We start from the raw sequence: 72,089 nt of genomic DNA, 5'->3' as shown, positions 1-72,089 counted from the left end.
TTTAAGTCGGGATGCTCGGTGTTTTCCAGTCCTTGTAAAACAGGAAGTTTAGAGAGATGGTCGGGAGGAAAGTTTTGCCAATACTGTCAGTGTAGTTTCTAAACATTATACATCAGTGACATTAATTTAAAGTAGCTGTAATCAGCATTTTTACTATCATGTGTGAAATGGGCACAGATGAACCTACAGAAGTGTCATCTGAATCTGCAGCTCTTTTCAGGTTTTCAGAAATGTATTTAGTTTTAGTTCAATGTTAAGCTGTCATATTGCAACTTTATTGTTGTGGTACACTCATAGTGTCAGGTTTTCAGGCGCAGCAGGCAGCTGTTTTCAGCAAAAACACTCTTAAAGCCCCCCGTACACAACAGCAGACAGACAAAATCTGCGTCTCGCCGGTGAACATGGCGAAACATTTAGCAGCTAAAGAGTTAGATATTTACATCAGGAGTGGGTAGAAACCAAATAGTCTGACTTGCACGCTTCATGTGACCACTAACACGACTCCAACTAGATGATGAGGTGTTAACTGTGAGCCAATAAGCCATTAAAAGGTAATGACAAGTCAGCGATGTGTACAGCTTGTTTTTGCTGCTCCCAAGTATCTGAAAAAATCAGTTATTGTAGATTTAAAGACAATATAGACTACATTGAGGTCAAGACTGAGGTCAACTCCTGAACAGCCACTCAATTTGGTGAGGTTATTGTGTGAGCTGTCATTACTGAGGTCAAGAAAAAACTCATCACTTAAGTCTTAAAAGCAACCAGAAAAACCGAAATATGAACGTCTCCATCTGCTGCTAAAGAACATGTCAGATGATCAAAAGCTCCAGAGGAGCTACTAAATGGACCTTGTGGGGAGATTATTCTGTCAGCAGTAGTAATGTCGGTACACTATAAGATAATACAGTGTGAAAGTAGGTTTTCATTGAGGACATTACATTTGATCTGCGGTCTGCAGCAGTGTAAGTCTCTTTAGAGAGGATTAGCTATTGACTGGCCGCTTTTAACTCGGATAAACGGATACTGGAAACTGAGATGCGAGGACAAACATAGGCAGATTCTGGGAAACGCCATGCTTTGAGTGCGGCTGATGTGGTAACTGCTCATCAGCCTCAGTCTGAGGTGAGTTTATATAAAATGGACATAAGATTAAGGTCAGGAGGGGACTATCCACCTCTTGTCTTACAGTCCAGGGGATTACTGACACAGCTTGAACGACTGACTTCAGATTTTCAGTGCACCGTTGTGTCATGATGACATGATGTAAGCAGAAGCAGTTATATAAGGCCTGAAACAGCAGGGGGCCCTTCAGCCAGAAAGATGAATTTATCCTCTGGGACCCAGAGACACATTTTTCAGGTGAAAACTGTAGCGCCCCTAGTGGTCAAATATCACTACAACACTAACACAGGGACTTTCCAGACTGTCTTGATGTGTGAAATATAAATGCTTTTGAGGTGTTGTCTTGTTTTATTGGAATGACAAGGCCCCAAATAGATAGCTGCCACTCAGGATTAGAGATACGGTGGCCCTGGAGAGCAAAAAACATCACAGGAAACTCAAGAAGTAAATATTTTGGAAAAAACAATACAACTTTTTTTGACCACTTATAGCTCTATGGAGCAATGTTTGTATGAGTGGTTCCCCATTTGTTTTGTACTGTACACATGTAAGCTGGTGATACCCATTATTCTGTGGAACCAAAGTGGTCATGGTAACGTGCAAATTTGTGTAGCAATGTGTCAGCAAAGGCAGTGAAGAAGAAGACTGTTAGCGAGGGTGAATAATCAGTGTTAACTATTTAAAATATTATGAAAGAATTTGGCAAAATTTTGGAAGGGAATCTGTTCAACACACATTTGACTTTGTCAGTGTTTTAATGACTTGCAATGACAGAGACTAAATGATTTGACTCGACTTGAAAGTTAAAGACTCGACGTGAGACATGATGACTTGTCTGCGTTTATTTTATGTTTTCAGTTCAGGTTTTTTTCTTCAGTATTTCACTGTGTAAAAGTGATGGGAAAGGAATATTTTCTGACTAAGCTTTTATGAAGTTATTTGCTTTTTGTTTCATTACTTTATTGTTCAGAATATCAATGATTATAATACAAATTCAACTCATTTTCAGACTTTTTAAGAGGTCACATAAATGGTCGAATAACATCATTATTAGACAGGTACTAATACCTTGTCTTTTCTCTTTACAAAGACCGAATACTGCAGGTGAGACTGCAGGATCTTGGAGGGGAAAAAGTGACCAAGGATTCAACCAAATGACTTGAGTCACATGTGTGTATGAAAATAATGTGATCTGGTCAGAAACAATGAAAATAATTAACATAGCTTTTGTTTATTTATGTTTTCTGTAATGTTGTGTTTCCTATTTTTGTTATATATTTCGTCCACTGTTTTTGTTTTTGGCACCTCCGGGCCTCTGTACTGCAGCTTAAAGCTCTGAACACAGACTGAACACTGAATGGCTTTTCTCCTTCAGGAGGACACAACAAAGGTTTTGAAACGGGTTGCTGCTGTATTAGGGAGGCCGATATAGCACAGCTGAGTCCATCCTGGCCCGGTCACTGAAAATAGATCTCATAGATCAACTGACTTGGGAGGTTGCAGTCTCTGGCGAGAAGCCAGCGGTGAGCTGTAATGTGCTGTGAGCTGAGCTGGTTGGAGATTATCGCCTGAGTCAGCAGTCGGCTGAAACAGCTTCCTACAACTACTGTTCCTGAAAGCAAGACACACTTTCATTTCCTCAAATCAGCCTCTTCATCACTGCTCTACTTTGACTTTTTCTCATGTTTTATCAACCTTAATTTGGCTGCCATGTTGTTCTGCTTGTATAGCTGAAGTTATTTTATAAAGTCCCATATGTTTTCTCAGTTTTATAGCTCGCCTTTCTTCCTGTGTTGTTCTCTCTGCATGTTTTCTGTAGTTCAACACTGACACTGAAACATCAAACTAACTTTTGGGGTCGGGTTTAATTGAGCCCCATGGCAAGAAAACATGTGACAGCTACACAGATTCATACACACCCTGAAACCAAAACCATTAACAGGGAAAAAAGCATAAAACATCCATTTAGATAACAAGTTTTATTGTTTTTCCCCAAGACAAAAATTTCCAGAGTATACAAGTGTGGATTGTCATCGAATGCTTGCTAACTAATCACCGAGAACAAAAAATAGATCCCTAAACTATCACAGTAAACATTTGAGAAATATACATACATAAAAATATACCTCTGAAAAAAATTATATATTGACATTTCCTAACAGCTTATAGTCAGGGCTCAATCAGTAGCAACGAAGACTCATATGATCTGAACACATGCAGAAGAAAAAAGGCGCCCACCCCATCCCAACACCAACATGGAACAGACTACTATCACGTCTCTCTGAGGTGTTACAGGTAGTATGGCTGGCATGGGGAATGTAGGTTAATATTGCTTTACATACCAGGTTTAAATTTGGAAAGCAAGATGATTTGAATCAACAGCATGTTTACAGACAGAATGGATTCTTTGGCGTTTTGTTCAAAGTACTAAGAACCACAAAACCAAAAAAACAAAAAAAAACCTGCACAGGATTCCTCCTGCGTTTTTAATCTAATTGCATAATCACCTGAAGTGCTCCTGTTGTACTCCTACAATGAGATCATCTCCTTACATAGCATGGGTCTGAATCTGAAATGGACACATTCCTCAATAAGACTCACGAGTAAAAAAATATTAACATTGCACTCTCCTCTTTAGGCACAAAAAGCCTCGTTTCAATCGAGCGTTCAACTGGTTTGGGATAGTGATACTGATGACTCTACGGGGCTGAACGAAGCTTCACTAGTCACAGTTTCTACCTCTCATGTATTACCATTATTCAAGTCACAGGTTTAACAAAACTCAACACTGTTTTGAAAGCATTTCCAGAACCATCTGGATGGAAAAATATTGTTTGCAGCTGAATGTTTCCAATTTGAACTTCTTTTTCCTGATCTAGATAACGATGGAGGCCAGAATTTAATTAAAAAAGTGATGTTAACAGTTATATTTGTCAACATTGTTCTTAGTTTTAGAGAACAAGCATGTCTTTTCAGGCAACTCGGATATAAATTTGAGCATTTTATTGAACAGATTTTGTAAACAACTTCAAAACGAAGATAAAAGTTGTTAATAAACCTTTGTTTTTATTACAATCACCAGTTATTTATTTTAAACAGATGCTTAGCTTGACTTGAATTCAACACCAGTACATGAGAAGCACAAACTGGGGCTAAAGCTCCACTAGATTTAATCATCGTGTGTGTGTACATTTTAATGCAAAGTAACAGTGAAGGGGAGCTTCTTTTGAAACCATCTCACAATTATTCAGCTTATGATCTCTGAAAAAAACAAAAACAACTTTAAGTGTTTCTTTCTGTGTGACGTGCAAAGCGAAACAACAGTGAGGCCGCCGTCCTCTCCAGAACATCAATAACTCACACCGTCAGCTTGACAGTTTGATTACTGCAGAGAGAAGGTGGAGGAGAGGAGGTGCATGTCTCATTGAGCTGGCAGCCACCCTGTTGCGACATTCAACATACAGGCTGCTTCTTAACCTTGACACGTCCACACAGACTAACAGGGTTTACACATTTGTGAGGTGATTGTTTTGGGTGGATAAGAGCAAAAAAACAAACAAACGTGTGATGTGCTGGAATGATGCCTTAACATATATCAGGAAGAAGTGTAAAGAAATGTTTACATGTGCTTTAATGTTAAAAGCAACACATCAGGCTTTTACCCATCTAAAATCAAAAAGCAAATCAACATTTTATTGACCATACCAAACCCATAATTCCCTCTTTATTCTTTAGCCCTACAAATACCACTTGCATGGTATACAGCACACAAAGACAGACCAAAGTCTCTTTCCTTGCAAAAGTTGAAGCTGTCAGAGGAGAGATATGCTGAATTTTAATGTAAAACACCACCTTATCCTGAATGTCAAACAGTTGTTTGTCTTGTTGATGGCAGCACAAACAATGTGGCCAACAGAGGAACAACTAAGCAGACAATTTCTTTTTTTTTTTTAAATCCCACGATGCATGTGATGTATTAGTTCAAGCTATGCCGCTCCCTGTAGTTATCCTCGGGGAAGGGAAAGGGGGGAGGAGGGGGAGTCTGCATCACATGGAAATCCTACCGCTCCCCTTTAATCACAAGTCCATAAAAAAGTGACACCTCCCAGTCAGCGATGAAGGATTTCAGAGGGGGAGGAAGGGTCTGTGTCAGAGCGAGAGTCGATTTCTTGAGGAAGAAGATGGGTAGAAGGCGTGGGGGATGGAGGGAAGGGAAGGAGGGGAGTACGGGTGGGTGAGAGAGGTGTCAGGAGATGGTGTAACAGTCACTCCTCGTCTGAGCTGCTGTTGTCCAGAGAGTAAACCATGAAGGCCAGATCAGGCCGGGCCGGTACCATGGGGTTACCTGGCTTCACCATCTCAAAGCCCATGTAGTGGAACGTCTTGATGATGGACACTGGGGAGGAAACAAGGACACAGTCAGAGGTGGTGTCATGTCAAGTCTCAAGCTACATCCACATCATTTTTGTTTTAAAAACGCATACACATACACATACGAGTAGTGAGTCTACACTACTCCAAGTCCTGATACTGAGACTTTTGGAAATGCTGCTGATATCTGTTTAGTTTGAAAAAATGTGTGTTGTAATGTGGACAGGCAGAAACGATGACTCAAGATGACCATGTCAGTCTTTATGTGCCCTTCCCCAATTTATCACGCCCCTAACATGTCCTTTTCTGAAAGAAAACAGCAGCAGACACCAGCCTCAACTACTAGCACTTAAATCAACATGGATAATGAATTACAAGCGATGCTGAAAGATTAGTCTATACTACCAGCTTTCAACAGTTTCCAATCCAATCCAATCCAACTTTATTTGTTAAGCACTTTAACACAACCAAAGTTGACCAAAGTGCTGTACAGTTTGCATATACACTTATTCATTATCTTTCCAAGAGTGAGATCAACATAAAATCTCATGTCTGCGCTGCAGTCAGAAAGTAATTAGCCTAGCTTAGCATAAAGACTTAACACAGGGGGAAACGGCCAGTCTGGCTCTCTCCAAAGATCAAAATTATGCCTGTGAACACTTCTAAAGTTCATTCAAGGCTTTTGGCCCAGTCTGGAATTGAACAGATTCCACTGTGGAGGCCTCTGTACATGGCGTGCATGCTCTACCAAGTGAACTATCAGGGCTACCCTCTTTTAGTATTATATTTGGATCAATACACTATATATTATTGTTATTCCACTTTTGTAATGTAATTGACAACCCTGATGGTGGTCACCTAGAGGAGGGGGGTTTCGGAGTTATTACACTTGGGACACTTACATGTCATCATTACTCAAATATTCAGATTTCTGTACTTTCGTCATGGAAAAAATATAAATAAACCTTTTAAATAAAGTTAAAAAAGGATGCTATAACAACAGCTGGGAGCACTGAACTGCATGCAGGTTCCATAGTATTGTTGTCGAATAAAAAAAAAAGGTATAACTGTGTCTGAACAGACCCCAATACCAGAACCTGTGCTTACCAACTGTATCTGGCAACCCTCTCTGCAGTTGGATAAACGGTTTGACAAAAAAAAAAATTTAACAGCACAATTCCCCCTGAAACCACAAACGTTTTTCTATTTCAGTTTGTGCACAAATACACAAACTAGATACATGTTAAGTAGTGAGGCCTTAAGGTGTTGTTGTGTTTCTGAACTTTCGAGAGAGCCTTTTTTTTGCCCCGGGTGTCCAGAACTAGTTAAATCAGTCATGGACACACACCACATCAAGTAAAAAATCTTTACTATTGACTCAGTTAAAGCTTCATATGTTCAAATCAATATAAAACAGGTTGTGAGAAGCAAAAAAAGGTATTTAGAAATAACAGGAGCACTTACATCGATCCTCTCTGTTTTTATGGAACCACAGGAACACATAGTTAACTTTGAGCTTCTCTTCCGCAAACTCGAGCAGAGCAGTTAGCCTGAGGATGACATGAACAGAGAGAGAGAGAGCCAGTGAACGAGGGGAGAGGTGATGACGCACACAAAGATTTTTTTTTTATTTTTTCTCTTTACATAAGCACTGCAACTTTACATAATAATGCAGTGGCAGCTGCAAAGCTGGCTGCTCAAAACCGACTGGCACTGTGCCCTCCGCAGGCAAGGTTACTCTGTCCAGGCATCGATTACAGACAAACACAAAGACAGACGATGAAACAGAAACTTATTAGTATCTATCATGTTTTTTAAGGCTATCAGTGTGTGCCCTAAATTAAATAAACAGCCTCTCATGGACAAGTTAGACCCATACGGTGTGCAGACTTCCACTAAATTGCTCTTTTAGAGAGGACTTGACAGTTGTAGTTCTATAAACACAGTTAATTTCAGACACTGTGATGAAACAGTTTATCTCATCTTAAGCCACAATTTATTTCTGTGACACGTGCATTAAAGCCAAGGTGAAATGAGAGAATTTAATAACATCAAATACTCCACATAAAAATCCCTCTAAAGAACTGTGGCTCAGAAAAAACATCAGTTGTAGTGAGATTTATAGCAGTTACAATGAATTCCAACATTTACTTCACCTCCTCATCGCTTCCTGGAGGGAGCATATTTAGCAAATTCTTGGTGAAACAGACCATTAAGAGCTACTCTTCAAACCTAACGAGGGTGAGAATTTAATCTCAAGCCAGAGTATTCATTTAAGAAGGTGCCCTGTAGAGGGTCATTTTTCATTTGTTTCAAGTAAAGGATCTCGACACATTCTTACCCCTCCTTGCTCCCCTCCGCCAGCGGCCCAGCAGCGATCTCTAGGAAGAGGCTGTCTTCTGAGAGAGCCGTATCCCAGAAGGCCGAGCGGCGCTCACTCAGCTGGTAGTGGAAGCGGAGAAAAGAGGGGTTCCCACCCACTGGAGCAGCCTGTGTTACTGTTAACTTCTCATCCTGGATTAATACAGAAAGAACATGATTTAGTTTATTGGTTCAATTGAATTTTTTTAGCATTAAGTAGGGCTAAAAAATGTAATTGAAACAATATAGAAATCACAATGTATAACATAAGTGAAAAATTCAAATGGCAGAAACTGCAATTTTTTGATAGTAAAAGGTAAAATCGCAATATCTGTCAAAATAATCCCATTATGATTATTTTACCATATCCTGCAGCCCTAACATTAACCATAAGACCCTTAATCCAGCCCATAATTTGACCATTTATATTTGAGCCAGTCACATACTAGAAAAGATTCAATTATAAATGTTTAGTATTTCTTCTTTTTCTAAACTGATCACAACTCAATAAACAGACATTTTCCTGTTCTACAAAATAGACTTGTTGTCTAGTCTGTTAAAAGACGAGAGAAGAAGAAGAATGTGAAAGCTGGTTAAAAACAGTTCAGTGTTGACATTTAAATCAGAGATAGTGCCGTCTATTTACCATCTACACCAATAGTTTTGGCATCTGAGAGCAGCATTGAAGTGAAATGAGGAAGTGGTTGTAGTCATATGGGTATCTTGACAAAGCAGTCCTGTACTGTAACTGATATAGTTAGACAAACTGCTTATACCTTTATTAACTCACTGAGCTTTTGGTTTTCTTGGTTTGCCAGTCATATGATTTTATGCTGACAGAACATGACAGCTCAGCACGAGTCCTGTGTCAAAAGCAGTGATGTATAACATATATGCATCGCCTTTTTGTTTGGTACATCATTTTCTCCCCTGTGGCAGTTCAAGCTTTTATAGTTATTCAATAATCTGGGTCATGGGATTGCTGCCAAAGGTCTGCAATTATTGGATCTAATGTTGCCATGTAAGCTAAGCAGTGCTGTATGAAAGTTTCATAGATGTACTATTGAGTAATAATATGTAGATACTGAATCAAAGTTGTAAGTCAAGTTAAACCGTGTTTCACAACTTCCATGTTTAACGGTAAATAAAAGTCTGTGTGAATGCAAGCAAGAGTCTGTGTTCAGAGTGGTGACCAAACGTCACAGGGTTTTCTGCCCACTGAGGACAGATGAGGATGTAATATGACATTTGTGACTGATCTGTCTGATCCTAAATCTCTAATCCTCGAGTCGGTCACATGTCTGGGGTACAACTTGACACGCATGCACACACACACAGCAGAGAGGACACAGCAGTTTGTGTGTAGGTGTTTAAAAATGTAAGTGCTATGCGAATAAAGTCATTGCTTTACATTATAAAATTTGAGCCTGCTGAGAGGAAACTAGGTGAAAGAATGAAATTGTGCATTAAATCCAATGCAGGTGCAGATGAGGAGATGGAGACCGATTAAAAGGTTTAAAGCTTTAAAAAAGGCGACTTTCCAGACTGAAGGTACAACTCATTAGCAAGGTGTTCCTGTGTTTAGTGCTCTGAGTCAGAGTGGTCCCTGAGGGATGAAGCACTTTACACACAGTTATTACCTAGAGCGATTACACCGAATAAGAACAAAACATGCCCGCACTGAAACTATATAATCCATAAAAAGCCTTTAAAAAACTAATCTGGGACAAAGATTTATCCAGCTCGCTTTAAATAACGTTTGAAGTCAGAGTTTAAAATGAAAATGTCACATTTTAAGTCATTAAGTTCGCTCTTTATCACTGCAGTTCAGGTGACATTTAGAGGCCGCTTTTAGCCATTTGTATTATAGGTTCACATATGCAGATGTTTCCAGGAGGTTTTGAACTACAGCTCTGTGTTGTTGTGTGAAGTCAAGGAGTATCACCTTGTGTAGTAGCACGCCGAGAGAGTGATCCCTCACAGTCCCTCGCCCACCCGGGATCTTCAGTTGTGGGTGAGGGGCATCAGGAGCACCACAGAGGCCCCGGAGACTGAGGGATGGAGCTGGGCAGCCGAGATCCGGCTAACCAGGAGCTGCAAGGAGAAAGACGAATCGGTTAGTGTTTCAGATTGTCTTCTGTCCTGTGCTCGCTCTAATATCCTCACACTCACACTCTTCTAATTAAAATTTTCTCACAGCTGTTTTATAAAGGAAACAGGCCTCTTGAGGTCCTTGTTTACAGTGAGCATGAATGAAGACCTGCACTCATTGGTACACACAACTAACAGCTGTAAGCTTGCCAAAATCAACTATATGGTCACTGTTGTTGTTGGCTGATTACAAAGTTAAGAGTCCATCCAGTGTGACCTGTTCAGATTAATTTTCTTTTCATTTGATAATGTAACCATTGATGAAGGAAAATGTTTGAACACGAAAGCCAAAAACCTCAGTTTCAGCTGTACCAGGACATGTACCCTGCGTTGTTTTTAACTCCCAACAGCAGTGTCTGTGTAATCTTTAAATCTTTAAACAAATAGATCCTCGAACATGCACACAAGAAGTCACATGCATTAGTGCTGGCGTTGCAACATCCTGCCATTGGTTTCAGACACTTCTGGTATTCATGAGTTGGCAGTGATAACAAACCAACAAAGTGCAATGTGCCAAACAACGCAAGGAAATATATATATTTTTTTTAAATAGGGAAGGAAATGCACTTGACTTGTTAAGGATTCAAACAACACATATTTGATGAGAAACACTGAAAGTAAACAGAACTTCTGTGTGTTTACAAGAAAACTCCACTGGGTACCTTTAACTCAAACAGACAGAACTAAAACTGAGATGCATGATGACTAATCCTGCTCTGCTGCTGATGCAAACCCCCTCAGCATGTTGCCTCACACACACACACACACAGTCCCAATTTAACTTCGTAAGGGACAATCCTGTAATTAGCAAATCTAAAGCACCTGTGGCAACACGCCCCACCGCTGGACAGCCCAAGGGATTTAACATGAATATACCGCCTGCTGTGTTGGATCCTTTCTGTAATTAGCAGGTTTCCACCAGTTGATCCAAACATCTATTCAAACATAATGGTACAAACTGAACAAACTCCTCCTGCTTGACTTTACTCCTTTGAGTAATGTGGTAGTGTGCCTCACTATTTTTTCTGTAAAAATATGGTAGATACTGGATATCAGAAAACCTGTCTAAGACTGAATTATCTACCAGACAAGTTTATAATCAAAAGAAAAAAAGGCCTCAAACCTCAGAGACAGATTTCGGCATCTGTGACCACATTTCAAAACATAATATTTAAACAATGAACAAATCCATCAAGCATGTGATGCAGACACGCTCTGCAAATTATTAGATTACTTCAACAAAAGTTTCAGTCCATTAACTCCACTGAAAATCCATCACAGCCACTTTGTTTATGACGGTGCTACCACGCAGACAAAATTAAAGCTATGATTTATAACAGCAATCAAAGAGTTCCTGACGGGTTGTGCATGCGGTGGAAGGCATGTATCATAAACAAGCACATGATCTGTAAACACCTCTGCAAATAGCTCGGGAGGCTTTCGGGAACACACATCTTCAGTCGCTTTCGGTTACATCTCATACCAGACATGATGGCAGCCGGCCGACACCGGGGACAGGACATGACATGAAGGCTGGGGATTCAGATTTTGTCAGATTCTCGCCTGAGCAGACACACCCTGCAACGTCCTGCGACTGTATTGAAAGCGGACTCATTACACAATCTTATGCAGGGTTTTTCCTGCATATTAATTTTGGAGGCGGCCACCACCAGCGATTTCCAGGCCGCCACCACTTAAAATGGTCAATGTCTGCAAAAACTAATAGTTTTTTCATCACAGTTTTTTAACATGCAATGACCGCAGTTGTCCATCGCGGTGCTGTCGCGGTGCCTGACTATGTCCACATCCCAGAATGGAAGCAAGGAAGAAAATAAACTTCAATTTTCCTCAAAGTAATTTCCTCCAGACCGAGGAGCTTTCGGTGTCAAGCAGTGTACTGATATTTGAACAGGTGCAGTGGTGGACTGGCCATCTGGCACACCTGGACAATCCCTGTCAGCCGCCGCATTATTGAGCCGGTCAGATGCTTTCGGTTACACCGGCCCGTCTTAACTTTTCACAGGCTCTAGCGCTTTATCGATCATTATCGTCTTATAACCAGGTTAAAAGTTCCACACGAATCAACCTCTATTGTAGCTTTTCAAGCTAGCAGCTATATATGCCACTTTCCCTGGTTGTACTTCACCAACTCTTTGGCCATCAAGATCCTCAAGTGGCAAGCAATGTTGATTTGGAGTATCACACAGAAGTGATAAGATTGACGTTTAATTAATTATAGGCTATGGCGGCTATGTGTTCGGTTAAAATTAGCTTGAGCTTACAAAACGAGCCCACTGACAGACAAGTTGGTATTAGCCTACTATTGAATGCATATTGATGCACTTTACAAATTTCCTCTTTAGTGCCTAATGAAATTTGTCCTAGAATACAGGTAGACTTTCCAAAGTCTAGACAGACATTCCAGACATTTAGAGTCACCTGTCATTGTAAGACCAGCACAAGCAAATACTACGGTGCTGAAGCTAGTGGGCTATGCTATGTCCTTTAGAGTCTGTAAGCCTGTGTATTTAAGAAAGGCTATGCATGAATAAATCCAAATAATGCAATGATATTATTGAGAAATTCTGCAGGACTGTCTAAATGGCCCTAAAGTCACAATTTCACAAAGAACAAAAATATAATAATAATAATAATAATAATAATAATAATAATAATAATAATAACAACAATAAATTGTGGTTCTACATTAATTGTTGTAGGTCTATATTGTGTACCTCTGTAGTCTGCCCATATCATGCTTTAAAAAAGAAAGGAAAAACTTTTCTGGCACTAACTGTAAATTAGTATATATTTTGTGTGTTATATTTTATTTAAATTTATTTATTTATTTATTTAAATGCATTTTGCCATCTTTTTGAGTTGTTATAAACTGATTAGCCTAAAGTATGTGAAATTGTGGTTATTTGGCATGAATTTAAAATGTTATGAAAATGACCCATCAAAAAATGTTCGCTGCAGCTCAAGGCCATGGCACATAACACCACCACCCTGTTTGGTCCCAGGGACAAACCTTGTTATGTCTGAAACTGTGCTAGCTGGTCCAACCAGTTTGTGAGTGAATATTGATTTATGAGAACATGTGCTACAGAAAAACATCAGGTACATGTATCTGTGTGAGAAGAGGAGCTGTGCCTTTGTTTCCCTGCAGACCAGACAGGTAACCTGGGCGACCTGATCTGCATAGCTACGCACCCTGAGAGTGAGCGATGGAAAACAAAGCTCATTATGCCTGGCCTGTTCACATTTACAGCAACAACTGCACCAACACTTCCTTGTTTCTTAACTATGCAGAGACAACAGAGTCCTTTTTTTATGCATCTTTTTGGTTACTGTGTGGCTTCTTGTCATTTTTCTCTCCTTAATCCCTTTACCCAGTTAAAGTAGTAGAGCTGCAATGATTAGTTGATTAATCCATTAGCCAAGTGAAAGAAAGCTAATCAGCAATATGTTTTTTTAAAGTCTTCAGGTTGTCAAAAGTGAGAATTTGCTGAAGATTTTCTTGGTCTTAGGTGGCAGTAAATTAAACGTTTTGGGGTTTGGCCATCTTGTGCTTGAAGATATCATGATGGGCATTTTCAAGTGTTTCATAATCTGCATAATAAAGAATAAAGAAAATAATCTACAGATTAAAAAACAACAATAATTGTTAGTTGCAGCCCTAAAAAGTGGCAACCACTCTAGAAAAGTACTCAATTTCAAGTTAAAATCCTGCTCTTAAAATCTTAAGTAAAATGCAAAAGTATTATTAACAAAAATGTACTTGCATTGTACACAATATGCAGCAGAACGGCTCCTGTCTGTGTCACAATGACATGACACTTTGTTGTTACAGATGCATGAACATGTAAGCAGCATAGTTACTTACATGGGTGAGCTAATGTAATAACTTTAATAAACTCTTGGGCAGTTTAATTGTAACAATACATCACATTTTATTAGGTCAACATAGACTGTGTGTAAAGTATTAATATATAGTATTGGAATGGAATAAAAATCACAATATGAACACTAAATATAAATATGCTTAATAACTAAAACAGATGCATGAAAATCTGCAGTCTCAGCACCCAGCAGGTGCAACTTAAAAATCTACTGAATCTACCAGGATTTCCTTTGAAAACAGTGCAGTTTGGAACGAGATGCACATTGGCAGCACAAAATTAAAACAGTCTAGACAGCCAAGACTCTCTCTTCATTTATTTCAGAGAAACAAAACTGAAACAGACTGTATCAGACTGCATCGGGGACAGCAGGTACGACACAAATGTAGGAGGAGATCAGCACGCTTGCTAAGATGTCAAGACCTGCTTCTCTTTTTCCATCTTCCCTTTCAGCAATAGACAGATGAGCCTGTCCTTGATGCAAATGCCAGCTTGTTTTGAAAGGCAACACTTTCGTCCTCTGACATTTCAGCCACACTCTAAGCGGCCCTCCCCGCCCTCCTGTCCCCATGATGCCACTCCAGTTGGAGCAACCTTTAGCCCTGCCATAGGTCATTAGGGCACCCCAAAAACAGAATATAGGCTACAGGAGGTCAACTTGACGGGTAAAAAAAAAAAAAAAAAAAACTCATTGAAGGCCAAGCACACCCAGTCCTGGGCTGTATTAGTATGCCGGTGAGGATTTAATCATCTGTGTGTTGCAGAGAGACTCAAAAGATGCCAAGTGCGTCATCATCCAATTCTCCCAGCAGAGCCGAGGGCATGTGTGTGTCCTCACTCTGCCAGTTTGCTCTTCCTGAGCTGCGAGTTGTTTTGAGAACCGATTCAGGTGAATTGTTTCAGGGGATGAACAGCCCGGGCTGGCCTGCTGCTCTAGTTTGACCCACCGCCAAGAAACACACGACTCAACCAAAACAGGAAGTGCTGTGGTAGGTCCTCCAAAAAGACCGAAACACACCATACCAACTTCTCACACTTTAATTACCAGCTAGTAATGGAAAAAGACTCAACTTAAACCCAGACTGTCAGCATAAACAAGCTTATTATTGGCCCCCAAAATAAACATGTGGTGAGAATGATTTAGGCTGGAGACACGATGCTGTATGCAGGAAAGTAAACAGGAGAGTCCTCAGACCTCCTCCGACCCCCGGAAGTTTGGCAGAGCAGCGTGTCGGAAAAGATGTCGAGACAGAAACAGGAAAGGGACACGTGCTCTGAAACCTGAGTGTGGATGGATGTGTCCCTGTCAAAACCCGTCGGTCTGACCCCTGGGGACAAAGTGGAGTAAACGGCCAACTAAATGAGTCTGAATAAGTACAGTGCAGGATATTCAGAGGAGTCACGCGTTAAAGCAAATAACTAATCGACTCAGCAATGTTTATGAAAATTTTAGCTCAAGTGATACATAGACAAGGCCAAGATCATCCCAAGATTATAGTTTATCACGGATGCTTTCATGGACACGTTTACAGATAAGAGATAAATGCCAAAGATCTATTTAAAGACGAAACAAAAACAAAATCACCATGATATAGTTTGCCAACCAGAGAGCACAAAAGAGTTTATTTTTTCAACTGTAAAATGTCCCGGTCAGTCACTCACTATTAAAACGACATTCAGTGGATTTTATGCATTTATGTTAACACAAGACTAAAAGTTGAGCTAAATTTAGCTTTGAACTAAATGTTAGCATTGCCTGTTCACCATCTTAGTTTTGCTTGATAGCAGGCTAACATTTGTTAATTAGCGCTAAACACAAACGGCTAAGGACAGGAACATCGCTAGTATTGCAGGTATAATTATCGCAAGTCATAAACCAAAGTATGAAACCAATCAAATTAGGGCTACAACTAACGATCACTTTTATTGTTGATTAATCGATAAGTTGTTTAGTCTTGTAAGGAATGTCAGAAAATGGTGAAAAAAGTCAGTGTTTCCACAAAGTCCAAGATGACATCCTAAAATGTCTTGTTTCGTCCACAACCCAAAAGATATTCAGAGTTCTGTCACAGAGGAGTAAAGAAACCACAAAATCTATTAATTGTGGCAGCTCTAAATGACAACCAATGTCATAAATGTAGACATAGACATACCATATAAACCACAAATACCCACTCCATAGTGGAGAAAAAAAATATGTGATCACCAAAACCATTGGGGTTCATGACATTGAATATCTGTACACAATTTCATGGCAGTCCTAATAGTTGTTGAGATATTCCAGTTTGGACCAAAGTGGTGGACGGACCAACACTAATGTTCTTGGAGCCACACTGCTAATGAACAGGGACAGTCACCATGGCTAAACAGGCTGCTGTAAATCAAGTCTTTTGACTGAAAATCCAAGTAAACAGGCATCACAAAACTCTGCATGTCTGACTGCGAAAACACAGTAGCTACAACAAATTTGTTAAGATGTAAGAAGGAATACAGCCTCATGCAAACAGGCAGCCCTAAAAGGTTACATGGCAATTTTGAAAAACATCACCCAACAAAAACACAGCTGGCTGTAACAGCTGCATAGTTTAAGTCAGCAGTAGCTTTGTCAGTACAGGAACAGGTAAGCAAGTATGACAGTACAGACAGCCAAGTGACATAATGAAACACATAATTTACCATCATATTGACACAACGCTTGAGCCTTCATGTCTGTTGTTTGTTATGAAAACATAAGCTTTGGCGGGAACCAAGTTCATGGCAGAGCAAAGAGGGTGTGTGTGTCTGGCAATAAATTATCTGTGGTGGCGTGGGTGTTGCATCATATTAAGTGCCAATCTGCATTTAAGTGGATGAAACCAGAACTTGCCAAAGATGCTGTTTAATCAGCAGATGATGATTGATTTTGGACTATAATAAAACTGACTTGGTTTGACTAATGTTTAAATATTATAAGTTTCTACTTCTCAGGTTTGAATATTTCCTGGTTTCTTCAGCCTTATATGCTATTAAACTAAATAGCATTGGTAGGGCAGCAACTAATTACTTGTCAACCAATTATTCTTGATTAATCCACCTTATTTTAGCCCCCATGATACCTCGGGCAAAGCATGGGTGAAACATCCGGTGCGTCCCGTCACTTCACCAGAAGCGGCATTTTCCGTGGTAACAAGACGCTAATCCTCATTCTTAGAACTCTAAGTGCTGTATCGTAGGCAACTGGACTTGTTTTCTTAAAGACATTTCACCTCTCATCCAAGGCGCTTCTTCAGTTTGATTACTACTAACATTATTATTGCTAAGCAGACTTAGCTAATGCTTCTCAAGCCTTGAAAATGCTAACGGTCAGTTATTATGCTACTTGTTACTTATGCTAGCTCCGGTGAGCACCAGAAGTATCACCCATAATCATTTCTCCAGTAACCTCCCCAGGAAACTTGAGGACTCATTAATCGTTTGGTCAATAAAACTTCAGAGAGTGAAAATGTCTCAGAGTCGGAGGTGATGTCTTTAAATGTCTTCTGTTGTTTCAACAACAGTCAAACTCCCCAAAAATATGAGATTGACGAGGTTTTAAAAAATATTTTAGAAGTTGTGACCATGTTTCACTTTGAAAGTGCCAAAAATGATTGATTTCTATATCACCTTTGGCTTTGGGAAATGGTGATTTTAACTATTGTCTGACATTTTATGAGCACTTAGATCCCAACCTATCTATCACTTGGCCGGTTATCATCTTTGCCACGAGTGATTGATATTGACATTTGAGGGGATCACTGCAAAAAGTGTGTGTGTATCGGCTGACATATCGTTATCGGAATTTTTTACTTCCTATCGCATCAGCCCCAAAGAGTACTGGTCTAACAACAATGAAAAAAATCTTGGCTCTAAAATCGATACTTTTCTGTACATGAAGAGCCTCTTTAAGTTTTCTGCCAGTGTTGGGGCATTTTCTCCAGTGGTATGTTTTAATTCAAGCCCGTCAGCTACTCACTTGTATGTGCATGCAACTCTAGAGGTTTATATCGCAAACTCGCCTGCAGTCAACTATAATGGCTGACAACACCTGACAACTCCAGATGTCAGCTGAAACTGGTTGGCACACTTAATGTTTTGGTTACTTAATGGAAAATTTTACAGCTGTCTGACCTAGACTCTCCCAGCAAACACTGAAGAGATCAGTCTGCCGGGCACTCAAAGGGGCACTTACTTACACTCAGGTAGCTCAGGTTAGATAATCCAGCTGTTTCTGAGTCAATGCACCCCCGTACTCCTCACACACACACACACACACACACAAACAAACACACACGCACACAATCACACACGCACACATTCCATTGATGCTTGAGAAGTGAACCAGAGGTTGGGGGGGGGGGGCTTACGCAACCAGGCTGATGTAGGCCAGTTGATGCCTTAAGCTGACAGGGCCATAACAGTCAGAGAGCTAATATAGTCACTGCTCTGGCTCACAGCGTCAATGGACATCTTGTTCTCTCTCTCTCATTCAGATCATAAAGAGGACAACAACAAGGCCTTTACCTTTGATTTTGCAAAGATAAACAAATCACTCGGGCAACAAATCATCCATTTAATTGCTCATATATACGTTAGGTTTATCTTAGTTTCACTTCACTTTCAACATAAGAAAGAAGTAACAAATAATAAAATAGCAATGTACGTTATTGATCTTTATGGATAACTGATAATTGGGTGCTTTTCATGGCTGATACCAATAAGGTAACCAGTTAGTTGACACTTTTTGTATTTTGAAAATAATTTCCTAACCTGTTTTGCACACTTGAAGGTAAGAAAGTTTAAGATATAGTGAACAAATATGGATTATTTCATCTCCTATAGCTCCAATAAACTCATCAACCTGGACAATACAACTGTGACAGACAATTCGGCATCATATCATCAGCTTTATTTATTAGCTATAACTGCACCGATACCAATAAGTAGCAGATGATATAAATTGCACAATATTGGCTCGATATATATCTTGCATCACTATAACAAAATAATATATAACACTACCGCAGCAACTCAAAACTGTCCAAAACAGTCCAATATGATTTTTTTTATGTATTTTATTTTATTCATATGCACAATGATAAAAAACAAGAATTATATTTAATAATACAAAGGCAAATAATTGTGCAGGAGAGGAAAAGAAGCCCAAAGGGCATATATGAATTCCTCCCCCTCAATATAAAATCACTAAAACAAATTAACCAATAGATAAAAACATAGACAAAACCAGTCAATGTTTGCATCTAAGAGGCTGGAAGCAAGAAATGTTTGACTTAAACAAATAAGAGATTATCAAAATTGTCGTCAATTGATTCTCTGTCCATACATTAATCGCCTAATTATTTCTGCACTAGGTGGGAGGAGCGCATTTTCTCCATTGGGCCTTGAATTAATTTCTTTAGTGCTGAAAGTATTTTGATAAATTAGCAAAAAGTATGTCTTTCGGAGTTTCTAGTATATAAAGATCTGCAGCTTCTGTGTTTGTAAATTATATAAAAGTGTAATATCTTTGAGTTTTAGACTGTTGCTTAATACAGGCAATGTGAAGACGCTAACCTGAGCTCCATAGCCATGTTACAGATAATTAATCAGTCAAAAATAATCGATAGTGAACATAATGGACATAACTGTAGGTTGCATCGTTTCTCACTCTGTTTGAAAAACATGAAACAACTTGGAACAGATCCTAAATCTACATTGTGAGTTGTAATGGGTACTTAAATCTTTCAAGTGTGACCTTCAATGGCCTTTCAGCTCCTCACACACACACACACACACACACACACACACACCTAAATTCAGTAATAGCTCGTGACATGTTAAGGCTCTTTTTTTTGGTGTTGCGTTACACGCAGACAGAGAAAAACATCCATTTGTGTCTACTGCATCACTGTTAGCTTAACTCCTGTCTGAACTCATCCGCAGCATCTAACGCTGTGCTGTATGTACAGACAGTCTGCTTTTTTTTCAGTTGTTTTCCGGCAATTTTGCAAGCTAGCTGAAGAAGGTTGCAACTATTTTAACAAAGCTACACTCTCAAAGTCAACTCGCACTGAAACAAACAGACCAGCTGACTTCCAGAAAAACCGTCGACGGTTATTTATTTATTTTTGTTAACGTTTATTAGCATCCTCTTACCTTTCCTCGGTGTTCAGCATGATAGTTTCGAGGAAACACGGGTCTTTAGATCCTTTTTCACAACTAAAACGATTACTATTGGATAAAAACTCCACTGAAGAATTCACCATCCGTAAATTAAGACGAAACCTTGATGCAGTAAAAGTCTCTAGCGCGACTGTTCGTGACAGAGATGCGTTTGTCGTCCTCACTTCGCCTCACAGCAGGAACTCTGCGGTCTGCAGCGGCACGAAGGGCTTTTATAGGCGCAGCAAGGCATCATGGGTAATTCATACCAGGAAGTGACAGGAGGCACCCAAAGTAAACAAACTGGCCACAAGCGGTTAAAACTCACATAAAATGACAACAATAACAACAGCATTTATCTGATGACAACGTTTTGACATTTTATGTCAAGTTTACTGCAATTTCATCACACTTTATAGTGGTTTTAATTATGTGTAGCTTACTTACTTTCAATCAACCAATCAATCAATCAATCAATCAATCAATCAATCAATCAATCAAACTTTTCTTACATAGTACCTTTCAAACAAATCAAAATGCAATTCAAAATGATTGACAAGTGACTGAAAAAAGAACATGGTATAAAAACTGGTTTAGAGACTAATGCACACTAATCGCAAAAAAATAAGTAGTTAAAATAATAAAAGATAAAGGATAAAAAACAAGCAATACTAATAATAATAGGAAAAAAATTAAATATTGCACCTAAAATTAGATTTTAAAAGTTTATAAAATATAATATAGGAATAAGAATAATAAGAACAGCAGTAAAATGTAAATAAAAATCTATAAAAAAATATAGTAAAAAAAATGTGAGGCTTTGATAAAAACAGAATAAATGAAGTATAAAAATTTAAATGATACATATCTTAAGACAATACATGAAAGCCAGACTGAATAAATACGTTTTTAGTTTACGTTTAAGAGTATCAATATTTCGAGCTCCTCTCAGATCCTCTGGCAGGCTGTTCCAACGGCTCGAAGCATAATGGCTGAGAGCAGCATTACCAAATGTTTTTGTTCTGCTCTGTGGAACTACTGAAAGAGAAGAGCCGGAGGATCTGAGGGGCCTTCCTCGCTCATAAATTAAAAGCATTTGTGTGATGTATTTCGGTGCAAGGCCATGTAGTGTCTTACAAACTGATAAAAGAACTTTAAACTCAATACGAAGACTAACAGGCAACCAGCGTGAAGACTTTAAAATAGGCGTAATGTGACGTAACTTTAATATGTCTATTTTCAGTTTTAAACCATCTAGCCTCTAATCAAGATACCTTGTTTCTTGGAAAATATTCACTGATCCATTGGCAGATTTTGTTCACTTGCAAGCAAGAAACAGTTTTGTAATCATTGTGTTTTTTTCTTTTTCTTTTCTTTATTTCTGGAATGGCAATCCCCGTTTTTGAGTTTAAAGGTCCTATTTGCAAGAAATGCATATTTTTTAAGTCTCATTCCCAACTCCCATTCCCAAGCATCAGTATTTGACGAGTTGGGAATGAGACAAAAATCAGCTTGTCTTACAAATAGGACCTCCTAAGTTGTGGAACAAGTAGGGTAATTAGATCTATCTCTTTGAAGGGGAACATATTTAAAGGGGCATATTTATTTTTTCCAGAACTGAATAAACAAGCTGTCATCAGAGGAAAGTGAGGGCCTTTAGAACATCGTTTGAAGCTAGAAAAGTGGCAGGGTCCACCAAAAATTAACACACTGAAACAGTATGAAAATGTGTTGTCCTTTAAGATCAGTTTGTTTATTTTGGCATTAAAAAATCAGTCACTGAAGTTCTTTATCTTCTGATTAAAATGTCTTCCCCCAAACTAGATAGGGCACCTTAAAGTGTTTTGGACCAAAACATGGTAAGTTGGACACTCACCTCTCCATTCAGCAGTTACCTCTAGCTTCTGAATGTCAGCTAGATCTGGGTGGACAAACCTCTCCTTAAACTAAACATCTGCACTATTTAGCATTTCCCAGAACTCCTGTCCTGTAATGCTCAGGTGATTTGGGAGTGTGTTGGTGTTTTGGTGATTGTCTTTAGATAGGAATCTGAATTAGCTCAATTTGTGCTCCTGAATGTCCTCCTGACATATCAGCAGACCCATCATATCTGCCTTGTCTGGGGTTTTTTTTGTCATTTCTTTAAGAAATGGGCTATATCTATCAATTCGTTTTCTTCTTCTTCTTCTTCTTCTTCTTCTTTGTTTTGTTTTATTATTATCATATTTATATATGATACGTATATTATTATTTACCCTGGAAACGATGGCAATGTTACTATTTAAGTGTATTTAAGAAAAATGACATCAGTATCACCTGGTCACATACCGCTGGAACAGTTTCTCTCTATAGGTCTCTCTTGATAGTCATTATGGTACATCCTCTTAAATACTGGGTACGTTCTTGCCAATGTTTTTACAATTTACTCAGTAAGTAAGAAGAAACTGGACTGTAAAAGGAAGCCTTGTCTGTTTCCAAGTAATTACCAGGATATTACTATATGACTTGTAATAGATAACTCCCCTTTCTGTGCAATCAACACAAACCTGTATTATATAGATTCCACAACATTACTATGAAATGAATTTTGTCAATTTATTTGATGTTAGGATTTGTGGGAGGAAACCGGAGCATCCGGGGAAAAACCCACGGCAACACGGGGAGTCAACAAACTCCACAAGGCAACGATTGAGGCTGGGAATCCAACCCTGACCATCGCCAAACACTGAGCTTCCGTGTGACCACGATGTTTCTCACAGCTGGTATTTTGACTTGTCCAGTTCGATTTAGATGTGTCTTAACGACACACCTAACCGATAACATCAATCCCAGGTGAAGCGGGAGATGGTGATTTTGTTATCGCTGCTGTCCTCGATGCACCGCCTTAATGCCCTGGTTAGTTTTTTTAATGTTACAATTGTAACAATGGGGAAACCGGAGCGTCCTGGTGAAAACCCGTTAAAATCCAGGGAGTCGAAAAACTCCACACAGCAACAATTAATGGAAGGTGTGATGAACCTGTTTCCTTCAAGATGAATGCTGTGTGCTTCCAAAAGATGTGGGGGGTGGTGAAAAAGGTGGATGGGTCTTTATTCTTCGGCGTGGTCAGGGATGAAAAGCGTAAAGGGTTTGATCAGAACTTTTCCCACCATTAAAAACAATCTGGCAGCTGTATACCTTTCTGGACTGTAGAGGGCATCCAGATGGATTGCCAGAGACTCCAAAACTGCTTCATCAAAAAATGAAGTGTTTGATGCCATTGCAGCATCCAGTAGCTGTTCAGGAGAGCCAAACTCCCGTTTAAGGTCATTGATCACCGCATTACTGACTTTTTTCATGCTTCTTCTAGTCTTCCTGACAGCAGAGTCATTGATGTTGATGTTATCCCGTGCCATTTCTGAGAGACGCTTAATGATGCTGTCGATGTCTCCTGTCTGAAGGGACTTTCTGGTTTTCTGAAGGACATTTTTGATGAGCATCATGAGTAGAGCCGTGACGAGATCGTTGGTTGTCATCTCTGATATCAAAGATGAGGTGTCAGCCGACTCTACTGAAAGTCCGCTTTCTGACTTTTCAGAGAAAGCTGGAGATGGGGCAGAATCGTTGAAAGGTTCTACTGGAGTTGTACAATACGGTGTTGAAGTCTGGATGTCCGGGGACACTCTTTTTGTGAATCGGCTTTTGATGTTGCCTTCTACTTTCCAAGTGGGAATTATGCTGGTAGCCATGACATGACAGTATGATTTATCAGTCAGCTCTTTTGAAAGCTGCTTGGCCATGTTTTCCAGGTTTTTCTTGCCATGTGGTGCAGATTTCTCTGGCAGGTGTGAAATATTAAACAAGGTCTTATCATCATTTTTGACTGAATCAAATTCTGGTGGAGAAGGCAGCTTCTCTTTCACACTGATTAATGGCGTTGTCCTGGTCTGAATGCAAGCCTCAGATTTGGGCCTTGGAGACTCTGGTACAACTCCTGGTAAAAGAAAACCCTTGTCAGAGGCACCCTCTTCTTTGAGTGTCGGCTTAGAGGTAGATTCAGTCTTTCTTGGCCGCCACCACCATTGTAGGCAGTTGTAGTTCAGTTCACTTACATATCTTTTCAGACATGTGGTAGCATGACTTACCATTTCACAAATAGACGGTGTGTCAGACATGGAGCGAGAGACAAAACTGGCAACGTCTTTCAGCAGAATAGAGCTGCTGATCGCCAGAGTTACCTTTTGTAAAACTTCGTTCTCGATCAGTTCTGTCAGCATTTCTGCACTCTTGCATTTGTACTGTGGGAGGTGAAGAACTAATGCAAAAGTAGCAGTGAAGACGTCTCCCAGCTGTACGCTGAACTTTTCCAAAGCTGTACTTATATCAGCCTGTGAATCCTTCTTCAGTAAGACCTTTGGAAGCCTTCGTAAGGCTACGCGAACGGCCGATGCACAGAGCTCCTGTACGATTTCACTGAGCATTTCGGTCAGCGTTGTGTCGACACCTGGGTCACAAATATCGACAAACAACAGCCTCCACTGTGCTAAAGAGATTCTGTCCAAGTATTTTCGCACGATGGACTGAAGAGCCGTCGGACGGACGATCAAGGTGATGTCCAATGGGGATCCGTGCTGCTTCACGATGAACATGTTTGTTCCTTTGCTGAAGTTAGTATGAAACTTGATGAAAGTTGTCCAGTGATGTGGAAATCCTCACTGTGGTTTTTTTAGCTTGTGTAACTTTTAGCTTGTGTGTGTTTGATGTACCTGCACTGTATACATCCACGTTTCCATGACGTTTTGGAACTGTTATTATTTAAGATGAAAGCACGCGCGTCTTCTAGAATGCAAACACACGCGCACGCGCACACGGACACGGACGACACACAAACGCACACACATTTGGGCGGAAGTGAAGAAGCAACAAAGCGACCAAGTAGTTCCAGATAGCGACCAGAAACGTCAACCAATCAATCAATCGATCATAATTATATGATCAACGATTATGTATGTAAATATACCAAAATAAAAGAGGTGTGACTGCAGGTCGTTTCCCCGCGCAGTTGTCACGTCAATATTACTGCCAGGGTAAATTCAGTGCGCCCTTCAGGCACAGCTGTGGATAAACACACGCAGAAGAAATATGACCTTCGGATGTGCCCTTAGCTGCTCTGCTGCCCTGGCTGAATTATTTTGAACTGATCACTGTGGAATATACTATACATTAATAATGATATTAATAATAAAAATCATCATCATCATCATCATCATATGTCCCATTGTTACACACTACATCATTAGCCTCACATTTATCACAACATATCACCAAGTCATTAGCATTGCTGTACTTGTGCTGCCTTGAGTTACTTCATTACTGTTTCTATTATGCAACTCCATTTTGAGCGACTCACTTGTGTTCGAGTATATTCAGTAAAAACATGCCATTACAAACCTTTGCAATTGTTTTATTTTTTAAAGAACAATACCCATAACTGCGAGTAATCAGCCCTTAATAAATACCATTAAGGCACACCAGCCATTCCTTCCATGTTACATTTTATGAAGACATGTACACCAAGCACACAACTATCGGATTAAAATATAAATAACATTAACACAGAGACCCTGGAGTCCCAAAAGCTTGTATTTTGTGCAAAGATTCATATTTTGTGCGCACAAATAATATCCATATTGTGCTTGAAATATCTAGGCCTAGATTTTTTTCTTTGCAGATTCGATCATTACTAACCCCCCAAAATAATCTGAAATAGCAACAACGATCAGGTCGAGATAATTTAGACAGGGGAGCAGAGCAACTGAGAGCACCTCCGAAAATGTAGGCTACGTTTCTTTGTTTATCCACAGCTGTGCGTAAAGGGCGCATTGAATCTACCCTGGCATTAATCATGACGTGACAGCGTTATGTCCACCCCCAAGCCCCCCTACCAATAGTTGCATTTTTCTGATCATTGGAATCAGGTTTTTTTGTTGTTGTTTGTATCCGATTGCAGATATAATACAGCTTTAAAAATGCGTAATTAGGTAGTAATTAGGCGGCTGTAAAAGGATGTACAGCGTAAAGGCAGCTATGATATGTCAGTAACTATACACCCTGAACAGAACCAATAATTAGTATGAATGGTAGAATTAGTGTATCTATGTTATGTACAGTTAAAAAATAAACAAAGAAGCATTTAATATGTACATATGTTTTATTTATATTTCTACTTTTATATGCAAATGTATTGAATACCTTTTTCATTTCTAAACATTCCTTGATATTACTGTTGAGTGTTGGAGCTTAAAAGACATTTTTCTTCCTGGCTCATACATTTAAAACATTTAAGGTATTCTTAAAATAACATGCTATGGATTTGGTATTTCTATAGTTCTTTGCCCTGAGGGATTGACCTACTTTTGCAAATGTATTTCTCTCTAAATCCCTCCAGCATTACTTATGGCCTGACTGAGGTGCTCTGCATGTCAGGGTGGTATACGATACACCCTGACATCTTCAGAATAAATGCTGCATATAACACACTGTGGCCTGGCCTTCAGTCCCTGGAGCCCAAAATGAAGATTTTATTAAGTAATTTTATAGTCTTGATGACTGTTAATCCCTCTCTCTCTCTCTCTCTCTCTCTCTCTCTCCCTCTCTCTCTCTCCCTCTCTTGTAGTTTAATTCTCTGTCATGGCTTCTTTACATGGAAATGTTGTCTTTTACCTTCTACAACCTAATGCTTCACTGTATAATGCCTTAATATGTTGATTTTTCCTTACATAAGCGTTACATCTCATCAAAAATTCAAATAAGAAGTACTTCCTCAGTTCGTTGCTGATTTGGAGTGCAGCTGCAATGGTAACACTACCCTTGCTCATAGTTAATCATATTCTCATCCCATAAAAGTTCCTGTTGTGGGTGTTTTTGTAACCATGAGAGCATCAGCTGGTGATGTTTTCACCTTGTGAGTCTGTGTGTGTTTGTCATGGTAAATTGTGGTCCTGGAGACACAGATTGTAGCGAGAATAACCACAGAAGCGGCCTTGAGTACCTGCCAGGTGTTTATATGTTTGTCTGTCTGCAGATTTTTGGAGGCACGATGGCGTCACAGCCGTGCAAGATAGAGTCAGAAAACTTTACAGGTGTGTAGTTCAGATCAAACTGAGGGCTGAGTTCGAAGATGGGTGTGGTAGTAGTCATTACTGACTAGTCACAAGTCACAACGCGAACAAGTTGACGCGTATTGGTCTCTAGTTTTGTGATGTGAATGCTTAAAATCTGAGAAAATTGATGCCAAATTAGACTGAAGAAGAGACGCATAAGATAATTCCAGTTAAGGAAACACTTTACACAGACTCAACAATTATTGTTGAGTCTGAAGAAATAGTCCTCTATTTCCCTAAAATGTGGGGTGTTGAAGGTAAAAGTAACTTTAATTACCTCAGGTAACTGACGCATTAGATCCCTGAAGCAGTTTTGGGGTCTGGAACATGTTTTGCAGTTCACTATAGTTGATCTTGACCTCTGACCCCTCTGGAGAAAGATCTGTGTAGAGATCAACGCAAACTACAGAAAAAACAACTCCTGGAACCACAGAGTCCTTCCTCTGTCTGTCCCTCACAGCAGTCAACTTTTGGCCCAGACTCTCAGCTTGATCTGAACATAGACACAGTTATGTAAGGAGGAATGGAAAAGAGCCCCTGTGCCAAACAGATTATCCGATTAGTAACAAGATAGCAGCCCAGCTACTTGATCCTGGCACATCACAGCATAAATGTTGCCTGTCCAGCCTGCCTGGGAGAGCAGGGGACACGGGGGTCACTGCCACCTGCCAGCCACCGGGCAACAGCACCCTCATGACGTAACTGTGAGTCTGTGTTGTGTAAATGACAGCAGCAGAGTCAAGAGGGACTGTCTGCAAGTTTAAAAGTAGACGTTTACATCTCAAATAATTCAAAATTACAACCCTAACAACTCAACAGTTGGGTAAAACATGAAAAAAACGAATGTGATAATTATGCTAATTGTTTTTGACATACACTCAACAGTAAACAGTCCACCAGCCAGATTAAATGTTATAAAATGGCAGTTAATATTTTCAAACCACTGATGCGTTCACATTTGTGCGTGTCATAGGCCCACGTACCATTTCTACAAAGCGTGTGATATCACATTCACATAACATATTTATGACCTGACTTTCATATCGGGCAGAGGTGGAAAGTAATTAAGTACAAATACTTTGTTACTGGACTTACAATCCAGTACATATGAATTTTTAAGGTATCTGCACTTCACTTGAATATTTATGTATTCTGACAACCTTTTACTTTTACTACCAACATTGTAGCACAAATATCTGTACTTTCTACTCCTTACATTGTCAAAACTAGCTTGTTACTTAAGTTTTAATGAATTTGATGGGAATTATCAATTATTTTTAGGAATGAGACTCAACAACTGTCTATCTGTTGTGTTTACAAACAGCTCGGACAAATCCTACTGATTCTACCTATAAGTTTAATAGTCTCTGAATTATATTAATATGACGTGAGCTTCAGTTAGCTTTGCACAGATATGGCAGGTAGAAATGTCCTTCAGAGGGAATCTTTTTACTTTTATACTTGAGCCTGTACTTTCCTAGTTTTACTTGAGTAAAGAAGTGGAATCAGTACTTCTACTTTTACCAGTCTTTTTTACACAAGTATCTGCACTTCTACTTGAGTAAAGAACGTGTGTACTTTTGCGGAGGTGAAGGGGATGGCAGCAGAGTTACAGGCGGGAAGGCTGCCAAGCCAGTGACCACAGTTCAAGACTGTGTTTCAACATCTGTAAGTGTAAAACCACTGGATATTTTTAGGGAGAACTTTGGACAATTTCCATTTGTGTTTGTGGCAAACAAAAATAGGTATTTTCAACCAAAACATGATCTTTTCTGAGCCATAACCAAGTGTTTTCTGTGCCTAAACCTAACCAGACCATAAGCACAGCTCGGTCACAAGATAAAATCAAAAAATTAAACCTAAATAAATATCAAGCTTTACGCAGTGTCCCAACTTTTTTGGAATAAGGGTTGCCGGAGTTCCTTTCATAATTTGTCTTCATCTCTTAATGCACATCTCTTTCTCTGTAAGTGATACAGATTTAAGGATAATTAACGATGATGTTTATTTCCAGGATTCACCACCTCAGTGCACATCATGACAGGAAGCAGGGTCCCCAACATTATGCAAGGATGAGAACCTAACAAAGGAACAAATTAGACATCAAAGGATTACAAATTAGATTTGGAAGAGGAAATTAGGTGGTATCCAATCAGAAGATCAGAATGTGATTGATATGTTTTCTTAAGTTTATACTATGTTATTGTGTGAAATTAAATTCTTTTTATCGTAGGACATGGTGAATGTGAATGCAACAGATATAAATGGTTTCTCTGTTGAACAACATTAACATCAGTGGCGCTGAAAGCCTTAAATGATTCTGAAATGCTTTCATTTTTTCGTTCTTTCCAAGACTTTTGGTTCACAATCTGTTGCCACATTCACACTGGGAGCTGCCTAGTACAACCACAATCTCGTTCCAGTGGCTGCTGGGTGACTTCGGTCGAGCAGTTAGGGGTTACATACCTTGCTCAAGGGCTGCTCAGTTGATTAGGGAGAGGAATCTTCTTTCTTCTGTCTCCCTAGCCAATTTTTCACAGCTAGACTAGAGTATTTAAGAGCCGCATTTAAAGGTATTTGTCAGCCTGTCATAATTTAACAGTTCACGCTTGAATGGGACCAGTAGATTTATGGCCTATTTCTTCTAACAGAATGTTTTTAGTTCAGTCTCACTGAGACTGCAAACAAATACTGAGGTCAAGGTCAAATTCCTGGCCTCATTACTTGTAATGCAAAGAATGTTTCCCTGCTGACCTCTGTGTTTTTTTTTCTGTCTCAAACACAGATGGATTGCTGCTGTTTCCACGTGACGGGCAATCCAAGATTAGTGGGAATAAAAAGAAACACATCTTTCAATACATTTGTATTTATATTGATTGTATGACAAAAGGTTTGCAGTATGTATTTAGTTTCGTACTTCAAATAATACAGGTAAAAACAGACTAATAACAAATAATAAACAGAGCAGTAACCCATAAAGAAAGATTAGACTGATTACTGGATTAGCACTTGGCAGATTTTAGCATATCAGCACTAAATGGCAGAATGCAGACAGAGCTTGAGCATGATGTTCATATGCACTGTATGTTTTCACTGTACAATATGTTCTAATAGTTTTTGATCCTGCTTGAATCGCACCATGAGCTGTCTGCAGAATGGACGAACTCTCCTTTCACATAACTGCAGTTGTCAATAGGACCAGTTTTATTGTGGCTTTCACCTTTTTTAGTAACTTTTCTGTGCAGAGTTAGCAGCCATGTTGGTGTTGGTGACGCGTGTTGAGCGGGACGATGTAGTTCACTGAGCGGTTTAACACAAACTAGATGGTATTTTACTTTAATTACGACAAAGTGTGATTTTCTTGACTTGGAAAATTATCTGTTAAATTTACGAACATCAGATGTGAAGTTCATGGCAAAATTCAAACGGGATCTAAAAATGATTTTTCTCTCTCCAAAGTTTTTCAGAAATAAGGTCCCATTGGGCAAACCAAAAGGGGCATGACTTCGGCTCTCCATACTGCGTGTAGCAGGTGATGTTTACCGTGGTTACCGTCCTAATTTAGCGTGCTAACACATGCTAGCACTAAACACAAAGTAGGCTGACAGATGAGGCTGATGTGAATTCCATTAGCACATAATAGCATTGGGTGAATTCATATTTTGACTTGATGATGGTGTGAGAGGAAAAACCGAGGAAGGAGTCATCTAAGTTATTACAATGCATCCCGAGGGAGTCATGCATATCCACACCAAATTTCACAAATAAATCTGCCACCAAACATGATTTTACACTGCTTATATATCAAGTCTTTTTGTCATCATCTAACCAAAAAAGATAGCAGTTATGTGAGGACATAAATTCATCAAAAAACAGACAATCAATAAAATAAAATGAAAAAAAAAAACCCAAAAACATTTCTATCCACAGCACAGCACCAGTCCTTTCTTTTACAGTTTGCAGCCGACGTACAGCAGCAGCAGAAATAAAGCAATGTGAGCCCGGGCTGAAGCTCAGGTGAACGCTGAGCATCTTAGTTTCCAGGACAAACTGTCCCTCGGCTGCCCTTCATGAACTCTAGCACAGCGTCGCACATGAACTGCTGGCTGAAAAACAAAACATCTTATGTTACAACCTGTCGCCTCGATGCTGTTTGAGACCGACACCGCTGACCTGATATTTCATTTTGTCCACCGAGCTCCTCACGCCGAAGACAAAAGGCAGATCGTGTGAACAGCTCAGGACACTCTATCTCTGCTTTGAGGATGAAATATTCAGCAGGAGCTCGGTGGGGACTGAGTCTGAGAAACTGTTGCTTAAAGAGCATCCTGCTGTTGTTGCCAGATGTTGACGGTTGATAACAGAAATGAGGCTAATCAGGGTTGTTATCAGCACTAAAGGAAGTGTCAGACAGAGGATGAGTCGGGTTATTTATCATTCAAATAATAAAGCATTCCTCTCTCTCACACTTTTCCAGTAAATATGTGAAGTGCAGAGAAGTTTACTTAACAAAAACTATTTCACACTGCAGGCCATGGCGCTCAAATCAGAGTGTTTTGCTCCAGTATCCAAATTTATTTAGAGTCCATTTGAATGTTTGAATATTCAGGCTCAAATGAACTTTCCTAACCTGCTGGTCAACACAGCCCGCCAGGGAAAGTACCAAAAACACCTTTTTATTCAGTGACTTCACTAAAATTCATGTTCAAGGACGTCTTCTGCCTCATTGAACTTGATGAGGGCTGCAGGTAGCACTGAGGTTAAGACACCAGAGTCCTAATTTTTCAACAAATGTGTAGTTTAGTGACAGTGAAAAACAGTTGGTGGTTCTTCAACACTGCTTTTTCGAAGACATTGGATTCTTAGATTTGACTATTTTAGGCCGAGAAAAATAAACCTGTGCATAAATTCAAAAAATGCAATGACTTCTGTGTTTTTTAAAGGTCTTTAAACATATTTTCTCAATCAGCTTCTTGTGACCAATGGGTTCCTACACGAACATATTATTTTTCTGTTGAAGTCAGAACTAGACTGACAGAATCGGTCATTTCAACGAGTGCCTCCAGTCTCGAGTGGGTGTATGGGGTTGAAAGTAAGTTACTACCAAGCTAGTTAACTAGCTAAGAGACTTCACATCCTGGCTACTAGACCGTTTTTTGACGCTGCACTTGACAACAGGTGTGGCCTCATTTCATCTCTTTTCTTGAAAATGTGTCACATAGTAGAAGCTGATATGACCGCTGTTGTTGTGCACTCACAGCACAGCCTGCAGGTGCACAGTTCAGGTCAGGTCAGACTTAAGAAAACATGCTGAAAAATAAACATATCATATTTCCTCGTATACATTATGTGTATACCTGTCTTCAGGTTTCATGCTTGGAGCTAAACTGTATCTATTATAAAGCAGAAGAAAGAGAAGAAGAAAAATTGTGTAGTTTTATGTATCTGCTTCTGTATGTGACTGTGTGTGTGCGTGTGTGTTATGACAATCCCTAGACAAACTCTTGATCTAATTAAAGTTCCCATTGTTCCTCTCTGGCAGCGTCCCACATTCTTGCGCAGGTAATCACAACAAACACAAGGACACATTGAAGTTCGTGTCAAGGTTTCCAGTATCTTCCCACTTCTTGTTTTCATGTCCACTGAACAAATATATCAGTAACTGTGGTCCTGACCAGATGAAAAGACAGTGACTGTGAGTTTAAGATCAGCCAGTCACTCTTTGCCAAATCTTCAGTGGAAGTTATGATGATGATAGTGATTGTTGTGGGTGAGGTCCTCGTCAACAATGGAGCCAAGCGTGCAGGCGACCACAGGAAGGACAAATTGTCCACTTTTGTTCTTCAGATGATTTCCAAGTTGCATGCCGGATGCAGCTCTACAGAGCAGCTTATAGTGTGTTGTTTGGGGTGTGGATACTACAGGCTTTCAACTCAACTGCTGCCCCTCATCCTTAAATAATAATACAAATCATATAAATATGAACATTTTGTGATGTTGTTGTGTAGTTCAAGAAATAAAATACATTTTAGAGTCACCAACAGACCTTTGGTGAAAAAAAGTTTCATCAAAAAAACAACAACAGATAATGTTTGTCACAAATAATCTCTAAGTTCAGTCAATTCAGGACATGTCACTTTGTCAAAAATGTATTAAAAAATACTGCATCAGTAAAGAAATGCAGTTGAAAGAACATTTCAGAGGCAGAAGTCTCGCTGTCTGTTCAGAGAGAAAGTGTAAGACTGCAGCTGACTGCTGACTGTCAGGTGCTCTGTACAGTTTCAGGGTGTTAGGGGGGAAACGTGGTCCACTTCTGTTGCTCCCACATGTTTCACATGTGTTTGTCTCAGGAAGTTGCCCTCACGTGATAAAACTCACATGTGCTGAGCTCACCTGAGAGCCATGATGTTCGTACTCAGCACCTTTATAAGCTGATTGTATTTCTGTAATGCAGCCCTGCAGGAGGGTCTCACTGATTCCAGGTAAGGCTGTCCTGAGACCGTGCCCTGCAGCCTGCAGACCGTAATGAGTGGACGGAGCTTTCAGGTCAAAAAATGTAGCCCATGTGGGAGGGATAATAATCACTTAACATGGCGGTTTGCGTCCTCTTGATCTGTTTATTGCAATCAGATCACAGCAAAATCTTTTTGTTTTGGGTTCATACCAATGTGGTAAAACAGATTAATTCAGTCTATGTCTACTTGCTGTGACTTGTGTCACAGTTACTATTTATTGTTTTTAACACACCTATTAAGAATCTGCAACTCACTGGAGACAGATGGACAGGCGCTCCACAGCTGAGAACTGGGCAGCGGTAAGTTCTTAGGTAGCGCTGGAAGCTGCAGTCATCCAGACGGTGAAATTCACCAAGCTGGGTGCCACACGTAATGTGAATAAAAATTAATAATCGCACTATGAAATTTTAGCATGTTACGCAAAGCGAACATTTTCATTGCGTTTGATCTGAATGCACCATGAAGGAGATCTTTTCCAAACCCTTACCACGTGTTTTTTGTGGCTAAACCTAACCAGAGCATGAGCACAGTGTTGTGAGAAGAGAATCTTTTTAAAAAATTGAACCTAAAGGAATATAAAGTTGCAACGTAAAGAAACAAAGTTCTAACTCATCTGTGGTTGTGCAGAAATGTCCTTTGCCAACATTTATTCTGGTGATTGGGTTGCATGAATACTGGATCTTAAGTAAGAGAAGCTACACGCTGTAACTACAACTATAGATAACAATAAACAACATGTTCACTTCCACCAATCTGTTTGCACTTTTCTCACAGAACAGTAGCAGTGGTTGGACTGTAGGATTATGGTCATCCTGGCAGTCTGCAGGAACTGTATAAGTGGCTAATCTCTCAGTGGGCTCCATATCGATGCCTCGAGTGCTGACAGAGCAGCTCTTTCTAAAACAAGCCCATCTCGACCCTCAGCGCAGCGCTTTATTACATAAGTCCTGCTGTCCCATTTCCATCCACCATCCTGTCTGTACGCCACAGAGGAGACTTTTAGTATAAATAGTTCCTTCCTTCAATATGTGGGCCCATAAATATTGGATTAAAACACACACACTTACCCACTTTACCCTCTCATGCATACATACAGTCTTAACTCTCCCTGTTTCTCTCTGGCACCAGGTCCACAGCCTGAAGAACTACAGTAAGATGAATATTTCAAACTCTTACACAACCTCCTCAATTAGCTAGTCAGCATAACCCAGTGCCACAGCTATCACCCGGCTGCGTGAGACGAGCAGGAATGCAGCAGCACTTTATTGTCAGAGCACTTAACAGTGTCCCCATGCCGCAGGGTTTTATCACGTCCCCAAAAATATGCGTCCAGGCCGGGGGGACGGCAATGACTTTAATTAGCCGAGTACCCTGCACAGAGCGTGCAGAGCATTAAGGCCACCTGGTCTGTACAGAGCAAGTGGAAAGCCATGATCCCCTGTGATTTTACTTATTCACTACCTTTTAATCCTGAGGCTGAGGACGAGATGATGGAGAAAAAAATCAAGACAATTTATTAAAAGTGAAACATGGAGAACATGCAGCACCATTAAAGTTTGACTCAACAATATCTGGTGCAATAACCTGTAAGTCAAAGTCATGAAAACACACAACAAGAGCTATTTATGCACTTCAGTGTTTCCTTAATTTACAATGTACAAAAAAAGAGTTGCTCAAGAGAAGTGCCAGTGACCTATTTTGCAAAAATAGACACTGTTTTCCAACATTTCTGGCTTGAGAGCATTTAAAGTAAATAAATGGCTACTCGTGGCCCTTTGTCGTGGCTTATATATGTCAATGCACTCAAACAAAGAGAAGATTTTCCCTCCTCAGACTTCAACTGAATGATGTTTAGAGGCCTGAAGAGGTAAAACTATCAAATATTTCACAAAAAAACAAGATTCTTCAGTCTTCTGTAAGTCTGAGCTTTGAGCAGATAATGACAAAGTACAGTTGAGGCTGATGGGACTGCCATTAGATGCCTTTTTCCTCATAAACCAAAGTATTGAAGAAATGGAAATTTTAACCTGGTGATGGTGCAAGGGCAGACATCAGCGGATCACCAAAGTTATTGCAATTAACTCTAAGGGGGACACGAATGTCCATAACAAATTTCACGGTTAGCCTCAAATGTTAACCTACCAGTCAGGGGGTCACCAAAGTCAGTAGGCTTCATCCTCTGGCAGTGGCTATCCCAGAATCTACTGGGGGCCAAGGCAATAATTGCCATTGGGCCCCTCCGACCAGAGCTCATCACCAAGATGTTATAAATAATCTTTTAGTCTCGTCTAAAATAATGAAGGATTAAACGAGCAATATTCCCAACCCCTAAACCATAACGCTATCCTGGCTGACAAAGATTAAAGAAAACTGAGGGAAAATAAACTACATTTATTTTAGAATTGTTTTATTATTGTTCGTCATTATCTTGTTCATTATTTTGTGACTCCTCTGAATTCTCTGGCACCCACTCCAGGGGTCCTGACACCCACGCTGGGAACCACTGTCTTATTGGATAAAATCACAGAGGAAGCATAGTGCTGCTCACTGGAAAATATTCTCACTGATTATGAAAAATTCTTATAAGGACATTTATGTCTAAGGCATGCGCGCACGTAACTCCGATTTACTGGTGATGAGCTCCAGAGAACACGCAGGCACATGGTCCTTCACATAAATCCCTTTAAAGACAATAGAAAACCAGCAGAGCCGGCCTAAATTAGCCCACACTCTCAGTGGCCTTGTTGCACCGTCTTCCTGTTCAGAGCGGTGAGCAAGCAGTAACTCTGCAGGAAGGGCAGGAGATCGTGGGAACCTGGCGTGTCACCGCAGCCTCGGCTACGTCCCGAAGAAAAGCTCCTACCAGAGAACAACACGGCAAACTCTGCGAGGAGGGGAAAAGAAACCAGAGAGGAAGCTGGAGAACAATGCAGAAATGGATGTGACACCACTGCTCGGCTATAGGTCTGGGTGGGAACCCAAAAGTCTGTCGTACCGGAGTCAGAGCCTGGCCTACGAAAAACTCATTGACAAAAAACAAGGCCCAGTTCCCACAGCGACCTTTCCCACGCTGCTGTTGTATATTTATACTTCTCTTGTCGAAGCGTTTCCCCTCTGACTCGTACACTGCATGTTTGTGTTTCCTTATCTTTGTGGACGTGCTTCGGCTCTTGTTTTGAGCTTGATCCCGGCTTTATTCTGGCCTTTCAACCTGCAGACGCGTCTATTAATTTGTTGGTTTCATAGTTGGCAATGGTCCTGCAGTTGTAGACTGAGTGGGGAGGGGAAAGTAAAGTAAAAGTGGAAATAGAAGGTTTTTGCTGAAATGTATCATTGATTGCACAGTGTAATGGTTATAGAATAATAACACCATCTGTGTTTAGATCGGTTCCCTCTGAATCTAGTGTTTCTCTATGCTATTTTATCTGCAACCGGGAACAAAATCCCCCCCCCCCCCCCCCCAAAAAAAAAATAATAATAAAGCTAGCAGCCTGGCATCATCTCTATCTGCTTTCAGGTCTCCATTGTTGACTAAATGAATGAATAAACTCTTCTTTTGTCCTGTGTTGTTGCTAGTTGTTACTATTATGGAACATTTCTGTATTAAACATTACCACATATGTGAATATTTCTGCCTTATACACCCTGGCTTCTTGAAATACTTTCAGTCAGGCACTATCATCCACCTCCAGCCATCACTGAAAATATCTCACTGACAAAGTGACTGTCATGTCCTTCTAAGTAGGTTTGTTTAACCTGCTTTTTGTTATCTGCACTGGTTTGATCAGGTTTGCAAAGACCTCATACCTTTGCCTGTGTCAGGTTTGTTTCTTACACCTGGTTCGTTCACGAGTTTTGGAAGTGAAAGGTTATAGTTTTCTTCAACGGTCAACAAAACCCATGAAAAGACCTTTTCATGGTCTTCATAAAAGTATTAAAGTCTGGAAGAGCTTATTCCTCTGTGCCACAGGTCCAAAAACTATTAGAAACACATGAAGCACACTAAATTATATGTTTACTGCTGCTTGAGAAACATACATAAAAACAATAGAGGCCATCAATTTCAAAAAATGAACTATAATTAATTGTTTTTAAAGATTTATGTCTTCGGTAGGAACCAGCGGGCTTGGAAAATATAATGAAAAGGATATCATATTGATGGTTTTGGGCTTAAATACTGTACATAAGACATACACTTGATAATATTGAATAACACCAACCTTATTTTTTAAATGTCTCCCATCAGAAATGCATGACAGATATTTATGGTTAACAGCAAAATCAGGAACCATTCATTTAAAGTCATCACTCAGTTGAGTTTTTGGAAATACCGTATGTACACAGCTTGAATACTATTCAAATGCATTTTGTTGTGGCTTCAAATAAACTGATATGTATTTTAGCACATTTTTTGTGAGTTGCTCTATAACTTTAAATTGTCACTGATTACTCTTACATCACTATAATACAGTTGAGACAAATTCATCTAACTATTGATGAAATTGGAGCCAAAATCATTTCATAGTCCACAAAACAATTCTGGAGATTCACAGCAAAACAGCATTGCAACATTCTCCTAAACAACTGAAGTAGATGGGGGGAAAAAACAACAAAAGAAAAAATTGCTGTGCAGTGAACACACAGTGAGTGCACAAGCTCGATGGTGTATCAAGGGTGTAAATAAAGTCTTTTCAAATCAATTTGGTAGTTCGGGGTTTCCAGAGAGTTGAATTACATCTGACGAGCTGTATGGATGGGGTTGTTTATGAGAATGCTGCAGATCTGTTTTGCTGTGAAGCTCCAGAAATGTTTTACAAACTTAGAAACTTCACCTGAAGTTCCTTCGACGTGAGGGTGTGCACATAATGACTAATTCTTCATTTTTTTGGGTGAACTGTTCCCTTAAATCCACGCAACTCTTCGCACACATCTGAGATAAAACTGTATTCATGCATTGATTGAAAAGGCCTCCAGGAGCACAGTGAGCCCCATCAGGAACATGAGCCACCAGCTTGAAATGCTGCCAAACACAGTAACTGAGCAAGAGGAGCCCCGGCCACTACAGTGAAGACTTCAAAGACTCATAGGGCGGAGAAACTGCCCGAGGGACAACAATCTCTGCAACACACCCACCGTCAGGTCTTTGCTATGAGGAGAGTGAGGGAGCGGCTAAAAGGAACCAGAGCACACGTGACCTCAGACTGAGAAGAAGATTCAAGTTTCAGCACAACAATGATGCAAAACGAGACAGACAACACCGGAGTGGCTCTGGGACAAGTCTCTCAGTGTTGTGGAGATCCCAAGACAATGTTTGGACTTGAACCCTGTGAACTGAAGTCTGTAGAGACCTGAACGTTACAGTTCAATACAATAGATGCTCCAGATCAAGACTGACAGCGCTGTGGAGGAGACTCTCCACAAACAAGAACTCAGAGAAAATGACTAAGTCAAGGAAACATTAATATCTTATAGAAAAAGTATATAAACATTTTATCTTTTATAAATCTGCAAAACTATAAAAACAAAGGTTTCAATAGACATTTCAAATACATATGAATCAGTTTTTTTGCCATTTGGGAACTGAACTCCACAACTGGTCAAAAATCATGGCCACATTTGACATATTGTGGCCTTATAAAGTTGTTAGCAAACAACTATTTTTCTATTTACACATTCAGCAGATGTGGAAGAACATAAGAATTTGTCGGGTTTGTCGCCACTTAAAACATGTAAGTGCCATATTTACTCTCATTGTAGCTCTGTTTTGGTCTCCACCAACCCCTGAGGGAAATATTTGGCTCTTTAGCTGCTAAACACTTCATTCTTTGCTAACTTTGTCTGTTTGGTTTTTAGAACTCCTCACTGAAAACAGCTGCCTCCTGCAGAGGTTGATCAGTGAGCAGTGTTGGAAAGTTATTAAGTATGTTTACACAAATACTGTGCTTGTGTACAAATTTTGAGGTACTCTATTTGAGTTTTTCCTTTATTGACACTTTATTTGCCACTTCTGCTTCACCGCATTCCAGGGACATTTGGGTCTGACAAGGTTAAGCTTAACGCACTTTCATGGTCCTCGGCTTTAGTTCCTGTTTTATGTTGAACATTCATCGGAAGCCCCCAGGAAGAGCGCCAGGCTTTGAATCCAACTTTCGGGGATCAAAAAACTTTTTCCCCCTAAGTTATATGGTGGATAATTTGATTAAATGAAATGACTCTTTTCACTATCATAAGTTAAGCCATTTGATCCAATAAAATTTGAAAAGTCTAGAAGAGTCGCAAGATTAAATCATTTTATTTCTATTCAAGTAAGCTGGGCGCTAAACAGGAAGTGAGTCGGCTCGGTCAACCCGACAACGCAGAAGATCCTGGTATTGTCATGACACAAATATCAGATCATGTCTCATGTTTGCAGGATAAATAGGAAGCTAAAGGCAGCTGTTGGATTGCTTCGCTTAGCATAAAGGCTGGAAACGGGGAAACATCTAGCCTGGGTCTGCCCAAAAGTAACAAAACTTCTAAAACACACTATTAACACCTAATATCCTGTCTGTTGAATCTATTAAAACTGTAAAAGTGACATGTGAGCTAATCAGCTGCTGGCTGGAGCTTCATATTTAGCATACAGATGTGAGAGTCTCAGCTAACTCTCAAAAAATGATTGCAGATCTCAAACTATTCCTTTAAAAAACAGCTGGCAGGCAGTTGGAGTTTCAGTTCAGGTACGCATCGATCAATCAGTATGATCCAGACTCAGCCATCAGAAACAAAAAACAAGTTACATAACTGCACACAACCATCTGACTCAGATATGAAAATATGATTTGTGACAGGCTGTTAAACTGCAGGTACACCACACCCTGACTGCAAGACTCCAACCACAGAGAAAGTCCGTCTTTATTTTCCGATGTGGTTGAGTAGATTTGCATAAAGACAGAGTAGTGAGTCAACACTATGATGAGCGTCATCATGCAATTATATAATCCACGTTTGCTTTGATGAGCTGTGAATCAAGTCTGAAGAAGTTTATAAGTTGTAAAAACTTGATATATACAACTGTAAGTTTCTCAGTTGTATTCGGTGTAATGAATGTTTTTTATAAATGATTAAGGGGAAATATGTTTCAGTGTTGCCAAACAGCAGTTCAGCCAAAACAAACTGTTTTCAAACGAGGATCTGTTCCCCGCAGTCCTTGTTTTGCCCAGATTCACTCAGGCATCCAGTGACTCACCAGAAGGAAAGTATGGAAAGAATTCCCTGGAGTCGGCACATCCGTGGTCTTGGTTAAACCCTCTGTTGTTCGGTTTGGCCGTGTTTGTGGCGATTGGGGATTGTCCAGTGAAACAGTGTTATTCTTCACTTACTGGCTTTACTGGAAAAGCCGTGACCGGCCGGACATATCTGGCATAACTTCCTGCAGGAGGCTTTGTCAAAGAGATTAAAAGAACACTGGAGAGAATCACAACACCGAGTGTGGAGGTTTTCTGTCACACCGGAGGATCGAACGTCCACATCCTGCCCTCCTGACAGGGACCAGTGGAGCATGTTTTTATATTTGTCTCCTCACCCTGAAAGTTTGTATGTAGCTGATACAGAACAGGTGCATCTGCTGTCATTTAATATCCTAAATATAATCAATGAGAAGATGGACTCTTGTAAGGTCAAGAATGTGTGGTGTAGTTTGTAGTCTTAAAACACAGAATTCAGTCAGCATTTTTGCACAAAATAAACATATTTTCGGCCATATTCCAAAATCCAATCCGAAAATCCTATAGGCTTTTTGTCGAGGGAACCAGGGCGATGCTCACTTCTGAGTTAGCCCACAAAAATACGTCATCGCTATGCCAAGTTTCAGGAAGTAGCCGGCCCCCTTCATCTGTTTTTCTGTTAACCTAAAGCTGCATAAATCACTATTTGGATCAAATGACTGCATGTATGTGAAAGGTGTCATTCGCAGTAACAAACCAGGAGAATTATCACCCAACTCTGCAGTCTCCCCTAAGCTTTACAGAGTGGTTTAGCATCTTTCACCTCATTGTTTTGGTTTCCGACACGCAGCTGGAGCTGGATATCGAACCACCGACTCGCCACGGCTTTTAGTGCTCTACCCCTTGAGCCACAGCCACTAAAAGTACTCCACCAATTAAGCATTGCGCTCTTGTAACACTGTCGAACTCATGATCACAATCAACTGTGACTTTGTTTAGATCTCCAGTAAAACATGTAAGAAACAAACAGGCCCTCAAACAAACAGATGAAGTTTTCCATCTCACTTTCTGTCTGCAGACGTGTTGACAAAAGCAGATGAGGTCAGTTATGTTTAGGAATACCAGTCTCTCACCCAGCACTGTTCCCATGGCCTCCACGTGTTTCCAGTCACTGCTTCTAAAAATGGCTGCATGGGAATAAATCACATTATTTTAGGATTATATTAGTAATTATCAGGGGGATTGCCTCAAAGCTGTAAAGTGTGTAGCTCTTATTAAGCCCCAAATGTATGGCTATGTCCCTGATCATTATACAGAGATTCCAGATATGTATTACAATGTGGCCTTTATGCTCTAAGAGCACCCACAAAGGCATTGTATGCACAATAATAAACTCTTTATTGATGCACTTTACCCAGTCAGTCAGTAATATACCCTCAGGCTGATTCAATATGAAAAAAACAGTCCAATCTGATCTGGAAATCATTATTTTAGCCGGTTTAATAGACACTGTGATCCTCAATCTGCAGCTAATTATGACCTTAAGACAACAGCCAGTCCGGTAGAACACACTGTACAGACATGATATCATGCCTGACCTGAGTCAAAGTGTTTGTTTGTGTCCTTGAAGCTCCAGATGGGAGTGGTTATTCCACATGAGCATCGGCAAGATCAGACAATCACAGGAATGTGTGTCTAACCTCCATTTTCTTTTTGTATATGACAACATTACCCTCAGTGTCCCGGTGCAGTAAAATCCTGAGTTTGTCACAGAAGAGGACAAAAGCAAATTCTTCTGTAAACAACTTTCTTTCCCCCAGGGAGATAATGTGTGATTCAAGTGGAACAAGCAAAGTGGAAAAGCCACGAGGAGCCGTTTAATGTCCTCAACAATCATGAATAGACAGAGTACCACAGAAACGTACAATTCCTCATTTTATTGCTCTAAAATCACATGTGAGACCGCAAACATGAACTGCTCTGATCTGCTGTGCTGCTGATATCTCTGGTGAGAGGGAGCCCTCTGCAGGCGAGACTCACACTTTCATTTCATCTGTAAAAGTACCCACTGTACTCCTTGGCATATTTTATTTTATTCATTACTCATCTGTTTTTGTGCCTACATGTTACTGTACGTTTGAGTATGTGTGCAAGGCAAGCTGGGATTAATAAAATTGTCTGAATCTGAAAGTCACCCAGTAGTAGAAGTTAAGTTAACAATTTAAAGTATCTCATATCAAGTATCAGAAGTAATTTTCTGGGAGTAAATCTAATAAAGTATTAAGTGTGCAAGCAAACTTTATTATCTGAATTACTTGAATCAGCGTTTCTTTTATCAGATTGCTGATAAATGAAATTAATTTAAAAGGGAACTACTCTGGCTCTGACATCTGCAAAGTACAATATTTTCCTCCAAAATGAAGTGGAGCAGAAGTATCAAGTAGCAGAAAATGGAAATACTCAAGTGCAGGACTTGAGTATATTTACTTTGTTACATTCCAACACTGGGTTTAAGCAGCTGTGGAAGAAGTCCTCGTATAGTTAAAGCAGCAATACCACAGTGTAGAAATACTTTTTACTTGAGTAAAAGTACAAAAGCATTAGCATAAAAAAAACTTAAAGTACAATAAATAAAAGTACTCGTTATGTAGAATTGCCTGTTTTTGAATGTTGTATATCATGTTTGTATTGATTATTGATGTATTGAGTGTATGATGTATCACATTGATGTTGCAGATGATAAAAGTGGAGCCAAGTTATAAGCTTTAATATAAATGTAGTGCAGTAAAAAGAATATTTTCCCTCTGAATTGAAGGAGAAAAAGTATGAAGTAGCAGAAAATGGAAACACTAAAGTACAAGAAGCACAAAATTGTACTTTGGTACAATACTTGAGTTGTTTTCTACGGAAGCCCTAAAGGGCCATGCATTCATACATTTTATTTCCTCCGTTTTCCCGTGATAACGAGTTAATTTCATTTGTTTTCTCGAGATCTCAAGTTATTATCTCGAAATAACAACTGCCGTTTTCCCGAGATAACGGGATAATTTTCTCGAGATCTCGAGATAACGAAACTTTGTTTTCCCGAGATAACGATATAATTAATTCGAGATCTCGAGATAATGACTGTGATATGATAGGCCTGAGATTATGGAGACGCCCGGGACCTCGTAGCTGGTCAGCTATGTAGTTAACAACATCAAGCTCACTTAGATTGCACTGCCGATATAGCTGAAGCCTTGCTAACCATCTTTTTAGATTACGCACACTAATGTGTAAATTATCTGTAATAGCAAGGCATAATGCTATTTCAGCCTGTGTCAGGCCTTGATTGAAAAGATATGTGACACGGTGATCGATAGTCCTGCTCCTCTGACATTGCTACACTGAATGATATTTCCTGCAATGATTTAATATACTACAATATTGTTTTGTTATCTCGAGATCTCGAATTAATTATATCGTTATCTCGGGAAAACAAAGTTTCGTTATCTCGAGATCTCGAGAAAATTATCCTGTTATCTCGAGAAAACGGCAGTTGTTATTTTGAGATAATAACTCGAGATCTCGAGAAAACAAATGAAATTAACTTATCACAGGAAAATGGAGGAAATAAAATGTATGAATGCATGGCCTTTTAGGGCTTCCATAGTTTTCCACTATTGGTTTTAAGAAGAAAAGTTCCTTTATTATCATCAGGAGATATCAGCTTCTTCTGGACACAGCTGGCAGGTTGCTGTACATCTTGAGATCAGTTTTCTCCCATAACTCTATTTTCACTTCTCCTTGGGCAGGTGTCCAAAGCTTTCACACATCACACACCCAGTTATGTTGGCCAGTGACTGACTTATTTATTTTTGACTTCATGCTTTCTGTAGAAATCTAATCCACGCAGAAAGAAAAAAAAAAAGTTTACTCTTGGAGACCTGTCAGCTCCTTCTAATCCTTTGGTTTCCACTTCTGTGGTCAGATAGGATGACGTGTGAATAGTGACCCCTAGTGGTCACAAGAAGAGGTGTCACAAGCTGTGTGAATGGAGGTTAATAGGATATAAGAAGTGATTGAAATTTCTTTGTGGACACAACCAGTTTTTAGACACTAAGAATACACACATTCCTTCTAAATATATCAAGAATAAGTAAACTAGCAACACATAAAACTTGTTTTTTATGGTGTTAGTGATGCCTTGTTGTAATGAAATTCACTCAGCAATTTAACAAAACTTGAAACCTTTATTTCAGATTTCATTTTTTTACAAAAACAACGGTTAAGTGCACCTTGGAATGCTCGTTGGTAGATGGACCCCGAGTGTCGTCATGATTGCTCGATTTTGCTCTTCTGGTGCTTTAAGAAGGCAGCCACAGACACTGAATGACCCCAAAGCCCCGTCTCCAGGACCACTGGGCTGGTAGTGATAAAAACAAGGTGGCCTGCCTGCATGATCCCCCCCCCAAACCCACCCACCCAACACGATCAAACCCCAGTCCTGTTATCCCCGTTCTCCACCCTCCAGCAGCGCTCTACTCCTTGGCCACTGCGAATGGCTTCTCCACTTCGATTGTGCCGCAATCGTGGATGGTGACGTCTTTAAGAGGCTTATCACGGCCATCTGTTTTTGTGGACTCGATTTTCCTCACCACATCCTAGAAGATTAAAAAAAAAGTCAAAATTTAATTTGAAAAGTTGTGAATTTAACAACAAAACTCTAGACAAACGTTTCCTTGTGACGTTTTTGGTTGTTTAAGCTTCACATTTATATAGAAATTTGTATAAACTTAGCATATGATGGCATCGTTTTGATTAGCCTGTAACAGCTAGGGTATTATCTGTCTCACCACAGTGGTGGAAGAAGTATTCAGTTCCTTTACTTCAGCAGCAGCAGTGCCACAATCCAAGAATACTCATTTAGAAATTCTGCGTTTAATCTTGATTAGGTAAAAATGACAAAAAGTATCCAAATTTTTACTGTTGAGTACTTTAATGTGTAACAACCAATTATATTTTATGAACCATCAGATTTTTATGTTAATCTTAAACTGCAAAAGTAACTGCTACAAATAAACAGCCAGATTAATGCAGTACAATATTTCCCTCTGAGATAATGTATGTAGAGTATGGAGTATACAGTGCTACGAAGTGGAAAGACTTGAGTTTAAGTATCTTAAAATGTACACAAGTAAAATACTGCATTTGGTTTAAATCTCTGGTCAACATGTTGACGTAGTGACATCTATATAGACATGTTTAATTGGCACATTTCAGGTTTTGTACAGCTTTTTACAAGTAAAATTCAAGCCCTTTTCAAGGTGCTCTTGAAATCTTTATTATCACATCTAAATTGTTACTTATGAGAAATAAAGTTTATAGATTTCCTTTATACCCAAAGCAAACCATATATATTTTCAGTTTGTTTATTTCATCAGCTGTTCACATCAACTTTGATTGTAAGCTTTGGTCTGATTATTTAATGCTTGCTAAAAACAAATAAATATAACGACGGGATTGTTTAATTTAAATTACAAAATAATATTAAGTTTGGTTTACAGAGTGATTGTGGCATTGAAACACCAGATTATGTTGAAAACTAAGAGTATTTTCAAATATTCCTAACCTTGAACGGTTAAAATAAAGCATTTTGCAAACTTCCAAGACTCTCCACTCTTCTGCACATGACTCAGTTTCAGCATTTGGAGGACATTTATAGTCATTATTCAATTCTGAGTAATTTCGCAGCAATTGTTACCGACGCCAATTCAAAAGTACAGTGTCAGTAGGTGCATATTCGTTCATAAACGTGGTGAAATGTTCATCAAAACGCATTTTCCTGACAACTGAAACAACAAAACAAGCCTGAGGACATGAAATACCTTTTTGCAAAATCTGTTAGACATCAGAGTGAAAGTAGGTTGTAATTATATTCAGATGCATTTAGGAAATTGGCTAAATTTAAGTTAAGAAAAAAAAAACAATCTGCTTCATGAAGCATTTTAGTCTGACTTCCTTTGTTCGATATCTGTTCGTGGTGCACCTGAGGAGGGCAACTTCAGAGCAGGAAACTAGTGTCTATTTTAGTCTGAAATTCACCTGCTATTTTTGGCATTTCTGCAGATAGCTGGTGGACAACTAGACATGACAAGACTTATTATAGGTTTTATATTTACTTTGTTCTCAGTTCAGTTAGTTCCCAGGGTGGTTTTGCTCGTTTCAGTTTAGTTTTTATTGGTTAGAAATGTTTTAGTTCAGAGTTATTTGATAACCATTCATCTTCAACGCCTCCTCATGCTTGTCATGTTCACAAATTTGACCAAATTGCCAGACTAAAACCAACAGGCATTTCCTGTTAGCTTCCTCACACTCACCATCCCTTCCAGAATTTTTCCAAAGACGACGTGTTTGCCGTCCAGCCACGGAGTCATAACGGTGGTGATGAAGAACTGAGAGCCGTTGGTGTCTTTGCCAGCGTTAGCCATGCTGAGCCAGCCAGGGCCGTAGTGCTTCAGCTTGAAGTTCTCATCAGGGAAACGGTCTCCATAGATGCTCTTGCCTTCATTTAAAGAAAGAAAATGATATTTGTACTGTTTGGATCTGTACCAGACAATTCGTTGATATTTTGTATATTTCTACAAACATCCTGTAATGACCTTTGCATCCAACTTGGATGACTTGACTGTGACAATTATTTATCTCCACTTTATCTGATGACATTTCGTTATTCATGAATACGAGACGGCGCTGTGAGTCACTCTGACAAATCGACAAAGTGACACTGCGAAATAGCTCTTGGCACAAAGTCTCAGGTATCTTTTGGTGCTTTGGGTGATGAATTTTAAAAAGCTATAGAATAAATCCTCAATTCATAAAAGCATTAAACACTCAAAACAAGGAAATAAGTAGAATAATTACAACTTAAACAATTTCCCTGACAATTTGCACAGTTGAACTGCTGGTAAATTCCTATAAAACCCAAGCCTAAAACAACCCTACATAATTTAATGTTCGGGACGTCACTGATTCAGACAGTCGTGAGCAAGTTTGTTCTTGCAGAAACAAATCTGTGACCCGCTATGAATGCCATTCTGCAGGTGTCGGTGGCCATTTTACCTCCAGTGCCGTCCCCTCTGGTGAAGTCTCCACCCTGGATCATAAAGTCCTTGATGACTCTGTGGAATTTGCTGCCCTTGTAACCAAATCCTTTCTGTATAATCAGAACAAACAACAAAATAAACAACAATATAAAAAGGAGCATCAGCTGCCAGCATTCAACATTTTAGACCACATGAATGAGAGTCGAATGACGTATTCAAAGTGTCTTCACGAAGTGGAGGTTTATGGTTTGGGAGCGCAAACAAGGAGGTTTATCCCAAGTTAAAAGTTTACAACATGGCTCATTTCACCCTCAACAAACAGTGAAATCTGACGCCTTTTCTATGCCCCAATACAGAGTAAAAACACGGGACAATCCTTTAAATGTGTGTCCATTGTGTGGCACAGTATCAACCGTATTACCAAACAAACAACAAAGCTTTGATGTTCTCACCTCTCCTGTTGCCAGAGAAATAAAGTTATTGGATGTTTTAGGAACTGTTTTCCCAAACACCCCGATGACGATTCTTCCAACATCTTCATCTCCGATCCTCATGTCAAAGAACACCTATAAAAGAAGTCAAGTTATGAAGTTAATTTACTCTTAAATGTCTCCCATGATGAAGCAAAAATATGTCTTTCTAACTGTCTTTTTTTCTAATATTTTGACTCAAAATGGACGGGTTGACATAACTGTACAGGCGCAAGGCCTTTCAATAGGTAACATCTTATAGGCAAAAGTGAAGCGCATTCGTATAATAACGAGAGGGTTCGATATTCCATTCAATTCAATTTATTTGTCAACAACTGCAATCTAGTCCATCTTTGTTGGAGATCAGGATGGGACATTGGAAGATATTATCTCATAAATAACATGAATTTTCATTATCGCATTACTCATGAATATTCTCACATAAATTACAAGGAAAGGCTGAGTCTCATATTGTTTTCTTATAAGAATATTTTGATGGTTATCGGGATATATCATTAATTGCAATTATGTTGGAAAGTATAATGCCTTGCTGGAGAGTTCGTCTGCAGCCATTTCAATCTTGATAACAGCCATATATGTACTGTACAGAGATATTCATTAACTGCAGTTTAACCAGGAGCCCGGTTATAGTGTGAACCAAGAGCAATTCAATTTTACCCTTTTGCCAGTATGATACACTAACTCAAAAAGAGTTAGGGATATTGGGATATCTGAGTGTTTCACTTGATTGTTTATTCTGTGACATATCTGAATTTTTAGATGAGACACGTTTCAATTGACTATTATTGCATATCCATGCACATGCATAAATGCACCCATATCCCAATATCACTCATTTTGAGTAGTGTAAAATTACAGGTGACAAAAATATTAATAATACAATAAAATGTTCTGGTGCAAGACAGTTTTTAATAATATGCATTTTTAAAGAGAGATAAGGCATTGGCCTGTCAGTGTTTCTCGCCCACATTTGCTGCAAATAAATGAGACTGCGGGACATTAGAAACAAAGAGCCTGTGGGGTCTCCTGGCCACTTCACAGCTTCCTTAAAATGTAACTGTAGACGTGGACAAAGCTGCTGCACCCAGACACAACAAGGCCAGACATAATAACATCTGCTGAGCCTCTCTGAGCTGCAGCCAGGGGACTTAACTAATGAAGGAGACCTCAAGAATTAAAGCCTTTAACAGATGTGGGGCAGTTTATTAGTGGTGCATTTAAAAATACCGACAGTTGACGTCGAGGCCGACGTGCTGGCTAGCTTGGATTAGCTAGCACCATTTCTTTGCAGTTTGCCGCCCGGTAACGGTCATATTAAAAATAAACGTTATATTCACCAATTACTAGGATTGTAAATGTCATTAATTACCGCACAAACACGAGCTACCACGCTAACGTTAGCCACACAACCTCGCATTAGCCGTCTGCTAGCTAACGTTAGCTTCCCTGTTAACAAGCCCACCGATCCAGCAAAGGATAACCCGTTAGGCTTGCTTGCGTGTGACGTGGCTTTTGCAATCCTCAGCTAACGGCTAGCAATGAGGAAGAGCTCTGATTCAATGCCTGATCCTCAGGAAAGTTAGCTAGCGAGCTACCACCAACCTTCGCAGTCACTTTGGGGCCTTTCTTCTTCTCGTCAGCAGATGAGCCATTTGGGAAAGCGAGAAAAATCACTGACCCCACAATGATTGTAACAGCTACAAGGAACTTCATCCTTCTCTCGCAGAGTCTGACCATCAACAAGAAAAAAAGGCAGCCCGGGGACGGCCTGTTAGACGTGCTAGCTTTATATAAGCCGGGGGCAGTAGTGTGGTATCCGGGGTGGGGACTGCAGCGGCGGCCGCTCCAGGCTCCAGGCTGCGCTGCCTCCACGACACAGGGGCCGGACGTCAACACGGCGTACAGACGCGCGGCGCTCTGATTGGTTCACGTGTCGGAGCGTCTCAGCCAATCAGACGCAGACGCGTAATTCCGTCGTTAATGGTTAAATTTAAAGGGCATACAGTTTGTTCCCACAGGACCACAGAGATCCTCTGAGTTCATATCTAATACAGGGATTCTTGATTAAAACAATATTTAAAATCTACGTCAGAAGCTCCCTTTCTTGAGGTGGCTCTATGTATTGCTTCCTTGTCATCCACTGTACAGTCTAGTCTTATGTTATTTTCAATCAGGCAATGTATTTTGATAAACATATCACATCATTAACACACACGTTTCTTCCATCTGAGAGATATGCCAATTTCACATTCTTCACAATGTCTTCCTGTTAAGTTTATGATTTATTTTAAGGTTCTTGTTTTTATATACAGAGCCCTTTATTGTCAGACTATGTATATTTCCGAGCTGCTCCAACCTTACATTCCCAATTGGTCACTTAGGTCCTCTGAACAGGGCTTATTGGTTGTGCCCTGCACTCATCTGTAAACAAAAGATGATCGTGCTTTTGAAGTGGTGGCTCCAACACTGTGGAATTCCCTTCCCATGGGCTTGCATTACGCAGCTTCTGTTGATACATTTAAAAAACAATTGAAAATGTATTCAAACTGGCCTTTGACTCACCTAAAAATATGTCATTGAGATGTGTTGTTGCTTATGTTTGCTGTTTAATCATTTACTGTTTTTTATGGTTTGATGTTTTGATTTTATTTGTTTAGTACTTTGTGGCCTTGCTATGTTAAGGGTGCTATATTAAATACACTTTACTACTTACTTGTTGCTTCTTATTGTATATGATGACAAAGGACTGACAATCTGTTCATACTTTGTATATATTGAGGAGACTCACTGCAAAGCTGTTTTTGCTGTTAAGCTCCAGAAATGTTTTGTGGACTACAAAACTTTCCATCAACAAGGGGGCGAGAATAAACTGACTGAATTATCATTTTTGTCTGAACCTCTCCTTTACGACACTGGGACCAGAGAATGTGTGGTGTTTTTTCTTTACAGACTATTTAAAATTGCAGTTTGATGAAAGTCAGTTGTCAAATCAATCATCCAAAGTTCTTTCAACATGACAAATATTAATAATCTGCAGCACAATCAAGCCAAGTACTTCTCTCCATACATACTTTAATGACAAACTACAAGTAAATGAAACTTGTTGAGAGTTACAAATGTTAAAAACATGAGACACAAACTATGAAATGAGTAAAGATGAATAGATTGTACTTGCTAAAAATAAAGGGGGGGTTCGGAGTTAAGGTTACATTCACCTTTGCAGGCACACCTGCCACTTCCTACTAGTGCAAAGAATTAATTCTGCTAAACAAAACGCCATACATCTTTTTGTTGCATGTTTGCATTAAGACTCCATTATTGCATGCCTTCAGTGGCCATGTGAGGTATACAAATACACTGTTCTGACAGTTACATACTGTACATCTAACATGATGCCGGCGTTCCCACGATGCTCAGAAAATAGAAACAAACAACCCATGAAAAAAAAGCACAATTCATGTATATGCTAGAATCGGAATCAGGAAGCTTTTCTCGCAGTACATTACACAGGCCAGGTATTTTTTCCAGCCAATCATGTTACATAATCACATTTTATAGGAGAGGGAAAGCAGTAAACCAAAAAAACAGTAAATACAAAAATACAGTAACCCTGATAACATATGACCTACACCTCATTTTTTTAACAATTGACTTTAGCTTTAATCCAACAGATCCTTGAGGGTTAATCTGATAATAAACTGCTTTACTGCATAAAGAAAAATCCCCTAAAACCATGTTTAACTTTGCATTTTTTTGTGTAACATTTCATTAATCGATCACACATTTATTCGAACGCTGCATCAGGAATTTATAATGTAGAACAAGAAACGGAGTTGTTGCTGTTGTTTGCTCCATGTGGAGTTTCCAAACTTAAAAAGGGGCAACGTGTAAGATATGGCCACCTGTTGCGTGTCGCTACAAACAAATAGGGGGCAGTATATCACTAGAGAACATCTCGCAGTGGGATCACACAAGCCGGTACGCCTGTCAACATGTTGACTTTAATATCCACGTTAATCAATAGCGATTACTATATTATCACCTCTGCCAAGGAGGTCATGTTTTCACCTGTGTCTGTTTGTTTGTTGGTTTGTCAGCGGGATTACACAAAAACTACTGAATGAATTTCCATGAAACTTGGTTGGAGGATGAATGTCAGCACAGAATAGACCCCACTGACTTTTGGTGTGAATCCAGATACAGGGACAGATCCATGATTTTTTTTCTCCCTTCCTTTAAAGGTGCACTATGTAGTTTTGGGATAGAAGTTTTAATCAGAAGAGAAAGATCTTAATTGACAGATTTTTTATGCCTAAACAAACAAGCTTTATTCTGTGTCATGACTGAATAAACTTCATAAACAAACTGACCTTAAAGGAGAACTCAACTTCATACTGTTTTACTTTGTTTTGTTTGGCGAACCCTGCCACCTTTCTAGCTTCAAACAGTGTTGTATTTTAGTTTAGTAAGGAAAATAGAAGTAAGAGAATTTCCTTTCTTGAGATTTTGTGACTTTATTTTGTTTATTTATTAGATTTAAAAAGCTAAGAGCGCTCGTGAGAAGTAGAAAATAAGAACTAGACTATCAGACTACTGCCTCTTGTGGTACAGAGTGGTATTACTAGACAGGACAGGCCGGGGCTAGCTGGTTAGCACACTAACTTCCGTAGATATTTCTGCAACACAGTACGTAGACGTCTTTGAAATAACGTGGACATTGATATTATTTCACATACCTATGATAATGTTTGTTCCCTTTTTTTAACGTTTTGAACTAAAATTCCAGCCATATCTTACAAATTGCCCCTTTAAACATCTTTATAAAAAGGGAGTGTTCAGGCCACAAACAGAAAACATAAACTTTGTCACACACTCTACCATTTTTATCCTCACAGGACAGATAACAAAAATGTCAAGTATATCTAGATAACAGTTATATACCCATCGGTGTCTGAATGAGCTTTCAAGTGATCTAATGACTATTTGACATGAAGAAACGAAGAACATCAAGAATACCACTTAGATTCTACATTATAGTAAGACGCTCACCAGTTTCCAGTCAAACACATTTGTTTATATGCGAGTGTAAATATGTGAATCTCAGAAGGGTAACTGACGTAGTGCTTATTTTTAAGTTTGTTTGGCTCTAAAATATGGATAAAATATTCAAGAATAACTTTAATTTTCTCAAGGCACAGCATACTGAAGGTATGCAGGTCAAAGCAAATTAGGTGAGCCAACAAAACTCTTTGGAGTTTGTGTCGATGGCTTTGAGCTGAGCCCAGTGCATAGAATCAGGCCACCTCACAGCCCGGTCAGATCCACTTCTGGAACGTTCTGCCTCAGTTTCTGTGTCTGCTGGAGGATTAGAGGAAGGAGAACAGAGGAGGCCGGAGCAGGCTGGAGAGGAGTCATCAGGCAGGATTTTCCTTTGGGAAGGAAGACACAGAAAACATGACTCCGAACCAACAACCACAGCTGCAGGTGAAGCTTCACTGGGTCTTTTCAGCACTTCACATCAGTGAGTGTCTGATGTGTCAGATTCAAGCAAATCTCAGAAGGGCTGCTGGGTCTTTAACTCGGAGTAAATCAGTCCCTCTGCTGAAATGGCGTCCCCGAGCCCTACTGTCCGAAGTGGCTGTTTGCAGACCAGCACCGGCGTCATGTGGAAGGTGACGTTTCCTCGCTGCCACACAGTGACCGGGTCTGCTGGGTTCAGGGACAGCTTCTCTCTCGGCTCAGAGTGTGAGCTGTGAAAATTCAGCGGGGCTTTGAGCTCCACTTTGCTAACGTCAACAGACTGGAGGCCACAGGACTGACTACTGGCCACTCGCGCTCCAGCCATCACCGCCGCCGCCTGGTTCCCCCAGTATCCATCCACCGTGGCCAGGATGTGGTAGGCTAGCGTGTGGAAGTGAATGCGAGTCAGGTCCGCCTCTGATGACGGGTCGCTGCGGCCGTGCTGCTCCAGGATCCAGAGGAGGATGTCGCTGACCCGGCCCATGTCTGGAATACCTTTCCAGGTAGCCATGTCTGAGTGAGGCCCCTCGCCAGCCTGAGAGAGGAAGAGTAGCTCCTGCTCGTTCAGCCCAATGGAGCTGACAATGGGCATAACCTGCTAACAGGAAACAGAGAAAAAAACTTTAATTAAATACACAGAACTCTTTGGGGATTTGTGGGTTTTGAGCACACTCATCTTTTCTCTGTGAAGAACTCTGAAGTTCACAACATGAAAAGTCTCTCTCAAGACGGTTTTCGACATATACCTCCTGCATGATGCTGTTCATGTAGTCTTTGTCGGTCATGCTTGCCAGCTCCAGGTGGATGGGAACATCTTTACGGATGTCAGATATGGCAGACACGGCCTGCAGCGCAGAAGGAAGTACAAGATATTAGATAAACTATCCTACAATGTTAACATTTTGAGTTGTGAATACTATGAATAAAACATTTCTTTGTGAATAGCATGGACATGAAAGCAATCCAGTAGTTTTAAGTACTCGAAATTCAAGAATCAGCTAAAATCAAAGTAGTTTTTGTACATTACTGCAAATCATTTTCCAAAGGAAAATCATTGTTTTTTCAATAAATGAGTGTTTTTGATGAAAGAGATGAGTGATCCATCACATTTACTTTTCACACATGAAGAGACTAAAAGTGGACAATGTTTGCCGCAATAAAGCTATTCAAGTTCAATATATTGGAAGATAAACGATCTCACTTTTATGAAGAGGAAATGCAAAGTGTTATCATTCAGTTTACCACTTACAGCTACTGTAATAAAAAATGCTTCTACAAAACAAGACAAAGGTCATTTCATGAGGTAATCGAATGGAGCAGCCACAGTGAATTGCTGGATCAAGTGCTGCAGGTTGCTCACAGAATGATGGAAAAGTCAGATAACTGCCTGACCTCTTTATTCAAAATACAACAGTTTGTTTTGCTGCTACCAGAATCCTGTGACCTGCAGTATTAAAACCACATTTGCTGTTACCATCAGTATCTACAGGTGTCACAAAATCAACCAGGACTAAATTCTGAAGGATTACAACTTTGAGTATATATGATTTGCAGTAAATGAGCAAAAACATGCTAATTCAGTGCAGCTTTTCATCACTGACCTCCTTCAGTCGCTCCTCCCACAGCTGCCTGCCCTGACCCTCCATCATGTGGAGCCCCGACAGGACCACCAGGTCCGGCTCAAACTCGTCCAGACTCGCCACGAACGTCTCCAGCGAGCTCATCGCCCCATTAGACACATCGTGAGAGAAGATGAAGCGGTTGGCTTGAGGCGCCTGAATTGAACCCCACTGTTCACCTGGAGGCAGAGACCAAACACAACTGTTGTGTTAAACATCCTCATAGACTGAAGGAATTTTGTTAAGTGTTCTTCTCTTTACCTGCTTTGTACTCCAGGATGAGGTGGTATTCATCCGTCTCCTGGAGAGACTCCGGGGGAACAACTATCTGCTCATCTAGCATCTCATGAAGTTTAGGACCAACTGGCCCACATAACAAGACCTGTGTTAGAAAACATATTCACAGTCAACACTAAACACTTCATCCTGAACATCTGGTAGATATTTCTTCAGAAGGGGCTGTCCTGTAGTAGAATAATGGCATTTTTAGGAATTGTTTATTAGGAGTGTCACAATTCTCCACATCCATGAGTGGATTTGACTTTCAATTTAAGGTCACAATTGAATTGAATTTTCTTTTTAGCACTGACGGCTTTGCTAATGTTAGACTCATTCCTGGATTTGTAAAGATCAACAGATAACTGTTTTTTACATTTTCAAATCCTTTTATAGGGCTAGTTTACAGCATCTTGACTTTATCCTGGTTGGTTTTATGCAGGTAAAGGTTAACCAAAATTAATCAATCCAGGAATATAGTTATAAAATAGAGTTATAACATACTAGCTCCAGTGATTTAACCATACACAACGAAAACCAGAAAGTCAGTTTGTTATAAAGTTCGGTTAAAATTCTGTTATTCCAGCTTCTGAGAAGTGAAACTTTTCTGTTTTTTTTACTCCATTTTCGACAGTAAACAATTTTCACCTCTTTCTTTTATAGACCAAAAAACTACTCGATTCATCAAGAAAGTAATCAAAAGATTAAGCGTAAAAAAAAAAAACAATTGTCAGTCGCAGCCCTGCTGACCAGCTTGAATCAAAATGTGTATTTAAATGGCTCAGACAAGTCATAAAGAGCTCATTCATTTAACTTGAGTATCAGAGTTTTAAACAGAAGTATAAATATGCTACTGTACCATCAGGTCAGGGTAGGTGGCGAGCTTCTGGCCAATAAGGGCAGCGTTCCCTCCCACATAAAGCTGAAAGAAGACAACAGTAAAGTTTAGTGGAAGGAAGCTCATTTAAAAAATGAAAAACAACAACCAAGAGTGTGTAGTAAGGTAGCCTTGCCTTCGCACCGGGGTACTCTGCTGCAGCACGTGCAATCCTCTGAAAGACCTCCTCGTCGCTGAAGAAGCGCTCGGCAGCGGCTCCGCGCCCCATGTAGTGGATGAAGGCTTCCTTCAAGTCCTCTTTGGAGTGCAACACTTCGTGATCCAGGCCGGCGCCGGGGTCTACAGCCAGAGCCTGCAGCAGCCCCACTCCTGTGACGACCACGTCGACGCAGGCGTTCACCCTGAACAAGGGAGGAGATCGAGACAGGTTTGGAGAACTCCAATAATCCTGCTGACGTACGCACTTTTTAAAAAGGTCTGCTGGCAGCATTAACTGTTCAGTTATGTCTTGTGATCTTGTAAAACATCCTGAATGGGTCCACCAGTCCTCTCCAGCTCCCTCTTATAATGTACCACACCCATGTATTTTGTTTAACTTACATTACTGAAGATAAAGGAGCCCTTACTGCAATTTCACTGTGACCTCACAGATCAGTTCTACCCTTTTTCCACTTAAACCTGCTAAGATCTGGCTTCTGTGTGCAATTAAACACTGTTTCTAATCAAGTCTTTCCCCTTTGCACTGGTAGAAACAATCTTTCCACCCCTCTGGTCGGCAGTCCTTACAGTCCAGCCAATCATCACCTTCCACCTCTGATCCAGCATGTTGGCTTGTATAGGCAGTAACTTAATGCACTCTGGCACAAGCGACTGAGCTGGGACAGGCTCATGATCACATATTCCTTTACACTCACAGAGCTGACTACAGCTCAACATGCCACAGTGTACAGTACAGTGACCCCAGGTGACAGAAAGACATGCATCTCTATCTTACAGTAACAGCGACACAGTTCAGCTCTCTGACTCACCCGACCGCCACTTTGCTCCACTGCCGGGTCGGCAGAGTGATCAGAGTCTCCCAGGCAGCGGAGATCACCTGCTCCACGCTGTTCTGGCTGTTCGGGCTGTTCTGAGATGATGACTGAACGTTTGGCAGGCTGACGTACTGCAGAATCTGCTCTGGCAGCTCCGGGCTGCCATAATACAGATAGCCAACAGCTAATGCCAGCAGGGCTGCTACTGAAGCCTTCCTCCACATGATGCTCCCACACACTCCTGCAACAAAGAAAACCAGTCAGTTCTCTCTCATATCAACCATCAGCGTTAGAAAGTGATCAACTGATCGACAAGTAATCGAAGAAGTAACAGAGCGGTGGAGTGAAAGAAAATGAATCAGCAACTTTTCTGATCATCGCCCAAGAATATGAAGTAAAAAATTCCAAACATTCCATCGTTACAGTTGACAATTGGCTTCCTTTCCCACATCTTGCATCATAGTAAATCAAATATTTATTGTTGACTGTCGGTCAAAAAGGCATTTGATGATATCACCTTGTGTCCTAGTTTATGGAGGACATTTATTCAAGAAAATAGTCTGCAGATCAATCGATAATGAAAATCAAAATTAGTTGCAGCCTTAGACTGAATTACAAGAAAGTGATAAACAGAGTTGGTAAGCCACCAAGACCGTACAAGGTTAAACTTAATTAATCCAACAATAATTTTCTTGATGATTATATGGTCTATAAAACAGCAGACAACAGTGAAAAATGGCATGGCTTATTTTCATTAAGGATCAATCTGGCAATAAACAACAATTTTATTGATTGTTCGCTAAATCAAATAATGGCAAAAATTGTGAAAAATGCTCATCACAATTTCCCAGAGCTCAAAGTGAAATCTTAATATTGCTTCTTTTGTCCAAAAACCAAATACTCCTCATTCACTGTCATAAAGACAAAGGAAAGCAGCAAATCCTCACATTTAAAGGTGCACTACGTAGTTTTGGAAAAGAAATCCAAACTCAGACAGTTAATCAGTCATGAGAATCTATCAGGGAACATGGTTCACTTCTCTCTTTCTCTTTCTGTGCTATATAAATGAACATGACTTCACATTATTATATAATTCATTTTCTTTTGATCGACTCATCGATACAGCCAAAACCAATTTTTAAAAAAAATCTACTTCAATGTCTGACCTGGAAAAGCAGCAAACTTGAAATGTTTGGCATCTTTGCTTGAAAAATGACCTATACGATTAGTTGATTATCAAACGAGATGTCGATTTTCTTGAACCACTTATTGACTGACTGATTGCTGTGGCTCTACATGGCACATTATGTAGAAATGAGGAGGCTGCTATAAAGTCAATCATGATACTGCTCATGATCAACCAAAATTAATGGATGAGGAGGAGACGATGCATGCATCTTCTTTTAGCACAATATCATTGTAAGCTAATTGTTTATACCAACATTTATATCATGAAGTTGTTCAGTTAATTGCACATAAACATGCATATCATTAAGTTTATCATGTTAACTGTACATATCAACATGTATGAAGTTAAATCTAAACATCAGCCCTCCTTGCAGATATTTCACTTATACTGTCTTTCACTCACTTAGTGAGCTCAGCATTTACTCTTGGATGACAGTGCAGGTTCAAAACTTAGTCTCCATGTCCTCTAATACTCCCCAGGAGCGCTGGGATAACCATAATATGTGTCGCTGCCCTTTAAGCTGCAGCTATGCACTTTATGGTCCAGTTTGCAGGGGTTAAGTTACCGCTAACGTGGACATACATCATTTGTTAGCTAACATGCTAACGGCAGCAGACAGGATGTATGTGTGGCTACAGTCTATTAAAGCTAATCTGACAGTAGCAAGTAGCTTGTAGCTCGGATTAGCAAGCAATCTAATTTAAGGGGAGATCCTTCAGTCAGCCGAAGACTTTCTGTAAACATCTGAACAAGAGCTTTGGTTCAAACCGAAGTAGCTTCATAGTTGTTAGCGGAACGTACCGATAATGTGCAGGCTTCAAGTTAGTAGTTCAGGAAGAGGATCCTGTTTCCTGGTGAATCACAGACGGAGCATTCAGCCCGCTGATCACTGCCGGTGGAGGGAGAAGTAATTGAGGAAGTCAGAGTCGGTCATTGAAGGAGCAATGATTGGGAGAGACAGCAGCCCGAGGCGACACCGCCAGCACACACACACACATACACACACACACACACACACACACATACATACACATACACGTACACACACGTAACAGCAGCAGAGCGGCGACGGCTTCCGGTTACCGTTCTGCGCATGCGCTGCTAGAGCGTACATTCATGGTACAGTGTGAGGAACAGAGGGTTCTCACACACACACACACACACACACACACACACACACACACACACACACACACACGAGTCTAACTCCTGAAATCACTTAAAAAACTGGAGCTGCTTGTATTGTTGGAGGCTTCTACTTATTCAGAAACACATGTGCTTTTAACATTGGGATTCCTGGGGACCAAAAATATTCACAAAACACAAAATAAAAATTCAGATATGTCACAGAATAAACAAAATGAGACACTAAAATATCCCAATATCCCTAACTAATTTGTATTATTGTATATATATGACATACTCAATACTCTTTTGAGGGCCTTTAGCATGGCTGGATTCATTATCTGGGGGCCCAGGGGGCAAATAGTTGCTGTAGGGCCCCTTTAGACCTTTTGTTTAGTTATTTTTATTATTTTTGAGGCACCTTTTGTGCCTTTATGTGACAGAATAGCTTGGGAGTTAATGGGGGGGGGGGGGGTGACACAGCCTTGGTACATGGGGCATGCTCTACCAACTGAGCTATTGGGGCACACCAATGTAAACGCCAACACTCCCCTGGTAGTCCAGCTAGCTGCACAGCAACTGAACTAACAAGCTACGAGAAGCTAAAACCATGGATGCATGATCAGAATGCAGTTAGCCACAGTTAGCATTTACTGAGGGGACATGCTGCCTTTATTTGTTGGGAGCATAATTTCAACAGATGTCTAATTCTTACATATTGTACCTTTTAGTAGCCTCCCACTACTAATAATGTAAGCGAGTAAATGATAGAGAACATGATCAGTTTACTCCTCATTAAGAATACCACTCAGCTTGTTTTAAGAGATGAATTATACAGTGTGTTGCATAATATCTCTGGAGGGAACATTCCAGCACATATTACAAAGTCAGCTTAGGAGAGTAAAAGATGTTCAAGGCAATAGAAGGAAGTTCAAGGAAGAAAATTTAGGATTTTTGATCTTATCCCATTGTTGGGACCAAAAGTGAGCATATCTCTGCCTCTGCTACACTGTTTTTGACCACTGATTTTTAAGCAAGTAGCCCAGGTTTATGGAAGTGCGGTACTAAACTGCTGGAGTAGCTGGATCGACTTTTTACACAAATCTAGTATTCAAATAAGTTGCGCTCATCTGGTGAGACAGAATACAATGAAACATTACCCTCTGTAGGTCTGGGGGATTTTAAATCTTTAAGGCCTGGTGCTAATTCGTTTGTAATTAGCACCAGGCCTATAATTACTGTATTATTCAAGTGAGTAGTCTAGACTTTGATCACTACTAAACTACTTCTGCAATAAGTGCACTACTTCACACAGCAACCCGAAAAAATACTTTTCTGTCTTAATTTTGTTCCTTTATCCTGAAGGAACAGGTCCAACCATGTCTTGAAATTAGCCCAACCAGAGGCCATTTGTAGCCACTTTAAACCACAAACAAATAACATAATTGAAGACTCAGCTGCCTTCTTCCTGCCTTTTCTCCCTCAGGCAAATATGCGTGTCTGCTCTGCTTGTTGCTGCTTGTAAACTATTTTGCTGGAGGCTGAGGTGTGGTGGATGTAGAGGAAACTGACACCCTCTACACCTACAAACTAAATGTAGAAATACATCTGAAATGTCACGTACTGAAATTACCACCTAATATTAACAATAATTTAAACAAGACGGTTCCAGTCTGAAAAATCGTTTTCCAGAGAAGCCAAGTATTTACAGATATCCTCAAAAGACTTTTTCTTGAACACTAAATTGATGCTGATGAGTACTTTTGAATGTTTTGATCAAAACTCACAACTTTTCTGCGCAGTAATCTTAAGAGACTTTTGCTACAAATTCAATTCTGCACAACTTTTTCTTCTTCTGCATAGTATTTATGTCAAGGAGGAGAGTGAGGCTTTGTGAGAGACTTACACATACTGCAAGGAATTCAGTATAAGTTTGGGGAATAAAACCCACAGAATTTGTTCCCTTTTTTCGAAGTGCATGATGTATTTGAATCTGTCTCGCTGTGTTCACCTACTGTTGGTGCAATGGTGGAAAGTAACTAAGTACATTTACTCACATACTGAACATAAATAAAAATTTCGAGGTACTTTACTGAAGCTTTTATTTTATGAAATGTGGTAAATGATTTATGTGCAGTGACAATGCAGGACTTTTACTCAGAGTTTGAGTATTTTCACTGTACGGTATTAGTACTTTTATTTAAGTAACAGATCAGAATACTTTTTAAACTACTTTGCAGGTTTAAGAGCCGGATGTGTTTTCTCTGAGTGATAAGATCCTACATGAACATCATTTTCTCTCAAAGTTTTGGTTATTTTACATGAGCGATTTCTTTCTGTGCTGTTTTGTCTCTCACTGGTTTTAAGTGCTGTGGTCTCCTTTCAGAAACAAGACGATCAAGCAACTTTTCAATCAAAATCTGATGGTAGTTGGTGGATTGTTTTGTCACTGTTGAACAAGTGTGATCAAACCACCTCATGATAAAGAACAACAGCTGAGTTTTGTCTGTTCAATTCACAATTGATTGTTGCTTATTTAGTCGTGCATTTAATGTCACAGAGGAACATTTTAAATCCAGTTGTTGTCTTAAAGGTTATTTATGAACACATCACATATTTTGCAAGGACAAAGCTGTCAAAACATAACCTTTAGTTTCAGAAAGAAGAATGTTGATCATCTTGTTTGTCGGCTCCGCTTTAAATAGAGAATCCACACAGGATGAGTCATCGCTGATTCTTTATGATAATTTTAATATAAACAAGACGATACAAAACTTCAAAAACATTAGTTTACAGTGAAAACACTTGCTTCAACATATCATAGCCTTAGCACCAGTATTCGGCCGATGGCTTGATTGTGTTTGACCTCATTCAAACTCTGTAAATGTCTGTAATAAAATGTCAGTTCTGCTTCTATCAGGTCTGTAGCAACAATGACACAAATATAAACAAGAATACCTTTAAAAAACTAAACCCCATCCACCTTGGATTTCAACTCATCCTCTACACTCCCACATGGCTCTGTTATCCTAAATATTTAACTAAGCTACAGTGTTGCGAAAATGGATAAAAGACAAGTTTGTATGTGCCCAAAATCTTCATTAAAAACAGTTTGTATGTTACTTAAACTAACATCCGTCTTCACGATTAAAAACACAGAAAGAAACTGAGAGACTACCTCTGAAAACAGATCCAAGTTTCGTGATGACTTTTACCCTCAATATCAGATTCTCAAAGGGCTGAACATCACAATAAGAGGAGTATCGAAACAAAGAAAGCCTTGGTTTCACATTTAAATCCCACTGGGGCCGCTGATTTGCGACAAAAGCATCACCCAAGTGACCTAGTTATGGCTGTTTTCTTCTGTGATCTCCTGTATGCTTTCATTCATCGTTCTTGGTGTCATTACATATTTGACTGGACTGCATATTCTACTTTAAAACATTAAATCTTACTAACTATCATTTCAGGCCTCTATAGAAGATGCAGGCTCGGTGAGAATAGGGGCAGTGAAGCTGACCCGAATGTCGCGGGGGTAAAACCCCTGAAGAACCCCATCCACGACAATATCTGGGAGACCTGCAAGACAGAGTTCAGACTTAATACTGTGAGGACATGTTAGTCATGCTTTTAAATTAAAAATCTGATGTTTCTCAAAATGTTCCAGAATATATTTGACTCTTTTGCAAAAGCCTGTACGTGCTGTTCTCTCCCACCTGAGGTGCAGTCAGAGATATACGGATCCTGGAAAAATCCAAAGACTCGCTGATGTGGTAATTGATAACTGAAGAAACAAAAGGTGAAATGTGACAAATTATTCTTATGCAACGGTAAAAAAAAAATCTCTTACATGCTTATTCTGGTGTGAATGTGCCAGATGCAAGCCCGAACAGAGTTGATCCAGGGCCCTGAGCCGAGGGGTGGCCCTTGGGAGCAACTTACACGATGTTCTCAGCATTGTGTCATTTCATGTGCGTAAACTGATTCCCATAACTCTAACAGGACAAGATGTACAGCCAGAAGAAGTCACGACGTATGGGGGCCTGGATGTGGTATGTGAGTGTCAGTTTGCATAAAAAATAATACCTGCAAGTGTTTTGACACATGTTTGCTCCTTACAGTGATTTGATTATAGTTTGTTTTCGCTCCTCTTTGGGTTTGAATCCCTGTTTATAATGAAACCTGCAGGACTTCAACTAAATCAAACATTCATCAAGGTCAGAAAGTTGGGACACTAAAAACAGAATGAAATCGTGTTCCTGAGCCCATTTAGTAATATCCTTTATATAATCATGTGGGGAACCTTGCTTCATCCTTGCTTGTGAAAGCCTTTGGAGGAAGCTCTGGCTTTTCATACCCAATCATGACACTATCACCTGTTACCAATGAACCTGTTTACCTGTGAAATGATCCAAACAGGAGTTTCTGGAGCATTCAACAACTTTCTCAGTCTTTTGTTGCTCCTGTACCAACTTGTTAGAAACGTGTTGCTGGTAGCAAATTCAAAATGAGCAGATATTTACAAAAATAAATGAAGTAGATGAGGTAAACTGATAAATATGCTGTTTTTGTACTGTTTTCAATTGAGTATATGTCAAAGCCCAACCTGAACTCGACAGGCGCTCTGTTTTTTAATGTCCAAACCTGACGTAAGCCAGATAATGTAAGCTTAATGAATGTTTGCCACCTGAAAAGTAACAAATACCCTCTGCGTTGCATTCAAAGTGTTGTCATGTAAAATAACAAGCCCAAGCACTTCGTATAACGGACTCTGATGAAGACATAATAGTGTCATGTGCTGTTGTAAAAAGGCTGGAACGTTTTTCAGACTGACTTGAAGGGCTTGATGTGAATTCTCCTAGAGCAATAACTCTGACCAAGAAAAATTTGGGTACAGAAGTTGCTGAGTTGAAACATGGCAGATGAAAGTTAACACTGGGTTGATGGTAAGAGACTTTTACCAAAGTCATGTTTTGTATAGCCATTGTATTGTTTCCTTTGCTCTTCCTTGTCACTCAAACACTTAAAGCAGCTGATAACGTGATGTTTACTTCTTTGTGGCGTCCATGTTGCTCCCACATTCTGACATGACACACGAACATGCCGAAGTCGGAATAACAACTTCCCAACTCAGGAAATAAGGACCATCCTAGAATCCGTGAATGCAGCATCACTTTGCACAATTACACCTGACTCAGCTGCATTTTGTTGGAAGATGCACGGAGAACCCTGTTTCTTATAGACTTGTCAGTTTAGCTCAGTGTTTTCACACCCTGCCCTGCTTGTTTGTTGTTGTGTCCCTACTCGAACACACCTGATTCAAATGAAGCTAAATGATGTGCGGGAGCAGGGAAACATCAAAAACCTGCAGGACAGGAGGCTCCCAGGAAAAAGATTGAAAAACACTGATTTGGCATATTTTAACAACATATTTTCACTAAATGAACTTGAAAGCACCGTGTCAACAGAAGCAGCCAACCCAGCCTGGTGGGTTCAATCAGGTATCCATGCTCTACACAGACACAGCACATATTCTGTACTGCATGTATACAGAAAAATGGGAATCACTAGTTAAGATCTTACCTGTAATCCTGACTGTCCAATTCATCAAGGGATCTGAAATTAGAGCACATAACTATTACACATTTCCTGCAAGGACACTGTTTGTTTCTGTTTTGAAAGTTACTATATATATATGTATATGTGTATATATATATATATATATATATATATATATATATATACATATATATATATATATATGGGGATTATATATATATATATATATGTATATATATATATATATATATGGATTATATATATATATATATCTATATATCTATATATATATCTATATATATATACATACATATATATATATATACATGTATATAATCCAAAGTTCAATGCAGACAAAAAACAAATAAGGTCTGGATTGATCTGTTTCATATGTGTACATTTGTCCTTGATCATTAGCTGCATTTTTATTATATTGCTGCATTGCTCCCAATCCAAAAATAGAGGCGCTAAATATAGCAACATGTCCGACATCTCTGGGTGCAGTCAGAGGAGCCTGGACTGAAGGACTTACTCCGTGCTGCTGATCTTGTTCCCTGTGTGAAAGTGTTTCAGGTGGAGGAAGTCGAGCAGCACCTGAGGCACGTCTTCATTCTGATAGATGATCTCCTGGCCAATGAGAGAACAATACAACTTGTAAAAATTAACTTTGGTTAAAGTAATTTCAAGACTGAGCGTTTATGAATGAGTCTTTTGTCTTGTAGCTTTGGTCTTAGGTCAGGTTTTGGGGCATTTTTTTTGCCTTTATTGGGCAGCAGAGGCAGAGAAGAGGGCATGATGAGATGCAAATGTCGCCGGCTAAAACCAAACCAGTGACATTGCGGTGGCCGTGCAGCATGCTTCGTTAACCATTCGGCTACCAATGCATTTTATCTACTTCTTATTTGTCTTATTCCTGGAAAGCAGTTCTCAACTTCTGTTTCATATAAATGAAGTTTGGTTGGTTGTTTATCTAAGTCAAAAGATCTGTCGCACACAAAAGGAACAGAGGCTTGCTGCTGAAGGATATCTGCTGTAAAGACGAGAGCTGAGTGCCTAAAGAAGTGCCCACCTCACTGTGTGTACACCTGGATGTGTTACCTGGATGTAGTCTTCCAGCTCCTGCCTCCTCTGCTCCATAGGTTTGGTCCTCAAATGAGGGTTCCTTTTGCTGGGGAAGTCTGGGGTCTGGATGATCTTCCGGAGCTGCAGGTAACACAAGATACAACGTGAACCTTCAAATCCACTGTGATAGCCGGCCACAACAGCATACAACACATAAAGTAACTCAAATTAGGGACCCTGTGGACTTTCTGATGACCAGTAATGCCATGTTTTGTAATAGTGCTTAAAAGGGACATCGGAATATGTTAAAACTAAAACATTAAAATATTTTTAAATTGCATTTGAAAGACAGTGAAAGTGCTTTGTAGACAAGTAAAATCATAAAAAATCTGTCTTCTGGCACACTGGAAGCCGATGCAGTGATTTAAGGACCACTATAATGTGCTCCACCTTCTTGGTGTTAGTGAGGACTTAGTGTTAGTAAGTGTGCGCCAATAATGTACCAAGTAACAACAAAAGACGGGAAGAATAAGAGCTAGCCAGCAATGCACAACTCAAAATATTTGAAATATTTGATATTGTGTGTATAATATCCTTATATGTATCTATGTAACTGTGCAGTTTATCTTCCCTGTAAATAGAATTGTTTTCTTTTTCATTTCGCCCTTTAGTGCTACTTTTTATATACACTTTGTTCTGTTTCATTGTTTTATCCTAATATAAGTTAAAATATTTGAATATCTGTTCACACATTACTGTGTGTGTAACATGGAGGGGGTAGTAACTGCATTTCATTGTGTGTTTCCAAAACATCATGGTTATTGCAAAATGGATCATAAATGCAAGTGAAGCTTCCTTGTAATGTAAAATAGTTTTATCCTATGCTGAGAAGATATTATATATTTTAATTGTATATAATTGTAGGGCTAGATACAGTACAGAGTCATTCAGTCACACATACTTTTCTGTGGAGAGTCTGGAACTCGCTGCTTCTTCTGAGCACAAAATGTTTCCTCTCGTTAAACAAGATTTCAACTCTGAAAAGCTGCAAACAAAAGAAAGAAGAAGGAGAATTATTACCATTTAGTAAATGTAATGTTTTGTGTGTCAGTGTGGCTCTGCAACTGTCGTGTTCATTTTTCACCTTTATCATCCAGCACATTTAAAACATCATCCTATCAAGCACAGACAAAAATTCGACAACAATCAAATATATCAGGTTTAGATGATTAGAAATATAACACATGATACAAAAAGCTAGTTTTTGTGTTCAACTAACAGCTTTAACTAATAACATTAAATCTAAGACACCATGTTTTGGTGGGTTATTCCTCAGATGCTCTCATCTCTCCACCAGGAGGAGGCACAGAGCTTCAGATTTCATTCTCAAGAACTACAGCAGGATGGTCTGTTTACTCCGACTGTAGCACACAGATGAACATTAAATATAATAATTCAGATATTATTTATAATGTTGCTGTTACTGTATGTACTAGAAGCAAATCTCTGCTTTATACACTTCTACAATGAAGTCTGGGATTTTGAACTTACTGAGCTGAGATCTTGATGATAAAGTGTAAAACACAAGTTTCTGTCAGTGTTTTACTAATAAATATGATGCTTGTGGATCAATATTACTGCAGCATTTGTGCTGGATGTTGAAACTTCATGTTTGAGCTCAGTTTAACTACTTTATATACTGTTGTTAGTTTAATTTTCAGCAATGCTTCATATTCTATAAGATCACCATGTGTTTGGAGGGTCGCTGCCTGAAAAGTTATTTATTCATGCTAATCCAAGAGAGTTTTTAAATAGTTTATTTAGAGAATTCAGTTAATAATATAAAATAATAATAGTAAACTGCAAAGTAGGAGTCGACCGATATGGCTTTTTCAGGGCCGATATCGATTATGAGAAATCAAGGAGACTGAAAACCGATATTTGGGACAGATATTCATTTACATCAAAAATGAAACTCTTTGTGTCAAAATTTCAAACCACCAGTGATGAAATAAACCAAAGTATAATTTACTCAAGTACTGTTCTTAAGTACAATTTTGAGGTACTTTACTTGAGTATTCCAATTATTTTACTACTTTATACTTCTGTCCTTTACATTTATTTGATAAATTAAGTTACTAGTTACTTTGCAGATTCAGATTATTCAGGGTTTATAGTTACCAATCAGATATTGTTGTAGACGGGACATTGAGTGAGAGGATGCTGCATCAGAGCCAAAGTAGCTCATTTGTAAATTAGTTTATTTTATCTTCAATCTACCCCTACAGCAAAGTAACTAAAGCTGTCATATAACTGTAGTGGAGAAAAAAAGTACAATATTTTTTTCTAAGACGTAGTGGAGTAGAAATACAAAGTTGAATAAAATGGAAGTACTCAAGTGAAGTACAAGTATCTCGATGTTGTAAAAAGAAATTTTTTTAAAATGAAATCTTAAGTAAATGAATGAATGAAGTATTGTTTACATTTTGTACTGCCAAGTCATTTGCAAGTGTCAGTCAAAAAAAAAAAATTAATTCACAAGTAAAGTACTTCAGTAAATGTATATAGTTACATTACACCATATGGTTTTAAAAACAAAATTAAAGCTTTGTCAGTAAACTTTAAGCTTCAGCGTCTGTGATGTCTTATAGTGCTTTTATTTCTGCAAACACAACTCAACATTTTAAATCAATCAATAATTATTTTATAGCAGACACTTTAGATTTATGTCCTCATACATGCTGGCAACTCAAAACTCTGAACCACTGATCAGATAGGAAAGGAACATTATGTTGCTGAGGAGAAACTTGAATGTTTGAGGGTTTGTACAGTTACAGCTTACAGTGCTTTATCAGTAATGTAAACAAAAGGTAACATGAGTCCAACATCTCGTGGTTTCAGAGACTTGGCTGTTAAGTCTGGAACAAATTCCCCAGGCGAGTGTTGATTTCTACCATTTTAAAATGTAGGTGCGAGTGTGAAGGGAGAGGGGGGGTAATGTCATAAATGTTTTACGGCTCTCTGGTTTGAAATAGGAACAAAATAACAACATACGTCCTATTGCGGAAAACCTTCAGACAAAGGTCAGGAGCGAAACAAACTTTATGAATTTATCCACACTTTGGACTCTAAATACTTGAGTATATCTACTTAAGTAGTTTTGAAATGCTTTCCATTATTATGTCCACCTTATGAGACTGTGTACTTTTATTTGAGTACGGTTTAGAGGACAAATATTGGACACATGTCCTTCTTTGGTTCCTGTTTATTTAGTCAGCAGTGTTTGAATAATAGAAAATAGTTCCTTCAGGTTAAAACCACTAGTGGAATGTAACTAAGTACATTAACTTGAGTACTGTTCTGAAGTACAATTACAAGTAGTATTGTACTTGCCATCGACTACATTTGTCTGAAGCTTTAGTTACTTCTCAGATTAAGATTTTAGCAACAGTACATTTGATCAGTTTATAAAATAAGATGCGTTGTTGTTACACATTAAACCAACAAACACATGATATAGTTTGAATTAGCTCCAGCTGCACTGAACAGTAAAATGATGCCTTCACTAAACAATCACATTGCCATTTGTCAGCATAACAAAATACTCTTTTTATCTTTTAATATTTTTGTAATTTAAATCATGTAAGACTGTGTATGCAGGACACAGTGACAGGTGTATTACTCTGTTACTAATTAAAAGAGTACTTTTACCGGCGGGTAAGGTTAAGACTTTGGTTTCTTCCTCCTGCTCAAACAAACACCTGGAGGTGTGTGAGTATAACTGAGGTCATGCATGTTAAGAGCAAACACATTTAAGGCAAAGTACATATTACTTTCAGGAAAAACTGTTCTTGTACTGTACTTATACTTTTGGAGAGCCACTTCTTTTACCTGAATGTTTTTTTTGACAGCTCAAGTTTTATATTTTAAGATTCAACATAAAAATAAGTCATAATCATGACTTTTTATTTCAGAATTATCAGTTTTTATGTTATAATTTGGACTTTAATTACATAAGTCCACTTTTTTTCTTATTATTCTGACTTTTTATCTCACAATTCTAGGTTTGTATCTCATTATTTCGACTTTATATCTCAAAATTTTGCCTTTCTCCTTCATAATTTCGACTTTTTTCTAGCTCACAACATTTTATCTCATACTTTTGACTTTTATCTCATAGTTTAACTTTTTAAATCTCATAATTCTGACTTATTTAACAATTCTGATATTTCATCTCATAATTTGACGTTTGTTTCATAGTTATGACTTTTCATCTCATTATTTGGACTTTTTAAAATCATAATTCTGACTTTCTATTTCATAATTATGATTTACCATGGTAATATTTTTCAAGCTGCTTTTTAATGTTATGTTTTTCTTTCACTTGCAGAAATGAGCTCCCATAATATCAATATCTCTTATGCATTAACCCTATTAAATAAACAAAAGCAATACAAAAAAAGTGCCTCTGCACTACATATTTACACACACACACATATGTACACACACATATATATATACCACTGTTAGGTTTACTAAAGCAACACTTTAACACCAAACTCCATTGTTTTAGCTGACAGGTAAAGATCTGAGTATTTCTTGCGCCTCCTCTGAGCCAAACGCACTTTCACTTCTCTCCTGCAGGTCACCTGGCTCACCTGGCGTCGCAGTTCACCTTTCCTATCAAACTATGAACATGCGGTAGTCTAATAACAGCGCGAGAAGTGATAGCCTAATGGAGGAATAACGAGTTAAAGTGTGTTTACATTCAAGCGACAGGACGTGAGACTGACGAACACCGTCCTCACCTTTTTGGACTTCCCCGACTCATCCACTTCCCTCTCCATCGAAGGTATCGACACTTCAATCATCGGGAAATCTTCCGACAACACCATCGGACTCCACAAACTGTCTGAGATTTACTTTCTACAGCTGATCATGAACTGAAAGGAAACTTTACACGCCTTTCTCCGCTTCCAGGAACTGAAACAGACCGTGTCCGTGTGTGTGTGTCTGTGTGTGTGCTGTCGCTCCCCGGTCGGTCGGTCGCTCCTGCGCTCCACCTACACACTAATTGGACAAACCCAACAGTCAGGCGCATCCAGGGACATTAAAGGTGCAGTCCAACATTTAGGAATACAAGTCCACGAGGTTATAACAACAACAACAACAACAACAACACAGGGCTGGAGTGTGTTGTTGTGACTGTGTAGCTGGCTGGTATCCACATGCACTGAAGAAGATTCAAAACTTCAACACAAGTCTGTTTTTGTTTTGTGACACTTGTGGATGTAAGATTTTTAAACTTTTACCCACGTGCACAGATGTTACCAGGATTTTATTTG

At 39.4% G+C, this 72,089-nt stretch overlaps 4 protein-coding genes across 5 annotated transcripts; all 4 read right to left on the bottom strand.

Moving 5' to 3' along the window:
- Positions 1–3,086: 3,086 nt before the first annotated feature.
- On the bottom strand, positions 3,087–20,269 carry oaz2a (ornithine decarboxylase antizyme 2a). The gene is given in 6 exon segments (XM_073472003.1): positions 3,087–5,518; positions 6,958–7,043; positions 7,835–8,007; positions 9,800–9,880; positions 9,882–9,948; positions 20,079–20,269. Coding segments are annotated over 6 exon segments (648 nt in total). The 5' UTR covers positions 20,189–20,269; the 3' UTR covers positions 3,087–5,387.
- A 24,889-nt stretch (positions 20,270–45,158) lies between these two features.
- ppib (peptidylprolyl isomerase B (cyclophilin B)) lies at positions 45,159–50,385 on the bottom strand. The gene is made up of 5 exons (XM_073471983.1): positions 50,125–50,385; positions 48,484–48,597; positions 48,048–48,141; positions 47,306–47,490; positions 45,159–45,589 (listed from the first exon to the last, which is right to left on the bottom strand). Exons 1-5 carry the CDS (start codon positions 50,257–50,259, stop codon positions 45,467–45,469), a joined length of 651 nt encoding a protein of 216 aa, XP_073328084.1. The 5' UTR covers positions 50,260–50,385; the 3' UTR covers positions 45,159–45,466.
- Positions 50,386–51,574: 1,189 nt separating this feature from the next.
- adpgk (ADP-dependent glucokinase) lies at positions 51,575–60,022 on the bottom strand. 2 transcript variants are annotated; one of them, XM_073472910.1, is made up of 8 exons: positions 59,800–60,022; positions 57,804–58,050; positions 56,951–57,176; positions 56,797–56,859; positions 55,923–56,043; positions 55,644–55,840; positions 54,789–54,887; positions 51,575–54,640 (listed from the first exon to the last, which is right to left on the bottom strand). In XM_073472910.1, the coding sequence occupies exons 2-8, from the start codon at positions 58,031–58,033 to the stop codon at positions 54,077–54,079; spliced, it is 1,500 nt and encodes a 499-aa protein (XP_073329011.1). In that variant the 5' UTR covers positions 58,034–58,050; positions 59,800–60,022; the 3' UTR covers positions 51,575–54,076. The 2 variants fall into 2 exon arrangements, with proteins under 2 accessions (XP_073329011.1, XP_073329012.1); XM_073472911.1 differs by having other exon boundaries at positions 51,575–54,637.
- A 2,825-nt stretch (positions 60,023–62,847) lies between these two features.
- snx22 (sorting nexin 22) lies at positions 62,848–71,756 on the bottom strand. Its single transcript, XM_073472595.1, has 7 exons — positions 71,553–71,756; positions 67,706–67,789; positions 66,781–66,885; positions 66,215–66,309; positions 65,707–65,739; positions 63,840–63,907; positions 62,848–63,702 (listed from the first exon to the last, which is right to left on the bottom strand). The coding sequence occupies exons 1-7, from the start codon at positions 71,637–71,639 to the stop codon at positions 63,590–63,592; spliced, it is 585 nt and encodes a 194-aa protein (XP_073328696.1). The 5' UTR covers positions 71,640–71,756; the 3' UTR covers positions 62,848–63,589.
- Between the last annotated feature and the right edge of the window lie 333 nt (positions 71,757–72,089).

Source organism: Pagrus major, chromosome 8 (genome assembly GCF_040436345.1).
Source record: "Pagrus major chromosome 8, Pma_NU_1.0".
Taxonomy (NCBI): Eukaryota; Metazoa; Chordata; class Actinopteri; order Spariformes; family Sparidae; genus Pagrus; species Pagrus major.
Note: the sequence above shows the minus strand (reverse complement) of the source record. Positions and strands in the feature narration are given on the sequence as shown.

Coding starts and splice junctions, on each gene's coding strand:
- snx22 (XM_073472595.1), bottom strand. CDS start 71,639: ATGGTGTTGTCGGAAGATTTCCCGATGATTGAAGTGTCGATACCTTCG. Junction 66,886..67,705: donor TCCAGACTCTCCACAGAAAA/GTATGTGTGACT, acceptor TGTTACCTGCAG/CTCCGGAAGATCATCCAGAC. Junction 66,310..66,780: donor AGCTGGAAGACTACATCCAG/GTAACACATCCA, acceptor CTCATTGGCCAG/GAGATCATCTATCAGAATGA.
- ppib (XM_073471983.1), bottom strand. CDS start 50,259: ATGGTCAGACTCTGCGAGAGAAGGATGAAGTTCCTTGTAGCTGTTACA. Junction 48,598..50,124: donor GCCCCAAAGTGACTGCGAAG/GTTGGTGGTAGC, acceptor CTTCTTTTATAG/GTGTTCTTTGACATGAGGAT. Junction 47,491..48,047: donor CAGAGGGGACGGCACTGGAG/GTAAAATGGCCA, acceptor CTTTAAATGAAG/GCAAGAGCATCTATGGAGAC.
- adpgk (XM_073472910.1), bottom strand. CDS start 58,033: ATGTGGAGGAAGGCTTCAGTAGCAGCCCTGCTGGCATTAGCTGTTGGC. Junction 57,177..57,803: donor TGGAGCAAAGTGGCGGTCGG/GTGAGTCAGAGA, acceptor TCCCTTGTTCAG/GGTGAACGCCTGCGTCGACG. Junction 54,888..55,643: donor GGGAGGAGCGACTGAAGGAG/GTCAGTGATGAA, acceptor TCTGCGCTGCAG/GCCGTGTCTGCCATATCTGA.